The following is a 72,089-nucleotide window of genomic DNA, read 5'->3' as shown; positions in this document are numbered from 1 at the left end:
TAGTTTTCGTACGTGTTGGATTTTGATTAACAGTCTGTAATTAATTAAGGAAGTCACGTAATCGTTTTTATTTCTGTCCAAATTTAGCTTACATTATATCAGAGTTGCAGTTTGCAATGCGGAGTATTATTTTTGTTTTCAAATTGTTTTACGCTTTAGATGTTTTTGCTATGGATTCAGAAGAATGGAAACTAATATTTAAAGCAGCCACTGGAGGTATGATAAAAAAAATTATAGATTTGATTATCAATATACAATATATAACAAATATTATGGTTGACATTGAAGTTAACTTTGTATTTACAACTCCTCTGACTTCGGTAATTAGACAGAAACTTTGTCACACTTAGCAGCCTCCATATATAGTTGACCATATTAAATTATTTTACAGTTTACGGTTATTTTGATTTGATTAATTTGGTTTTTACTTTTCCTCGAGTGTTTTTTTTTCTTCTTTTTCTTTATTGCTGCTTGTTTATTTGAATTCATCTAATGCTTACATCACGGTATATAAAGACAACAGTAGTATACCGCTGTACCATTGTCATAAATTGATCATGCAAAAACAAATCGGTGAGTCAAACACCAGTCAGGGGCTCTATTTTAAGAAGTAATTTGATAACTATTAGAATGTCGAAATGTACTATTGTATTGTTTATTTGTGTTTTTCCTGTCCTGAATGTTCTTGCATTTATTTGTACTGCAGTGCTGTCATGTAATGTTTTCATTATAGTGTTATATTTAACATTGCCATAAAAGCTCGAGGTTTGGCTAGCAACAAAACCAGGTTCAACCCACCAGTTGTTCTTAAAATGTCCTGTACCAAGTCAGGAAAATGGCAGTTGTTATCTCATGGTTCGTTTCTGTGTGTGTTGCATTGTCTTTTGTGGCACTTCAGTGTTTCTGCTGTTTCGTTGTTTTCCTCTTTAATTGATGTGTTTCCCTCGGTTTTAGTTTGTAACCCGGATTTGTTTTCTCTCAATCGATTTATGACTTTCGAACAGCGGTATACTACTGTTGCCTTTATTTAGTACTTATACTAGGTAAGATTTGTTTTTAAAAAATATACAATTACTCAATCGAGTTATTTTAAATTTTAACAGAAGCATGGACTAAATGTAGTCTTCATGAATTTTTACATCATTTAATATCATATAGTTCAGAATTTTAAAGACTTGAGAGGAGTATAGAAATAAAGGGTTTACCAATGGAACGCATCAACTATAAGAGGAAAACAACGAAACGAGAGAAACATTGAACTGAAACAAAAACGACACCAACTTACATAGGGCCGGACTATTTGATATTAACTGCTAGATTCCTGACTTGGAACAGGACATTTCAAAAGAAAATGGTGGGTTGAACCTGGTTTAATGGATATAAAATAATGTGTATTTTTTTTTTAAATTTGAGTGTTTCTGTTTAAGGTTTATCTAGACGTACGAAATGTTTTAAATGTTATTTTTATCTGTAGGCAATGGAAGTGTGTATGAATTATTTACCGGTCCTGATATTCTCAATGTGGATAATGTCCATGCACAATCGCTATTGCAACCGGTAAAGGAGCATTTTAAGTCGGATATCGTTAACCAATGGTCAGAGCTCGGTATTTCAGAGGTATTTTATTGTAAACATGGTAAATGTAGCTAAATTTATATTAAACTAAATTCCAGCATAAGTTTTAAGTCTTCGTTTGTTTATTTTTTTTTTTTTGGTAATCGATGTAAACATGAAACATTTACATGATGTACAGTATATTTTTTTTTCCTTGATTGAAATTTTATAAATTATAGCTTCTGATTTTTTTGTCGTTCTCTTATATTTGAATACCGACGTTACAAAAAAAAAGTTGACCATCATTTCAAACAGGTTCTTCTTTTAACAACATCGTTTTTTTTTGTGTAAATCTCATTACATAAACTGCTTGATAAATGAATTAGGTATTGACAATGCACTTCGAAACTCAACATATACCCCCATGACACTTACCAAAGAGGAACTCTTGGATAACCGTAGCTCTGTTCTATGTTCCTTTGGAATTTCTACCAAAGATGAAGAACTGGATCTTCCATCACTGTATTGGATACCTAAAATACAGAAAAAGTAAAATCACAAAAATACTGAACTCCGAGGAAAATTCAAAACGGAAAGTCCCTAATCAAATGGCAAAATCAAAAGCTCAAACACATCAAACGAACGGATAACAACTGTCATATTCCTGACTTGGTACAGGCAAGTGTCCTTACAAACAACGGTATATTGCTGGGTCTTTCACGTGCTCCACTAAACCTCTTTCTAAATTATTAACATCAATTTTATCAAAGCCGGGCTTCAACATTATTTTTAAACTACCTATTCCAGAGGTGGCCTGAATCAGATGTGGATACTAAAAAATTCCAAAGATCTTTTAGAGTACATAGAATCTAAGACTCTTTTATCTTGCAATACATTAGTATTAAAGCTTTTGACTTTTCTACGTTTCACGAATGTGACCTACCGAATTAGACTTTTTACCGGGTTTGTAATAACACGAGCAACACGACGGGTACCACATGTGGAGCAGGATCTGCTTACCCTTCCGAAGCACCTGAGATCACACCCAGTTTTTGGTGGATTTCTTGTTTCTTAGTCTTTAGTTTTTCTATGTTGTGTCTTGTGTACTATTATTTGTCTGTTTGTCTTTTTCTTTTTTAGCCATGGCGTTGTCAGTTTATTTTCGATCTATGAGTTTGAATGCCGCTCTTTTTTCAACATACTATCGGCATTCCCATGGAAACAAATTGTGCCCCTCTTCTTGCAAACTTGTTCCTTTATTCTTATGAGGCTGACTTCATACAAAAGAAGTTAGCAATATCCTTTAACTTTACTTTCCGCCATATAGATGACGTTCTCTCGCTAAATAATTCAAACTGTGGTGTCTGTTGAACGCATCTATCCCATCGAACTAGAGATAAAGGATACAACAGATACAGTTAAGTCTGACTCATATCTTGACTTACATCTAGAAATTGACAATGTGGGTCGGTTGAAAACACTTTGAAAACTTTACGACAAAGTTATGATTTCAGCTTTCCAATTGTGAACTTTCCATTTTTACGTTTGTATGTAACAACATTCCAGCCGCTCTTTAATATTGAGTATATATCTCCCAATTGATACGATATTCCCGGGCTTGTGTTTCCTATCATGATTTCCTTGATAGAGGGTTTCTGGTGGGGTTCCTGTTGTTTAATCTTTATTTTTCTATGTTGAGTCTTGTGTACTGTTGTTAGTCTGTTTTTGTTTTTTTGCGATGGCGTTGTCAGTTCGTTTCGATCTGTGTCCCTCTGATATATTTCGCCCCTCTTTTTGACAGAAATAAGGTCTTTCCGAGGCATATTTAAAGAACAGGGGTTCTTTTTATTTATTTTTTTTTTGGGGGGGGGGGGGTCTAAAACCTCCATTCGTCCTAGCATTAAAACATCAGCAAGAAACTGTAACTGATTCTTAAGCTTCATGCGATCAAGATTGATTAATAACCAAACATAATTAAGTATCGCAATATACAATGTATACTCTGTTGATGTATTTTCACATTTTTTTTAATTATAAATTATAGGTCCTTCTTAGAATACATAACAATGGCGAGGAGGTTGTGTACTTTATGTTTGATGGAGTAGGCAGCAACAAGACCAACTGGTTCAGTCTTGCGCGCTTAAAACAGTCAAGTTATGCTGATTTATACAACTCTACCACCAATGTTACAATAAATTTCTTCAGCATTATCGGGTAAAAATATTGTTATTACATTACAAAAAACTAGTACATTAAATATAATTTGATTCACTTCCATAAATATAAACTAATGTATTATTCTTGAAAAACACATTTTTAAATTCCATTCTTTTTCTTGACCTGTAATAAACTAGAGAAAGGATCCAATTTCTTTTTTCTAACGAGATTAATTTATTCATTGATGCCTGTGTAATGCATGACAAGAACAATAGTGACGCTTGTAAATTCATCGAAACGTTGGAGGATCATGGACTTCAACAACATATAAATGGTCCAACTCACATCCATGGACACACCTTAGATGTCATCATTACAAGAGAAATCAGTTGATTCTTAAGAATACGCCGGTCATACATGATCCGTATTTATGTGACAAGAAAGGCAATCCCGCTGGTGACCATATGGCGCTGTTCGCTCAGCTAAGAATCTCAAGACCGTCGAAATATCGCCAAACAGTGACTTACCGCAAATATCGAGACATCAATCTAGACGATATCAACAATGACTTTGTTGAATCGATTCCACCTGTTGTAAATGCAACAGAACCTGTCGATAGCTTGGTTAGTCTTTACAATACGAATCTGATATCGGTTATTGACAAACATGCTACGATAGTCTCAAAGGAGATAACACTTCGACCAAATACCGAGTGGCACAATGAAGAACTCCGCGACGCAAAAAGGAATTGTCGTAAAGCTGAACGCCGCATGCGGAAAACAAATTTGACCGTTCATCAGCAGATACATCGGGATGCTTGTGTACATGCCAACAAACTCCTTATCCGATGTAAAAAAGAACACTATTCGACCAAAGTTGAAGAAGCTGAACACGATCAGAAACAACTCTTTCGACTAAGTAAACGCATTATGGGAGAAAAGCAAGAAACAATTCTACCATCGCATAAAGATGAAAAAGACCTTGCTAACAAGTTCTGTCGGTTTTTCATGAACAAGATTGAAACGATTCGGGCAAATTTAAGCGCATCTAATAAAAGCTCTATCACTGTGTGCAACATTATGAAATCAGACGAAAAATTTAACGGTGAACATTTATCATCATTCAAACCAACAACCATTACGGAACTCACGAAGATCATGCAATCTGCACCATCAAAACACTGTGAACTAGATCCAATGCCTACCTATTTACTAAAATCTTGTTCAAACGAACTTCTACCGGCAATGACAAACATTGTTAATTGCTCATTGTCAGAATCACTGGTGCCGTCTTCATTTAAGCAAGCTATCGTTCGACCATTGCTGAAGAAACCTAGTCTTGATCGTGAAGTGTTTAAAAATTACCGTCCGGTGTCAAACCTTCCGTTTTTGTCGAAGGTCTTGGAAAAAGTTGTTTCATCTCGGCTTGAACACCACATAGAATCGAATAATCTGCACGAAAATCTGCAATCTGCATACCGAGCTCGTCATTCTACAGAAACAGCTCTTCTACGTGTTCACCACGATATAGTTTCTGCACTGGACAAAAACAGTTGTGTTGTACTCTTGATGCTCGATCTTTCGGCCGCATTTGATGTTATTGACCACAAGATTTTACTAGAACGTCTGAACTATTCTTTCGGAGTCTCTGATAGCGCCTTATCGTGGATCGAGTCTTACTTGAAAGATAGAACTCAGCGAGTTGCCATTGGCACCAAACAATCTGACGATCTACGTCTTCAATATGGTGTGCCTCAAGGCTCTGTTCTAGGACCAAAGTTATACTGCATGTACTCGAAACCTGTTGGTGAAATATGCAGGCGACATAAAATGCTATACCACTCGTATGCCGACGACACTCAGGCATATCAAGTGATAAAACCGGAAGGTGATTGGGACGATCTATCCGACCGTTTGAAAGCGTGTTTGTCAGAGATATGCGACTGGATGACTTCAAATATGCTGAAACTGAATCAGGACAAAACAGAGCTCATCGTCTTTGCTCCGAAACATCGAGTTAAACAGTTATCAAAGTATGAGCTACCCTTCGATGGCATTATTTTAAGTGATGCGAACTGTGTTAGGAATCTGGGAGTGTTCTTTGATAAGACCTTGAGTATGGAACAGCAGGTAACAGCCGTCTCAAAATCATGTTACCACCAGATTCGAACCATCGGAAACATTAGATCATATATCACTGAAAATGCGTGTAAGACACTAGTCTGCTCTCTTGTCACCTCCAGATTAGACTATGGGAACGCTTTGTTATATAATGTAAACTCTTCCACTATAGCAAGACTGCAACGCGTTCAAAACACAGCAGCTAGACTTATCACAAGAAAAAGGAAGTTTGACTCCATAACACCTGTTCTGATGCAGCTGCATTGGCTCCCCGTGCCATACCGATCACATTTTTAACTTTTACTTTACGTTTTTAAGGCAGTACACGATAAAGCACCTAAATATTTGGAAGAACTGATTGTACCATACGCTCCTATTAGAACACTTCGGTCAGAAAATGAAGGACTCATAACGAAACCAAGAGATGTCCGCACTAAAACATACGGTGAAAGGCGATTCGACCGAGCTGGAGCTACATTGTGGAATGACCTACCAATTCATTTACGGAAAGAACAATCGCTTCCTCGTTTTAAAAAGGGTTTAAAGACACATATTTTTAGACTGGCGTACTGTGATGTGTAAGACCTATGATATTTATTTATTATTCTAACGGTTTAAGTGATAGGGCCTTTTTATTTTTATTTTATTTAAATTTTAAATTTTTAGTTTTAAAGTTTTTATTTAGGAGACTGTTTTATTTATTTTTTCTCTGTGTTTTACTGGTTAAATTTCTACCTTATATTTTCTCTTAGCTAAGTGAATAAATCCTTTAATGCAAATTTTTATAGGTTTTACTTGTGTATATACCACAGGGAATGTAAATACTTATAATTTTCATCATTATTTTAGTTAATTTTGGTTGTCTGTTATATTCTAATATGTTTTTATGGTATTCATTGTGATATATAATTCCCCTTTCAATGCTTTTAATTTACATCATTATTCTATTTAATTTCTGTTTCATTCTTATGTTCATATATATATATATATATATATATTTGCTATTATTGTATGCATTGTGATAATATTTTCCTTCAATTTTATATGTTAAGCGCTTAGAGTATTATGTTTATTAGATAGGCGCTATATAAAAGCTATGTAATAAATAAAAATAAATAATGGTCTCCTTTTGAAGTTCACCCGATTTCTTCAGCTTTTTTTTGTAACTTTGATTTGTCTTTACGATCGATTAATGGAATACATCGGTAAACTGCTGATGATTTAATTAAAATCTAACTGAATTTATGTTATACTTTAATACATTTGTGGAGTATAATCTTGAATGAAATGTTAATGGTGTCTTTGATTAACATGCGGAAAAAAAACTTTTTGGAACATACCAATTGACAAGTTTCTTTAAAAAAAAATTAGATGTCTACCCCGTAGCGAAAATCCCCGAGGAGTTAAAAATTATTTTGCAAGATATACATGGCATAAGTGTTTTCAGACATCAAAGACCATCACATGTCTATCGATCCTTTTACATTAACTCAATATGGAACGGATGCTCAAACGACACCGGATGGCTAAATATTCTTGATGTAAACAGCACATGGGGTTGTCCTACGTGGGAGGACGTATACTTAACAGAAGTACCAGCTATACTCTATAGTCCACTGCAAACAATGGCGCATTACGAAGAAGGTAATTTGTAAGTTAAATGGGGCGTGTTTCTGATGAATATAATGTTGATCAAACTATTGAACCAATGCATGCATATGTAATTAACTAAGTCCTCTGTATTTTTTAAATACAAATTATAAACTCAAATATTTCTTATGTTTTGGAAAATCATCTGCATTTCTAGCATTTGGGTCTATGAAACAGACAAGGTTATGCAACTGAATCTTTTCATTTAGATCAGTTTTACAACGCAGAGTAGCGACATTATAATAACATAGGTATGAAGAAAGGGCTGTTTTTGTCTATTCAATTGAATTTGAACTGTTAGTTAACCGGATCGCAGATTTAAATTACGCCAGTTTGTCATCATCTTTAATGCTTATTAATAACTTGTCAAAAAACATATATTTCAAATCTACCTAACGTTGAACAATTGTTATGATGGTAGACATTGAAATTTGATTCGAATCTAAAACTAGAAATACGGATGCTATCGGGTTATATATAATCATATATACTCTGTTGAGTTTGAAACCGCTATCCTTGTTTTATTACAGAAGCTACTGCTTTACTAGCTGAAAGTATGACTGTATCTGTAAGATGTAAGTTTATTAAGAACATTGATATGATTGTAGGTTGCTCAGCGTCCAGTTACAAATATTTCATGCATTATCAGGACGAAACAACAAATACAATTAATATCATGGGTAGGTACTGTATAAAAAGTAAAGTCACAAAAATACTGAACTCCGAGGAAAATTCAAAACAGAAAGTCCCTAATCAAATGGCAAAATCAAAAGCTCAAACACATCAAACGAATGGATAACAACTGTCATATTCCTGACTTAGTACAGGCATTTTCTTATGTAGAAAATGGTGGACTACACCTGGTTTTATAGCTAGCTGAACCTCTCATTTATATGACAGTCGCATCAAATTCAATTATATTGACAACGATGCGTGAACAAAACAAACAGACATAATAGGTAAAAATGTCAAAAATACAGCATTCAACACATATGTAACAAAGAAGCACAAAATGGCATAGAGACCAAGCACATCAGCAAAAATTCAAGACAAGAATACACAAATTTACCATAGTACAATAACACAATGACGGGATGTATAAGTACAGAGCCAAGTCATATATGTAACAAAGAAACATAAAAAAAAATAATGACAGAACGTTCAAGTACCACAAGTATCTAATGACAATAAAAACAAACAAATATTTAACAAAGAAGCACAAAAAGGAATATATCAAACTTAACAACCTCATTCAATGCTTTCTTATTTTTGAATTTCATTTTTGTATGTTAAATCCACCCATAAACGACTGAAAGACTCTAAGCACTGGGACCGAATGGCCAGATCAATATGGCTCTAACGCAGAATCGCGCGCCTGACGTCAGAATGTAAACGTCACACAGGTAGAGATATAATAGATTGCTGCTTGAAAATGAAGGTAAATTTTAAGAGGGACAGGAATTTCCTTAAAATGGCACCCAAGGACCACTCAAAGAGCTGTTGCATAGCTTCATAACGTTCAACGAGCGTGGCGTTTTCTTACAAGAATCCTAGGATCTAATTACCACATATGTCTGGCCGGACGAGGCTGCGTTCTTTTACATCCCTCACATGTAAACGCCCCACTGTGGCAAAGATTTAACTACTGGTCTGAAGAAGACATAATATCCCCTTATTAACCCTGGAGGGTAAATCATCAATGATACCAGGCTTATAAATTGGAAACCATACTTTCCTTTTGTTTATTATGGGTGCCGCAAGAATCCATATAGTTAAACGCAAATCAAATAAAACGTTTGAAGCCCGTCATTGTGTTATTGTTCTATGGTAATTTCTGTATTGTCTTTCGATTTTGCTTATGTGCCGTTTTGTGTTTCTTTCTTGCATGTGACGTGACTCTGTACTTGTGCATCCCGTCATTGTGTTATTGTCATGGTAAATGTTTATTTATATATCTATTTGTTGTAATAGTGATTAAGATAATAACACAACCACGACTGTTGTACCCTATTTTTGACATTTTTACATATTATGTCTGTTTGTTTTGTTCACACATCGTTGTCAATATAATGGAATTTTATACGACTGTCATAAAAGTGAGAGGTTTAACTAGCCATAAAACCAGGTGTAATCCACAATTTTCTCATAGGAAAATGCCTGTACCAAGTCAGGAATATGACAGTTGTTGTCCATTCGTATGATGTGTTTGAGCTTTTGATTTTTCCATTTGATTTGGGACTTTCCGTTTTGAATTTTTTTCGAAGTTTAGTATTTTTTGTGATTTTACTTTACTTTGATACCAGAAAGTCAAAAAAGGTATGATAAAAAACTATAATCTATCAACATTGTCATTAATGGGCAATAACTTAAATAAGGAGTCGTCTGACTATTTGTAGAACTTGTCTTTATCATATTTGCTATTTTAAGTTTCTCACCATCTTTTCCACTTTCCAAAAGAAAAAAAAAAAACAAGAAAAATAAGTAAAATTTATTTATTTATTAGGACAATTAGTCCTATAACACAATGTAAAAGCATGATAAGAAGTCCTCTGGCAGTTTTTATTTTTGTAAACAGACAGTACACACATCTCAACATCCTGGACATTTCTGTCCTGTCAGATTTTCTCCACAGTGGTTTACAAAAATAATTGAGAACACTTGTATTTTACGCAACTTTTAGTCATGGTTGCCATATTGATATGTTTAAATTTGCCGAATATATTCAACAAGCATGCAAAATTGTTAACTTGTGTGAAAAACTAACATTATAACGTACGATGTTTTCAATTAACATTAACATTTATTTCATATAAATCATGGCAGTTGATAGAAGTAATATGACATGCGTTCGAATGTGTTCTACGCCAGTGCAGCAGGATGCATCTTCCTATTGTTATAAACCATGTGATTCCCCGAGTGCTATCGACGTGGATCAAAAAGTAAAACAACTAAAGGAAAAGTTAACAGTCGATAGAAAGAGTACATCAAGTAGGTATATTTTGGATTTTTTTTTTTTTTTTTTTAACTTTCAATGTCGTCTGTTTTCTTAGAAAAGCAAAATGGCTGTTAAAACGTGATTAAAAACCAATTAATAATTCATTTCAAAACAAATGCATTTATAGATTGGTTTATAGTATGTAGATTTGCAAATTAAATTTTTTAATCAAAAATTAATTGAGTAGATATTAAACTTCTAATACTACGTTTTTGGGATGTTCGCTGCTTTGATTCAAAATAACAAGCTTTTTAAAAGACTTATAATTTGACAGTATATAATTATATATAAACGGAACATATGCAGACGTCAAAACACAAGGTCCGTGTCCTTTCACTTTACATCGAACGAGGTATTTGTAAACGACCTTGACTACTAATGAGGGTCTTGCATGGTCGCTAACTCCTTTACAAGAAAATAGAAGCCGTCGAAAATTGGGCAGGAAATGTTTGTCTTTGTATTTTTGCATATATATATCATTCTCATTGGCATTTTAAAAAATGGTACTACATGAATAAAACTTGTCTGGTTTTTCGAATATATTACAAGAAGTTTTTATTTCATTTTCATTTATATAAGCAATCTAAATCAATAATCTGTTTACCTAAGTACGCACTATTATATTTGATACTACGAGTAAACATGTTGACATTAAAGAACTCGAGAAATATCATAGACTCCGAAAACCAGGAATCTTGTTTCAGCGTGACCCAGGCGCGTAGCTGCCTGTACGCAAAAAAATCATTTGCTTGCACATTTTTTTATCCCAAAAAAAAATAATTATGAAATTTAATTACGGATAGTCTTAAGTCTTTACAGATTATCGTGTTGGGCGGTGTTTATACTTGTAACTACAATCAAGTCACAAGTTTAACCACGGTAGAAGTCAAAATAAAGATGAAGAAGCTAGATTTTTATATTAACAAAAAGGCAGCGGATAACCAAAGCCAAAACGTCGTATCTAGTTCGCCTAGCACAGATGTAAATGAGCCATATAAAAAAGAAGTGGTATGATTGCCAATGAGACAACTCCCCAAAAGAGACAAAATGACACAGAAATTAACAACTTTAGATCACCGTACGGCCTTCAAAAATAAGCAAGGCCCATACCGCATAGTCAGCTATAAAAGGCCCCGAAATGATAATGTAAAACAATTCAAACGAGAAAACTAACGGCCTAATTTATGTACAAAAAAATGAACGAAAAACAAATATGAAACACAAAAACAAACGACAACTACTGAATTACAGGCTCCTGACTGGGGACAGGCACATACATACATGTACGTCGAGTTTACAAGACATTACTGCAAAGAAAATTAACATTGTTTGACCCCCTTATCCTGATATGTCTAACATATCAAATGATGAGTTGTCAAAACATGAAAAAAAAAATCAATTTACTGCAGCATCAATGGGAGTTAAACTCGTATGGAAACTACTCTTTACTTATAAGTCAAGACTTAAAGCATTTAAAAGTGGCAGTTTGATTTCGTATTCACATTGGCCGTTTGTCCAAAAGATTTCTAATTCACCTTAGGTATCTGTGTCTCATATGTCTGAAATGACCCTTAATCGTTATCGTAGAAACCTCTCTTTGAAAATGACTTTCATGAGAAACACTACGGTCGGGTGTCTTGCAAGTAGCAGGACCTCCTTACCCTTCCGAAGCACCGGAGGTCGCCAAATTTATTTTTGGTGTTCGTGTTTTTCATCTATATAGTTTTCAATGTTGAATATTTTTGTATGTCCTTTTGTGTCTTATCTGTTCCCGGGTTTGCCATGTGTTCATTGATTGCACTACTTACGCCTCGGTTGTCGACTCCTGATCTTCCTGTTCATAAAGTTTATTTTATATTTGAAAATAACTATGCCAATAACATAAGCAGCAACTTAACTCACTAGAATTTTACTATCGTTTCATGAAAATCTGGTTTAGTAAGAAACATATAGGGTATTGTTGATATTCAAAGCAGTCACTATAATAACTCATATGCAAGGAGCTTCTCAAGGATTCGCTCCCCTGTACCAACGTCTATGGTACTGCCCTGGATCCCCAAATAGGGTACTACCCTGGACCAGCTGGGGACTTAAAGCGGTCTGTAGCCCCCTCCCTTGCTCGACTCAGTGTAAATTCCACAAGTATTTACAAAATAGGAGTTTGGGCTTGAAGGAGTGATGTGAATTTCATAAGCATGGCATACCGGGAAAATGCCCGAAAAAATATAATTTTCTGCACTAAATGGTAAAAAAAATGTTCGCCTCAAGTAATAGCATCTGAAGGGAGACGACCCGAACCAAAGAGTGCAATTAAAAAGTACACGCCAAATAATATAACATGGTTAAAACCAAAACAAAAACGAGATAGGCATATAAATATCGTGCAAACTATACCAATATTTTCGAAATGTATTAGACATGAGAATAACTTAAAATTCTAAAATATGGCTAAAGTTAATGCAAAATAGTCTTTAGTACAACACTATATTCAGTATTCATTGATTGGTGGCTGGTTGCGTAACGTCCAGTGGCAAATATAACATGCATGTACAGGACGAGATCAAATTAACAATAACAACAAAAGTTGGGTCCTGTAATAGAGGCCGTCCGAGATGAAGATGAAGGTGAGGGAAATTTAAACAGCCACTAAAAAATGAGGGTATATTAGATAGACACAGAAATTTTGATATTCAACAAGACACCAACGGACCCCTCAATGATTTGTTGATAGAATTCTCAACGTGCAAAGAGCGCAGGCATCGGATTTAACGTCCCCATTCTGACTGGTACATCCTGCACAGCCAAATGGACGCCATTTCGGCTACATTTATAAAACTAAATGCATGCATGCATTGAATACAATTTACATTCATACGGTATTTTTGCTAAAAACAATATGCATCCAAGTAAAACATTAAATAATACAATTTTTGTTCCCTTTCAGTATATAAAAGATCTTTAAAAAGTGTTTATGAAAACAGAACATCAGCAAAAACCATTGGAATTATGGGAGCTGCTATTATCGCGTCAGTCATCGGATTATTTGTGTTCCTCGATTGTTTAAGATGGAAGCAGGAAAATAAACAATAAAACTTGGATAATGATGTTATTAAATAAATGTACGATAAAAAAAATCAGTTGTATTTCCCAAACAAATATATACACTCGCCATGAAATCCAGATGCATCAAAACTTTGCAACACACAATAAGACATTTGGCAGAACTATTTTCAAATTATAAAAAAAAAAACATTTATTTTGTTTCATTTGTTTCGTTTCGCGCTAGTTTGTTTCTATTTCGTTTTGTTCCGTTCCGTTTCTATTTCGTTTCGCACTTTACAGGTACCCATTATCTAAGCCGTATTTTCCACAACTTTTGGGAATTTTGGTCATCAATGCCCTTCACACTAGTCTTATACATTTTTGGATTTCTAACTTTATTGATATGAGCGTCACTGATGAGTCTTATGTTGAAGAATCGTGCGTCTGGCGTATAAATTATAATCCTGGTACCTTTGATAACTATTAAGAGGCTCTTAGATATACTGTGAAACTGTTTACCTGCGCAGTGGTATTAAATTAACCATATGTGAATTCTAAAATACTTATAAGAAATTCTAGATAATTTTAAATCTCGATCTTTTTCTGATATTAGTTTTATCAAAACTTTTGATTTTTCAGCCCTGTATACCACCATTCCCCATGTAAAAGTGAAAAATCGTCTAAAAGAAATAATCCACAATGCTTTTCAACATAAAAACGGTAGCATACGCTATAAATTTATTACTTTGAGATACCATAAGGCATATTTTGTTAATAGTGAACAAAAAGGTAAAACATTCTACACAGAGGAAAAAATTATCAGTATGCTGGAATTTCTTATTGACAACATATTAATTGAATTTGGAGGTAGATTTTTTTAACAAATTGTCGGCATTCCTATGGTAACGATCTGTACGCCTCTCCTTGACGACCACTTCTTATTTTCATATGAACAATCCAAATTTTTCTTATTGGATTCCATTGATATATCCCCCAGAACTTGAAATTAAAGAAACAACAGACACGGCTTCCTCCGCCTTATTTATAGACCTTTACCTCGAATTTGACATACACATTCATCTCATAACCAGAATCTACGATAAACAAGACATGCAAGCCGATTTTTATTTTGAAGTTATAAATATCCCAACCTTAGTAGCAATATACCAGCTTTACCTGCATATGGGATAATCATTTCCCCACGTATTCGTTATTCAAGAGCTTGCAGCTCCTTCTAAAACGTCACCAGTGTCCGAGAAGAAAGTTGATGAACCAAGAGTATGTCAAAGAATGTCTCGTCATTTTTCAAAAAAAAAGGTTCATCCGAAGGTACCAAGACCTTGTTGATAAATATTCCGTATCAACTTCACAAATAATACACGCTGGTCTTGAAGTATATATTCTGGGTACTGACGTGCTTATCATCTTAAAAATGTGTTATACTATTCTTTTATTTGTCTTTATGAATATTACTTTGACTGTATAGTCGGTTTTTTTTTATATCCATTTGACGTGGCTCGGTACTTGTACATCCGGTCATTGTGTTATTGTTCTATGATAATTCCCGTATTCTCGTCTTTTATTTTTGCTTATGTGCTTTGTCTATATGCCTTTTGGTGTTTCTTTGATATTACGTGGCACTGTATTTATACATCCCGTTATTGTGCTATTGTAAAACATTTTTGTATTCTTGTCCTTCATTTTTGCTAATGTGCTTTGACTATGCCTTTTTATGTTTCTTTGATATACATATGACGTGGCTCTGTACTTGTACATCCCGTCATTGTGTTATTGTACTATGGTAAATTTGTGTATTCTTGTCTTTAATTATTGCTAATATGCTTGGTCTGTGTGCCATTTTGTACTTCTTTGTTACAGATTTGTTTGTTTTTGTGGTGATTAAGATTATAACACAATGATGACTGCTGTACTCCTATTTTTGACATTTCAACCTATTATGTCTATTTGTTTATTCACACATCCTTGTCAATACAATGGAATTTGATGCGACTGTCATACACGTGAAAGGTTTAGCTAGCTTTCAAACCAGGTTTAATGGTGTCTACATAAGAAAATGCATGTACCAAGTCAGGAACATGATAGTTGTTATGCATTCGTTTGATGTGTTTGAGCTTTTGATTTTGCCATTTAAATAGGGACTTTCCTTTTTGAATTTTCCTCGGAGTTCTGTATTTTTTTTATTTTACTTTTTTTTAAATGTAGTTTCAGATGATGTAATTAGTGAAATTGCTTTTAACTCCATTTAGTAACTGAAAATAATTCTATGAACTTGTATTGGATATTGTTGTTAAGCTTGTACTTATGATGAAATGTTGTGTTTTTTTTTTACTTTGAATTAACATTTACAATTCCCAAGATTGAGTTTAAAAACCGAGGTAGTAATTTTTAACCACACACAATTTTCTTGTGTTTCTTTGTTCCATTGATATTTTCTGAACGTTCAGTGTCAAATATTACATACAAATCAAGGACGATAATAAATTAACAATGAATACAATATTTAGGTCCTGAAGTAGAGTCCGTCCGTCATGAAAGATTGAGAAATTGAAAGTGCCGCTGGATATTGAAATGGGTCTGAAATTTTGCTTCACATAAGGACACCTTCAGATCCCTCCAAAGAGTTGTTGTAAGAGTTTCAACGTGCAAAGAGCGTAGCACTCTCTTTGACAAGAGGCACGGGTTTAACGTCATTATTCTGGTCGTACGTGGCTGTGTTCTTTTACATCCAACACAACGACCTACCAAGTTTTAGCAAGGTTTTCTGACAGCTTGAAGACTGTAGTGACTATAATACTATACCTATGTCACCCTTATAGATTGTGGCGGTTGGTATATCGTTAACGGTAAATAATATAAGATAATGTCCTTATTATCTAAACATTCGGATGTTATGAGCTTGATATTCTGTCAAGGTATCTGCCTTTTTCAAAGAATGTATGTTGACTATGTCTTGTTTTGAGTATGACGTTGGGTTACTGTCTCATCAGAGTATACCCATTATATCCTTTGTTTCAATTCCTACATGTAAGTGTCGAGTAGGGTAAAGAAACGTTGGCATCCTTGGACCTCTCTTGATCCACAACCATGTCGTCGTACGGGTTATTATTTTTCAACAAGCCCGTAATTCAAACGTTTTCAATTTTGTATTGAAACCTACAAGTTTGAAAAGAAATTTTACCTCATAAAACACTGGAAAAGTATTATTATACGAACAGCGATTTAATGCCCTCTCGTTACACCTTTAGTTTAACAAGAAAATCTAGTTTTTAACTAACAAGGAAATTTATGTTTTAACTAATGGATAATGATATATGGTATGAAGATTAATAATGTTGAGTTGTAAGCAATTTTTACATCTATTACTATCATGTTTTTTTAGCTTTTACTGTTCCTTACCTCAAGAATTTGGTGTGAGGGTAATTAACAAATCGCCATTGAAGCATGAAGTTATGCTGAACAAAATCCATCTATAATAGATGATCGATCACACAGGTCTATGCCATCGGAGATCAAAACACTACTTACGCGTACTATTAATGATAAAAACCGTATGTTCATGCAATTGATATTTTAAAAAACATTGCGTTGATGTCATACGGAATAGAATAATTCTTCAGATTATATGCATATTATTTATGCTTAATACATAGTATCCAACGGAATACACCATATCAAATAATGCATTTCGTACAGAAGAGAATAAGATGGATAGTTGCATCTTTTGACTTAAACATAGTGTTTTAAATTATAGAGTGACATTTCAATGAACTTACTAACCCTCCAAGGGAGACTGCGGAATAATAATATGGTTACTATGTGTTTTGCTCTGCGGGATGTACAAGTAAGTAACCACGTCTGGTCAGAAAGGGGACGTTAAATCCAATGCCTTTTTGTAGAGAGAGTGCCATCCTGTCTGCACGTCAAGAGCCCTTGCTACAACTTCTTAAGGGGCCTATTGCAAGGCAAAATTTCTGTTCTGATCCAATTTTCCAAAATTTTCTAGTGGCAATCTAAATTTCCCCGATTTCTTCTAGAAGGCCTCTACTACAGGACCTATGTTTGTATATATAGTTATTTGTTCTCTGAACATGCATGGAATTTTCGCTACTGGACGTTAAGCAACCATCAATCAATCACGCAGCGAGGTTAAGGCACATTGAAGGAAAATCAATTAATTTTGGCCATAATTTGTATCTGCAAAAAACACGCTTGTTATCACCAATAACTTTGTTAAAAGTATATGCCAATGTCTTTATTTCCAAAAAACAAACATATAAACAGTTTTATTACATTGTAAGGTCTTGCAGTAAAGTGAAAGTAGTCACGTGACCACCATATCAAATAATGCATTTCGTACAGAAGAGAATAAGATGGATAGTTGCATCTTTTGACTTAAACATAGTGTTTTAAATTATAGAGTGACATTTCAATGAACTTACTAACCCTCCAAGGGAGACTACGGAATAATAATATGGTTACTATGTGTTTTGCTCTGCGGGATGTACAAGTAAGTAACCACGTCTGGTCAGAAAGGGGACGTTAAATCCAATGCCTTTTTGTAGAGAGAGTGCCATCCTGTCTGCACGTCAAGAGCCCTTGCTACAACTTCTTAAGGGGCCTATTGCAAGGCAAAATTTCTGTTCTGATCCAATTTTCCAAAATTTTCTAGTGGCAATCTAAATTTCCGTTAAGCAACCATCAATCAATCACGCAGCGAGGTTAAGGCACATTGAAGGAAAATCAATTAATTTTGGCCATAATTTGTATCTGCAAAAAACACGCTTGTTATCACCAATAACTTTGTTAAAAGTATATGCCAATGTCTTTATTTCCAAAAAACAAACATATAAACAGTTTTATTACATTGTAAGGTCTTGCAGTAAAGTGAAAGTAGTCACGTGACCACCATATCAAATAATGCATTTCGTACAGAAGAGAATAAGATGGATAGTTGCATCTTTTGACTTAAACATAGTGTTTTAAATTATAGAGTGACATTTCAATGAACTTACTAACCCTCCAAGGGAGACTGCGGAATAATAATATGGTTACTATGTGTTTTGCTCTGCGGGATGTACAAGTAAGTAACCACGTCTGGTCAGAAAGGGGACGTTAAATCCAATGCCTTTTTGTAGAGAGAGTGCCATCCTGTCTGCACGTCAAGAGCCCTTGCTACAACTTCTTAAGGGGCCTATTGCAAGGCAAAACTTCTGTTCTGATCCAATTTTCCAAAATTTTCTAGTGGCAATCTAAATTTCCCCGATTTCTTCTAGAAGGCCTCTACTACAGGACCTATGTTTGTATATATAGTTATTTGTTCTCTGAACATGCATGGAATTTTCGCTACTGGACGTTAAGCAACCATCAATCAATCACGCAGCGAGGTTAAGGCACATTGAAGGAAAATCAATTAATTTTGGCCATAATTTGTATCTGCAAAAAACACGCTTGTTATCACCAATAACTTTGTTAAAAGTATATGCCAATGTCTTTATTTCCAAAAAACAAACATATAAACAGTTTTATTACATTGTAAGGTCTTGCAGTAAAGTGAAAGTAGTCACGTGACCACTAATCCAAAAACAACCTTAGCGATCACAAAAGTGAAAAGTGCAGGTTGAAGATAATCACGTACAAACGCCAACCAAGGAATTCTAGACACTACTAGGTACACTTGATATAAAAACCACTGTTACAAGTTCAATATTTACGTTTAAATTGAAAATCGATCGACTTTTACGAGTAAAATGGCATAAAAAGGCAAAAAAATACCCTCCCGATGGCGCTAGAAAAATGATCCACAACTAAGTTGATTTGTAACAGCACTTTTTATAAACTGCAACACCTGCTGAATCTATACATGTCTGCAACTAAGAGGTACTCATTGATCTTCAATCTGCACTTTTCGTATAAAAAATAGTTGTTGATTGTTTTTAGTTTCCGAGATAAAATGCAAACGCACAAAAGACGAAGAAAAGCAAAGACGGAATAAGACGGGCCAACAACCCGGAAACGGGGAAGTTGGGAGTATAAAATTTTATTATTACTATATTAGAGTACCATCGATGAAACATTCGTTTTTTCAATTAATTTCTATAAATAAAATATTTGAAGATTTGCTCAAGTTTTCCAGTTTTCTTGGAAGATTCCAATATAAGGATACGAGGTCGTACAAGCTAGATAACAGAGATAAAAATATTACCCGAGAACTGGTTGGCGAACAAAAATAATAAGATAAATATCCTAGCACTACCCCTCCTACACAGTATGTGTTCCACAAATTTTGTATACCAATGTATTAATTCCCAAGTATTTTCATGTTCGAACCTCTGGTGTATCATCGCAAATGGCAGAGGGGGATTCAGGTGGGCTTGGGCCCCCTTGTGGATCAACCATTATATGGTTAATACATACACTTTTTACATGTCCCACTCCAAACGTCGCTTAGTGATGGGGGACCCTGAGTCCCTACTTTTTTTCAAAATCTGGATTCCACATCTGATCAGGGGTCCTAGTGTAGTTCTCATTTTGCAAATGCAAGTTCATTATACAAATTAAAAGCTACTGATGTCTCTCTTAGTACATCAAATATGTATATATTGTAAATCATTATATTATTAAAAAAAGTTGCATTTTCACAAAGAACTCACCAAATATCATGAATTCACTTGTATTATTTGTTTGCTCTTCGTCATTGATAATGTGTAAATAAATTATAAATATAAACTTCCTACCTGCATATAAATATTCAGATTTTACTTGTTGAATGTCTCAAGTGAGAACTGGTATTAATTTGTAAATCATGATTGGGAGGTCTTTTTGAATTTCTTGTGATTTTTTGCCTCTGAATATTCACCATGCAGTTACCAAGCCTGTATTAATGTACAGCTTGCACTTTTTGATTTTGTCCCCAATGATTTCCTGCATTTTGTTGGACAGAAGATTCCTTTTCATCCCATCTGAAGCAATATTTTTCTTATTTCAACATTTTTACTTGGTAAAATCATTCTGCCCTCCTTACTTATTTTTGTTTGGAATATTCATAGCACACAACAGCATTAACATGGGGGATACAATTCCCTTTTCCTAGAATGAGTAACTTTTAATATTAGCACTTACTATCTTTTTGGGTTAAGGATTAGCAGCCGAGACATCGAGTAACCCATCCTTAAAAAAATATACCTTTATCTCTCATGCTTTATGCTTGCACTATATCATGGAGAGATAAACAGATTTGACTAATATCGAATGCATTTACGACTAATTTTAATCGCATCTGTGAAAACAACCCAGATTGGATTAGTTTCAGATACATGTACCTATGCTTCAATCAGCAACCTTGTCATATATATCATCTTAAATTCTCAACATTATTGTATACCATGAAGCTGCAAATAGTGATCTATTTTTTCAGCCGCTCATTACATGTTAAGTTTCTCCCTACCCGAGTGCCAACAATAAAAATGGACAGCCACCGAAGAAATAGTCAGAAGTGCTAACTGACATCCAACACAAGCAATCAATTGTTTTTACATGATAAAGTGCCATATAATTTTAAAGTTCATCGTTAAACATGTTAAAATCAGAAAACATATTTCCCATGAACTGCTGAAATTGGAAGCAACTGATTGGTAGCTATGGTAATTAAATTTTTTTTCTGTCAAAATAAAACGCATTCCGAGAGTATTGCATGGCAATACATAGCGATACACAAGTCCGCTACCGGTTAAAAATTAATTGTAATGGAACAAAATGCTAACCTTATCTATAACTTGTCATGGTGTAAACTATATAACAAATATTAAATCAATATCTTCAAGCATGACAAAAAAAGTGCGGACAACTGAATATTTGAGTGAATTTTCTAAGTCCAAGGACCATAACTCTGCACAAAATTATCAGACCGGAACAAAATTCGAAATTGATCTGTAACTTGTCATGATAAAACAATATACCAAATATCAAATCAATATCAGAAAGCATGAAGAAAAAAGTGTGGAAAACTGATTTGCCGGACTGACGGATGGACAACAGAGTGCGGTAGGGGACTAATAAATTCTATGTACCGGTATATATATATATATAATAAAATATAAATATACAGAAATGACTGACTGAATCACAATTTTTACATATACATGTAAACAATCCAAAAGTTTCAAGTGAATGAATCATGACATAGGTGACAGGGCAAAATAGTCAGCATGGAAATGAAAATATGTAAATGCTAATAAAACTACATACTAGTACTGCCTACAAATATCATTGACAAGGGTACAATCAGTGGGTAATCTTAACCTGACCCAATCACAAAAAGTAAAATGACTTAATTCATGTAATTGTTAATCAAAATTTCATTGGCAATTATACCACATCTTCTTATTTTATATTAAATTCTAGCTGTAATCCTGTATTACCAAACATGTACGCAATTTCAAAGTTAGAAAAAAACAATTTCTGTCAGTGTTGGGGATGCTGTCTAATGGCCATACATGTATACCCAACATATTTTGCTAAACAGACTAGATATAAGAATCTCTAATACTATGAAAATATTCCATCACATGTTTCAAAGTTAGGTATCCTTCAAAAAGATATAACCTGCATGACCTGATAACTATTGTAAACTCGGAAACTTTTGCGTAAATTTATTATCAAGATAATCATGATAATTATAATTATTGAACAATGCCAGAACAAAAAATGCGAGATTAGTTATTGCAGTTTCAGAAAATGCTGGATACAAATAATACCGTCATTTAAATAAATTTACATTATTTTTTTGCAAAACATATAACCGATTTCAATTTAGACAAGAAATGAAAACATTGCAAAATTTTCTGATTTCCAAGTATCATGTCAGAGTTTATAGACAAAACTAGATACATGTATGTACATGTACATAATGGCAGCTACATGATATATATATAAGCAAAGAAAATTTCCAGATTTCTTTTTTCAAACATTCTGTGGCTGTTCCAGTGGTCTTGCTCAGTATTGAAGGCCCACCTCAATGTGACCATAAGATGAACAACAACAATTGCAATAAAAACACTTTTTCTATGCTTTTGAACTTTTTGTATACCTGTATGCTGTGTTATGAATTGAAATTGAAATGTAAGTCGTTATAAAATATGACTATTTGTTATCTGGTGGAGAGTTGTTTTATTGGCAATCATACCACATCTTCTTAGTTTTATAATTACATGTATATCCATTAGTGGTGCATCAGTAAATTGTATGCCTATATCTCATGTATATCTGTAGGTATGAGTAATGTTTAAATCGAATTGCTTCATCTTTCCCGTAATTGCCATAAAAATAACAAAACACTTATATAAGTCTTATAAATGAATATTTCCTTCTTCACAGTTCAACTGAAATTCATATGTCTATCTGTAGATCTCTCATTTGGTTAGGTATTGCTAAAAATATATTGCTGATTTTTCAAATATTTCATGAAAGAGACGACAAATTTCATCTGTGAAATAAATATTTTTTTTAAATGAAATCCATTTTGAAACTCCAATTGTAAGAAAATTCACAAATCTCCAAACTGCCTATATTTAGAATTCATTTTAAGTGAGGTAAAAGCTTTTTAAGATGGTAAACATCAACTTCTGTGACACATGAAAAAGAAGCTAAATTGTCCAGTTAATGTTCCTCTATCATGTCTATCTCTCAGCATCAAAATTCTAAATTCCAACACTGACATTCAGGTATTGAAACAGCCAATGCTTCTGCTAAGTACTTTACATAGAATTGCTGTCTTTTTTCTACTTTTCATAGACATATTTGGTGGCTTTCTAAACATAATTTTCATCTGATCTGATCTTCCATAATGGTCATGATGAGTTATATGTAACTTTATACTGCTGTCTCACTGCAGGTCATCATCCCTGAAATATGAAAATACATATATAATAATTATATTAAATGAAATTTTTCACATGGGAAAAGTGATCAAAAGTTCAACTTCAACAAGTTACTGTGAAAATGCTAACAAAATAATTCCCCTGTCCTACATGTCCTAAATTTAATAATGTCTTCATTGAAGTTCATTCAACATTTGAACAAGAATTTAATTTCCTCATTACTGAGTCAATGTTAGTCATACACATTTTAATAAGGTGCACTACTTTTATTTAATTTTAAAATTTAACACATAATACATCTTATAGGCAGCCTATAAGATGTATCATATAATAAATTAAACAAGAATGTGTCCATAGTACATGGATGCCCCACTCGCACTATTATTTTCTGTGTTCGTGAAATTGGGGTCAAAACTTTAATTTGGCATTCAAATAAGAAAGATCATATCATAGGGAACATGTGTACTGAGTTTCAAGTTGATTGGACTCCCAACTTCAGCAAAAACTACCTTGACCAAAAGCTTTAACCAAAAACTTAAATCTGAAGCGTGACATACTGACGGACGAAAGAACGGATGCACAGACCAGAAAAATAATGCCCATATTATGTTTAACTACATTGTTTTGTATCTCCTTTCCCAAATGTAAATTATGACATGAATAAGGCAGGGTGCTATACTGCAATATCAATATAAGTAATGCACTAAAACCACAGCTAAGAACTTTTAGCAATCACGCTTAGTACATTTTTTAATAATATCTGTGTAAACTAGACATCATTGAGATGGAAGCTATCTCTGTGGGCCCCGCTGTGAATAACGTGTGGTAAAAAATTTGTATCTTTACCATAGGACATGTGGTTGTCATCTGAAACCAAAGTTTTTTACCTTGACCTTTGACCTAGGAAGTTGTACAAAAATTATGACCCACCCTCTGGTGTTGGTTAATATACATGTCAAGTATAAAGTATGAAATCATAACGGTTCTCTAGATATAGAGCGGACACAATTTGTTACGTATGGACCGACGGACAGACTGATCACTAGAGGGCGACCAGCTATTCGGCGGGGCTCTAATAAAGTTTATTGCTGGTAAAGATACATGTACGTTATTAAAATCAGAAATTATTGTGTGCATTTATTATTGCAATTTTTGAAGAATGGACAAAAATGCGACATTAATTATTGTGATTTCAGAAAAATACAGTTATATGTATTGGATATCAGAATGTGACTTCTTATTATTGCGATACTCACAAAGTTACCTTAAAAAAACATTGCAATAATTTCTGAATGTATACCATACAATATTCTTACATTGTACGACAACAGAAATTTATTTGCACAACTTATAAAAGAGGAAGAAGAGCAAGGCTTGCATAGATTTTCTCCTATTTGTCATTTTGTTCGTAACATTTGCTTTAATGTGGACTGTAAAGAGGACACAAAATTGAGCTGTAAAATAGATTTTTTTAGTAATTTGATCACATAACTGTTTCCAACTCCAAGCAACAGAAGCAGGATACCAGTAGAATATATATATATTACTATATATATAATATAGCTTTATCGCTTCAGTCAGATTATCTGAGCACCTGTATTTGTATAGCAAAATGGTTGGTAATATTTAATTATGGGATTATTAATGTGTACCGATTCTTTTAGTCTTAGAAAATTTCCCTTTCTATAAGTTGTAATTAGCGTTGAACTAGCTTTCAGTAACTGCAAGTACTTTGTGCCTTTTTTTTGTGCAACATGTATGTGTTGATCTGACAAGTTATTTGTCAAGCCTATTTCAATAACTTTTAGTTTGTTCTTATGTTGTACTGTGACACCACTGTTGTTGAAGACAGCAAAGCAACCTATATATAGATGCTTTCATCTACATCATTTGGTCTCTGTTGGATAGTTTTCTCATTGCAGTCATACCACATCTTCTTATCTTTATATTAAAAGATTTGGTCTTCTAACGTAGAAGTAGGAAAAGATTTTGGTGCAGATTGATTTGATATACAAAAACAAGGGATAACCAGTTTTAATAGCGAGCAAAAAGAAAAAAATACAACAATTTACCTGTCTAATAATAAAGCTTTTCAAATTCAAACCATTACTTTATAGTTCATCAAAGCTCAGGAATAGCATTCTGTTTCTTATATTTGACAGGTCAGCTAAAAATAAGAGAAAGTAATTTTTTTTATACAAATACAGATACTTTTTTTAAAATAAGGGGCAGATTAAGTACAATGAATCACACACGATACATAAATAAATATAACATATCAAATAAAGAAATTACGTCTGCCACCCAACCCCGAATTGATATCTGGATTTCCTTCATAGAAATAATGCCCATTTTTTTCTTTGATTTCTAGAAGAATTGCTTCATCATATTTAAAATAAAGAGCTGCGCCATGAGCACATGATATGTCTGTTGTCCTTTAGCTCGTCTTTATGCCTTAAATTAATCTTTATGATTAACTAGAAATACTGCTCAAAATACCCCCCCCCCCCCCCCCCCCCCAAAAAAAGCCCACAAAAAAACATGCACACACCAGCACACAGAGGCACAAATCATGAATAATTTTTAAGAATAAAATCCCATAACTCGAAAAAGTAAAAATCTTAAATATATAAAAATTGTATGGGAGCTAATATGTTACATTTCACCAAAGTTTCATGAAAATTTGTTAAAGCATTTATGAGTCATTTTCCGAAAACTGGAGAAAAAAACAACCCTTTTTTATGAATAAAGTCCCAATACTCAAAAGCGAGAAATCAAAAATAAAAAAAAATGGAAAGGAAACTTTTGTCAATAAATATAAACAATTCACCAAAGTTTCATGAAAATTGGTTAAGGCGTTTTTGAGTTATTGACTGAATGATTCACCAGCGATGTTTCTTAGCTTATTTCGACAAAATTGAACCAAACTGGGTGCTAAATGTGAATTATTATTTCACTATTGCACTTTCATTAAATATTGAAAAAATAATAATCATATTTTAATTTTTTGTATATCTCGTAGCTTAGATGCCCCATTAAAGGCAGGCGTATAATGACTGCATGCTTTATTTTGAACATTTCTAAATCATTGTGTGCATTTAATATTATTGTGATTTTTGAAAGGAGGGACAATAAACTGCTTCGCTGATCGCAGCTGGATACGCCCGCAGAGGTCCAACCCTGAACAGTTGGGGCAAAATGGACACAATATTCAAGCTTGATACAGGTCTGAATTTGGATTGTAATTAAATATTTGACATGTTATAGGTTTCTGAATAAATGTAGTCAAAGAACTTGAAATTGGTTATATGAATTGAATTTATATTCAATTAAAGATTTCTTGCTGTAGTGCAATACACTATGCTGTTGCGCAATACTTAGTAAATCTGTTGTCAGACTATAAACAAATAAAATTTATAAAATTCTAAAGGGAGCTTACATCAATAGATATAAACAATTCACCAAAGTTTCATAAGAATTGCTGAAAGCATTTTTGAGTTATTGTCTGAAAACTGGAAAATCCCCCCTTTTTCAATGAATAAAACCCCAGAACTCGGAGATGAAAAATCTAAAATTTATAAAATTCTAAAGGGAGCTTACATCAATAGATATCAACAAATCATCAAAGTTTCATGAAAACTGCTGAAAGCAATTTTGAGTTATTGTCCGAAAACTGGAAAATCCCCCCTTTTTTTATGAATAAAACCCCGTAACTTGGAAACGTAACATCTAATAATAGTAAACGGGCGTATAAAAATGTGAGGTTAATTATAATTGCGATATTCATCGGATTAATCGCAATTCTTCTGAATTTATAGTACAATAATTTACTGCCTTGTCAATGTCTGTTGTAACAGTATATAACGTGAGCCGAGGGTACCCAAATTGCACCTATTTTGACAGATTTTTTCACATTCATTTTTTAAAGATCCAGACAAAAGTTTCCATTCTGTGTTTATTTTGTAGATGTATCCTTATTTACTATTTAGTTCCACCAATTTAATTTTGAATCCATATTGAATCATAGAAAAATGGGTTTTTAAAAACCGACCTCCAAATTTAAACAATCCATGATTCTGTAATGAGGAGTACCCAAAATGCATCCATGCTTTAATTCCTATCCTTGAAATTCGAATAACAGATGCTTTGTTTTATTTTTTAAAATATTAAGAACAATTTGACATTTAAGTCCATGCTTGCTATTCAATTTTTAAGAAATTAATACTCGTATGGCGTAACATATTTTATTTGCTCATTTTTAAAAGATGACTTTTTGTGGACGTCGCATGCTAATGTTTCCGTAGATTTTACTTTTCCAGTGAATACTTCATCTGTTGATATATATACTGTAAACGTTTTGAGAATATTTAAATATATGTACCTACAAAGTGTATTAGAAAAATGTGCATAATGTCAAATAATTTAAAAAAATACAAATTGTTTAGTGCCTTAGAAAATTTGCAAGATTTGCTAAATAGGTGCAATTTGGGTAACGCAAGACATCATCAGCATGCAAGCAGTGCTCTTTTTCATTTTAATACTGATGATAACCATATCCAAAAAGAATATGTCAACGTGGGCAGTCATGATATTAATAAGTCTATTATTATTGTCTCATGAGAGGCTTTCTTAATTTTTTGCTAGAATGACGGTCATATGAAGTGTCACAGTAAATCATTAACAAAGCCTTTCAAGAAAAATAATATTATTTGGACTATCATGTTCAAAATTGTTCTCATGTATTTTATAACCAACAAGTATATAAACTTGCAATTGGTCATATTGCTGCAGACTTCACTGGTTCTGGATTTTAAAAATATTGGTTCAAAAATAACTTATTCAAGGTGCAGGCATTTTCCAGAGAAAGACGCACAGTCCACGAGAAGTCCAAATAATAGGCTGTTTTTAATGTTTCCGATATCGTGGAGGGCCGTGGCGTTAACGCTCACTGCCCGCCGTAAACTTCCAAGTAGGGATCTATAAAATTCAAAGTTGAAATATACCATCAACACTCGGCAGAAAATATTATACTATGGGACTTCACATTTGAATTGGTTTGGTTGGTTGGTTGGTTGGTTGGTTGGGGGGTTTACACCATATGTGACCGATCTCCAAATTACGTGTTCAGGGTTCCTTTGAGCAAGTTTTTGTGCCCTAAGCTTCAAATTAAGGGCTCCATGATTTGAAGGTAGGGATCATGGCTCCAGCAACGTGGGCTCCGGACGGAAGTCAACGGTGGAGCAAACTTTGTTATAATTTACAGATGTACCCAAACAGGATACCTGCAAAACGTAAATTAAAAATGAATTTCAGGGTAAATGTTGAGAATGGGCTCTTGGTATAATGCAGGGAACTTGTTTCATTCGATATTCTGTTCATTTCCTGACGGGACTCGATAAATTATTCAAATTTCAGATATTTTTTGCAGTCTAGTTTCGTTTTGACCACGTGTGTAACATGCTTGCCAACACTGAACTCGTTTTATCTAATACTTAGACCTGCCAACTATCCCGATTTATGGGGGATATCCCCCATGAGAGGTGTTGACCTGAATTTTGAAATTTTTTATTATACAAACTGAACACCTCAAAACAGGCATTCAAATGAGTTAAAAGGGTATTTAAGCACATACATACTCATCCAAACAATATAGAAGTGGATCAAAAGCACTTATGACAATATAAGAGGAGCATTAGGTCCTCTTGCGCTTAAAATCCCCCATGGAGATTTTGAAAAGTTGGCAGGTATGAATACTGTGTCGTTTTTCGCCTTCTGAAGTGAATGATTAACAAAACAAGCAACGTATGTTTCATAAATTTTACATATTTGGTGGCTTACACTTACTTTTCTGGCTAGATTTTCACGTAGAAGTGAAAATAATTTCCGCTGCAAGGTGCTTTCAATTCTGCAAACTACGAACATCTGTTCGACGGCGATCGTCTACTGATTGGTTGATCATCAAAAGGAGGCGGTGTCCACAAGCCGGCAATCTCGGCACAAAAAACAGCTATTGCAACCGTTTACCATAATAATTAAAGCACAAACATACAATATTCGTGTTTCAGTAAACAAATTACACTATATGGATACCTGTTTTTAATTAACAGGCATGTATGTAATTTGATTTCATACAGTTTTATCGATAGACGCAGCTTAGGTACTCTCCGCCATTAATGAATATATGAATACATAATGAGGTACCTGCGGGGTTATCTGCCCCTGGCCAAATCTTATCGAAATTGCCTTAACATCACTGCGCAACGTAAGTTTAATATATGCTCTTTATTAAGTACAAATTACACCCGTAAAAGGGTCTTATATAGATTTATTCTCAATTAAGCTTAATAGAACCAGTTTGATTACTATTTTTTAAGTAGTTTTCTGATTAGTATATGTCTGAGTGCTCACAGTATCATCTAAGTATAATACTTTCTGCATTGTAAATTATGTTTTGGTTTTCTATTGTTTCTTTAAATGATAACTTTGTCTCAAGATTTCCCCAAGGTGGTTTAACAAATTAAGAGTAATTCCTGTATTTCCTAAATGTTTAATAGATTATCCTGTCATACTCCTACTTGGGTATGGGAAAAATATCTTTATCCTGTTCTTCCACTACAATTGCTTAGGTTCTTGTCTGCTTCAACCTGCCTATCAATCTCATTATTTGACGTGGATTCTGAAATGTAATAGGAATTTATATAATTTATTATGTTAATTGCTTTTCTGCAACTTCAGAATTGTACCAAAATGGCACAACCATGACAAATAAAGGCAACAGTAGTATACCGCTGTTCGAAACTCATAAATCGATAGAGATAAAAACAAATCCGGGTTACAAACTAAAACTGAGGGAAACGCATCAAATATTAGAGGAGAACAACGACACAACAAAAACACAACATTAAAATGTAACACACACAGAAACGAACTATAATATAACAATGGCCATCTTCCTGACTTGATACAGGACAATTTAAGAAAAAAATGGTGGGTTACTGTTATTGTCATTTAAACTGATTCTAGTTGTTTTCACTAATACTTGATCACAAGCAACAGTGAGGAAAACAATATTGACATCCTTCACTTGTCCTATCTGGACCATCCGCACCATTATATTGACTGTATACTAAGATATATATTTTAATAGGAAACTAGTCTCCTCTTCTTTTGCCCAATTATGTATTTTATAATAATTGGTTGGCGCAACAAACCTTTGCATGTGTTTTCCTTTAAAAATATCACCAAGTCATTAATCAAAGTAGGTAAATCCGGTGTTTTTAAATTTCTAAGGCATGTATGTTTGACATAGGTAGTTCACCAATAAATAACTTTCAGCCTAATCTTGTTTCACTTCACTCTTAGAAATACCTTTTAAGCTTTACATAATGTGTATGTCATTTGGTCTAGGGACTGGTTTTACAACTGTATGAGTTTTCCAAAAAAATTCTATTTTTACTCCCATTTTCATGACTGTCACCAAATTTCTTTCTGAAAAATGAGACCATTGTTGAACCGACTTTATTCATGTCATAAATTGTCGATGCTTATTTATTTTTCACCTATATCAAGATGTATTTCAAGAGGCATTTAAAGTGAATGCATATGTCAGGTTGCTGATTATTTATTGTCAATTTAAACTTAATTATCATTATAGGACTTGAAAAAGTGACTATTTATTGCAGATTTTGCTTTATTCCTAAGAATTATACATGTGGAGATCCCCATGTAACATCTCCAATCTCTCACCTAATTATAGTTAGGTTGGAAACGATGAAAATCTTACCCATGAGCGTCTACATTATTCAAGCCCTTTATCTTTTATATGTGTTTATTCCTTACACAAGAAGCTTGAAAACAGCAAGCTAATATATCATTTGCAGGGTAATGTTAATATCAAGCGTTATTTACCCATTTCGGGATATAATAACGGATGGACTGCACTCCAGGGGTTACAGATTTTTGGTTTGAACCAAACATTTAAAGTGTTTTACTAATTGGGTTTTTAATGTTGGATTCACAATTCTCGTTAAGGATGTGCAAACTGGTGTAGCTTGTTATACACACATTAGGTGAGTTGGTAGTAACCTGCATGGGGATACCAGACTAGAAAATCAGAAGAGAATTTAAAAAATAAAAATACCTGACAATTCTTTGTAGTGAACAAGAGCCTCCTTCTGCCTTGTCATTCTGGATACAGAACATTTAGGTTGTGATCAATAGCTGAATTATGACATAAGCTATTAGTTCTCATTTCTTTCATTTTAATTTGACGGTGGCAACTCTTCAACTACAGTACTGTTTGCTTAATTTGCCATACCATAAAATGCCCATGGAAGAAATATAGAAGAGGCATATATAAGCACAACATGAAAATATTGAAACTCATTTTACATTAAACTTACTTCTTTGTTTCAAGTTGTAATACTTCTTTTTAACCTCATCAAATGTTCTTTTATGAACTGTTAATCTTCTGCCATAGAAATAAAAAGCAAAATCTTAATGAATAATATGAAAATGTATAGTGTAATGTTAGATGTATATGTAACACTGTCTTCATATTGGCTGAAAGTCTTGTGTCTATTACATGTACCTCATAGACATAATTTTGCAATGTTATCATGACGTCATCAGAATTTGTTCATGATTTACTCATTTAATATACTCCATATTGAAATTATAAAAAATGACTAATACTCATTCTGTCTAAAAAAAAAAAAAAAACCCTCAAAATGTGGTGAACACTTTTAATTAACTCGCTATGCGTGTTATTCAGTGTGATCCAGATCCACGTTTTTAATATTATTTCTGCTCAGACCGAAACAATGTTACAGTTATACCTTAAGTCGATATGAAAATGATTTTTTTTTTCATCATTATGATCCTAGACAGCCACTATTTATTCAAAGCAGTAGCTATTTAACTAGGCTCAGCTAAGTGCATATATATAGCAATGGGGCTTTGTTGAGGTAATTAGTTTTCCCAGAAAATAATATTTTTTGGTTAAAAGGGAGCAACCAATTAACTTCAAAAGTGGGTGGAGAGGTACGGTTTTGTCCGAGTCAGACATTTTTTTTCCTGCATAGTGCGAACATTTGTTTAAGTTTTTCAGATGCTATATTTTTTCATCAAATTGGGGTTTGAATAATGTTTTAGGGTAAAAAACATTGCCCCCTCCTCTCCTTTTTAAAGTTAAATGATCGTTCTCTAAGTAAGTAAGTTATATTATTGTTTGCAAATAAAGTTATAATTTACAGTCTGTGCCTACAATATAAGGCTTCAAAAGCAATTTTTAAACTTGACAAATCTGCAGCCTCTGTTAGTTAATTTGACCATATACAACTTTTTATTTTACTATAATTATTCATGATTTAGAAATTATTTCTGGCACAATTACTATAAGGAAAGAAACTGTCTCGGTATGAACAGGAGAAATATCAATAACATTCGCATTTAACTGTCCAATGTATATATTGACGAGGAAGCTGTACAACCAGCATTCTGATTCTACAAACGTTTGCATAATTTTAAAAATATACAGAGCATAAGCATTTAATTTATAACAAATCTCCTGCCGAGCATTTTGTCTTAAAGTGGCGATTTTTACATCGCAACAACCTATCATTTTCCCAAAAAGGGAGTCTTCCCTGATATTTGCATGGTCTATTGGGGCGAGTTCTTCATCGGTGGTCCAATTCGCATCTCTTTTATTATTTCTGCTATATTGGCTGTACGGACGACAGAAATTACCTTGACAGACAACTTTCTCATTAAATCTCATCTGCATTTTCGCGAAGTGAGGTACCCTTATCTGGTTTTCAAACACGGAATTTTCTAAACGTTGAGAATATTTCTTAATGGCGGAGAAAAAGGTTCTCATTAGTGTCTATTTTGTTGTAAGGGATAAGGGATGGATAAAATAAAAATTTTATAGCGCCGGGGCCTGATTCCGTTATATATGTAGTCTATTCGACGGTTGTAGCGTTAAACAGTTGAAGTTGTTGGTTGAAATAAGATGTGCTGTACATCTACAAAAAGTTCTGACTAGACTATAAACTTAATGTGTGCAAACCTGATTTCAAATTATGAACTGTAGAAGAAGTAACAAATAGTATCACATTAAATCCAAAAACAGTTTATATCACATTACAATAATCTAAAATCAAATATTAACGTCCTTTACATTATGATGGCAATGTTCAAGGGAAGAAATTCCCGCGCAAATTTCATGTGTTAAACGGGATAGATCAAAAAGAATTTTAGGTCTATGTTGTCGTTCACATTCCAATCAAGTTACAATTGAATAAAATGTATATGTTAACTATTTTTATATTTGTTTTGAATTTGGTAACTTTGACAGGAAAATGTTTCATTTCTCGCAGACAACGCTAAATAATATACATTATCTCCTCACAGAATCTAAAAAATCCTAAAACATAACGGTATATAGAATCGTCCAAAACTGGTTTTCCAAATATTGATAAAGGTGGAATACGTAGAATCAGAGTTCTGCGCAAAGAAATAAAATTAGAAAAGCCCTATGTAAAGTGAAATACCAAAAAAAAAACTTTATAATTTCATCGTTTATTAAATTTGCTTGCATAAGAATCTTAAAGTGGAAACTACGAACAATAACGATCAAGCCCCGTAAACATTATACTGTCTTCTTGACTACTTCCGCGCACCACTTACTGCATGTTTAGTATATTGTTATTGAGTATGTTAATTATCTTTATTAAATGTTACATTGCACAGAAAGTAATAAGTTACTGCGAGTAAATCAAGCCCACTTTATCATGCTTATGTCATGCCTTTTTTTTAGCCATTTATATAGATTACAATAATTTTAAATGTTTGCAAATTTATTGGGGATATTAAATAGTTACCATGCGTCGAAAGTGCTTTTCTGGATTAACCAAGGATGTAGAAAAATTAGAAATTATATGACCAAAACGGACATAAAACCGTTAGAAGCTATAAAAGAGGGGCGAAATATACCAGAGGTATATTCAAACTCATAGATCGAAAATAAACTGACAACGCCATGGCTATAAAATAAAAAGACATACAGACAAATAATAGTACACAAGACACAACATAGAAAACTAAAGACAAAGCAACACGAACCCAACCAAAAACTGGGAGTGATCTCAGGTGCTCCGGAAGGGTAAGTAGATCTGGCTTTACATGTTGCACCCGTAGTGTTGCTCATGTTATTACAAACCCGGTAAATAGTCTAATTAAGTAGGTCAAATTCTTGAAGAGGGAACGGGATTGCAGTTACGACATTAGGAACATATCCGATATCATCTGTGAAACGGATATTCCATAACGGTCAACCAACTCGTGATGGCGTCCGTAAAATTCACGAAGGGCTGATTTCAACTTACAAAGAGAGGTAGGCTTTCGCGTATTGGTTTTTTTTAGATCATAAGAATAATTAGACAAGCATTTACCTTCGATGGTATTAGTAAAACACTATAATGTTGTTAATATCAGTGTTGCCGACCACCTGTTTAAACAAAGATGCAAAATTGTCATATATCCTAATTTAAGTAAACCAGGATAGAAATGTACCCACTTGTCTAAATATCATGTATCCGGGTTGAACTTGTTGGTGTGCTAATAAAGGATTTTTACTAGTTGCATAACAAGCTTGTTTGACAGTCCCAGGTAAGGCGAGGGTTTTCGTACCCGCAAACATGATTAACCATTAATCATTCTCTATGTGTTTGTATGATGTCAGGAGCCTGTAATTTAGTGGTGGTCGTTTGTTGCTGTATAGCATATTTGTTTTTCGATTGTTTTGTATTTAAATCAGGCCGTCAATTTTCTCGTTTGATTTGTTTAACATTTGACATTTCGATGCCATTTATAGTTTGCTATGCGGTATGGATGTTGCTAACTGTTGAGGGCCGCACGTACGGTTACCAATAGCTAACTTCTTCGCCATTTGGTCTCTGGTGAAGAGTTGTCTCATTGGCCAACGTGCCACATTTTCTTGTTTCATGAAAAAAAATAACACTTGTATCAGGTTTCCTCTACTTTAAATAATTCTTTACTTAAAAACCCGAATAATTCTGGTATTAAATCATTCAAATATTATTTTGTTCTAATTATATTGACATGTATATATCTTGTATAATCTAAAGATGTAGATTTGTATTATATGTTAAAAAATTTATTCGACATTGTTATTAGCCTACACCATGCATAAGTAAATTCTTGTAAAGGTTCATTCAAAATTGGTCATTAAGTCATGATGTATTCACCCAAGAGTTGACTGGGGTACAGCGACTCTTTTCACAAAAAATCTTACGATTAAAACTCATTGTAAGTTATACTGAAATGTGTATGACTTACGAGTATTTTTACTCTTAAGATTTTTTGTGAAAAGAGGCGCTGAACCTCTTGTTTAAGTATAAGTCGTTCGTTTGGCTGTGTGGGATGAATAAATACGCAGCCACGCCCGGTAGTAATTTGAACGTTAGATGCGATGCCTCTTAGTTAGAACAGTAATTTTTAATATGAAATTACAATAATAAAGTCGTATACATTGTTACATGAAATTCAAATGTGGGATTCAGAAACCGGTTTGGAAAAACTTTTATAGATCCGTCTCCCAGAGAGACTGAAAGAACCCGTACAACAACTCTTGAAATGGTAATTGAGATTTTACAGGCACATTCAATGTTGCTTTTTTAACAATCCTGCACCTCTTTGTTTGACATCTGTGTTGCCAGACTATTGAACGGCGATCTGTGTATGACCGTTAAATAGTCATGGTACAATTATAATAACTCGTGTCGATACTGTTTACTTATATTTTAGCATTGCACAATGCAATCGTTCTCGGACTGTTTATGACCTTTTCACACTAAATCCGTTTGATTTACAGCTACTTTAACATGTTTAGTCTATAGAACGTAATTAGCTTTGGACTAGCTTGCAACAACTGCTCTTATTTCTGTGTTTTGTGTGTCTATATTATAAAAATAAGGAGATGTGGTATGTTGTGTGTCACCAGCACAGTAGTCAGAACATCTGTGTTGGTGCCGTACCGGAGGGGGCATAAAGTGTTACCTTTGTCTGTTTGTCCCGAACGTCCCAAAAAAGTGTTCCGTTCTCCTAACTTTCGTTTGCCTCAACCAAATATTATAAAACTTATACTCAATGCTTATTTCCACAAAATACGTAGATGTGGTACATTGTATGTTGTCTTATCACAGTTGTCACCGTTGTTTGATTTAACACAAAAAGATGAAAAAGTAGATGAACAAATAAATTATTATATATAAATATACTAAATAAATAAATGATTTGGGAAATACGTTAAAGGTATAAGAAAATCATGAGATTTCCGAATGCAATTAGGTTCTATCCGGGCACTCTGGTTAAAAGCCTTGGTTCCATCCGGGTCTTTTGGTTCTGAACCTTGGTTCTATCCGGGTTCTATGGTTCGAAACCATTGTAACTGGTTCAACATCCGGGTTGTTTGATTATAGCAACCCAACTTATTGGTTGATCCCGGTTCTTTTCTTATGTTTCCGTTGATTTTTGAGAAGATATCCGCAAGTATCCGAATAAAAAGATAAAGTGGGTCAAGACGCTTATCTTGTTTTATTTCATCAAACATTTCAGCATCGCCGGAAAATGAAGCTGTAAGGTAATTATCTTCTCATTTTAATTATTTGGATTAGAAAACTGGACAAAACTAAAGCATCGTATATATTTTAAAAATAAATCGAAATATACAGTATATCGAACATCCTTTTTATTTAAATTAGTCGTTCCGTTTTCATTTTTTTTCCACTACTCATCCCTTATTTCCGTCAATATTTCTAGAAGTTTTAAAAACACCTAATTAGAACGTGCGTTCAAATGGCCAACGATATGTGCATCTAGCCACTTGACGACTTGCATATATATTTGATTGGACATTTACTTTCATGTTCGACTGAATTTTATTTGATTGGCTTTGTAATAATGTCAGATTTGATAGAAATACATGTGCAGTATATGTAACAATTCGTTTTGTTCAAAACAAAATGTTAAAAGAGAAAGTGATGAACAATTTAAGTTTGTAAGCTTAATCAGTTGACCTAAAATAAGCTATAAAATATTACAAAAATGTATATGTAGAATAAATTTGTCAAATTTGACACTCCTTGTGAAGGGCATGCATATAATCATTTGCCCAAAATAAAGAAATCAAAATCAATATTGAATATTTTTTATAATAAGATTGTGTGTGGGTTGATGCAAGTGCTGGTGGAGGTTCAACCATTGGTATCACCAGCACAGTAGTCAGAACATCTGTGTTGGCGCCGTACCGGAGGGGGCATAAAGTGTTACCTTTGTCTGTTTGTCCCGAACGTCCCAAAAAAAGGGTTCCGTTCTCCTAACTTTAGTTTGCCTCAACCAAATATTATAAAACTTATACTCAATGCTTATTACCACAAAATACGGAGATGTGGTTTGTTGTCTTATCAGAGTTGTCACCGTTGTTTGATCTAACACAAAAAAATGAAAAAGTAGATGAACAAATAAATTATTATATATAAATATACTAAATAAATAAATGATTTGGGAAATACGTTAAAGGTATAAAAAAATCATGAGATTTCCGAATGCAATTAGGTTCTATCCGGGCACTCTGGTTCAAAACCTTGGTTCCATCCGGGTCTTTTGGTTCTGAACCTTGGTTCTAACTGGGTTCTTTGGTTCGAAACCATTGTAACTGGTTCAACATCCGGGTTGTTTGATTATAGCAACCCAACTTATTGGTTGATCCCGGTTCTTTTCTTATGTTTCCGTTGAACTTTGAGAAGATATCCGCAAGTATCCGAATAAAAAGATAAAGTGGGTCAAAGACGCTTATCTTGTTTTATTTCATCAAACATTTCAGCATCGCCGGAAAATGAAGCTGTAAGGTAATTATCTTCTCATTTTAATTATTTGGATTAGAAAACTGGACAAAACTAAAGCATCGTATATATTTTGAAAATAAATCGAAATATACAGCATATCGAACATCCTTTTTATTTAAATTAGTCGTTCCGTTTTCATTTTTTTTTCCACTACTCATCCCTTATTTCCGTCAATATTTCTAAAAGTTTTAAAACACCTAATTAGAACGTGCGTTCAATTGGCCAACGATATGTGCATCTAGCCACTTGACGACCTGCATATATATTTGATTGGATATTTACTTTCAAGTTCGACTGAATTTTATTTGATTGGCTTTGTAATAATGTCAGATTTGATAAAAATACATGTGCAGTATGTGTAACAATTCGTTTTGTTCAAATCAAAATGTTAAAAGAGAAAGTGATGAACAATTTAAGTTTGTAAGCTGAATCAGTTGACCTAAAATAAGCTATAAAATATTACAAAAATGTATATGTAGAATAAATTTGTCAAATTTGACACTCCTTGTGAAGGGCATGCATATAATCATTTGCCCAAAATAAAGAAATCAAAATCAAGATTGAATATTTTTTATAATAAGATTGTGTGTGGGTTGATGCAAGTGCTGGTGGAGGTTCAACCATTAGTATCACCAGCACAGTAGTCAGAACATCTGTGTTGGCGCCATACCGGAGGGGGCATAAAGTGTTACTTTTGTCTGTCCGTCCCGAACGTCCCAAAAAAAAAGGTTCCGTTCTCCTAACTTTAGTTTGCCTCGAACAAATATTATAAAACTTATACTCAATGCTTATCACCACAAAATACCAAATCAAATTTGAAATTGGATGGCGTCACTTTTACCGTTCCTGAGCTATCATGCCCCTTCACAAACATAGAAAATGCTGAATTTTTCGTTTCCGTTCTCTAACAGAAGTTTGCCTCAATCAAATGTTATAAACCTTATACGCAATGCTTAATACCCCAAAACACAGATCAAGTTCGATATTGGGAGGCGTCAATTTTACTGTTCATGAGTTATTAGATGTAAGAAGATGTGGTACGAGTACCAATGATACAACTCTCCATCTAAGTCACAATTTGTAAAAAGTAAACAATTATAGTTCAAAGTACGGCCTACAACACTGGGCCTTAAAATAAAAAAAAAATGCTAAATTAGTTGCTTCCGTTCCAACCATATGTTCATGAGTTATCATGCCCCTTCATAAGCATAGAAAATGCTGAATTTTCCGTTTCCGTACTCTAACAGAAGTTTGCCTCAATCAAGTGTTATGAAACTTACATGTATACACAATGCTTATAATCACAAAACGGTCAAAACTACGTGAATCCTGCATCTATATGTGGAAGTTGACTCATGTATATTTACATGCGGGGGCATCTGTAGCCCATAGACACATTCTACATTTATTTAAACAGCTTCATTACTTCCTTTAAATTCTACCTTTTATAGAAGTAATTTGTATATTTTTTTCAGGATCTCAATGCAGATTGGTAACAGACAGTGATATTTCAAGTTGCATATGACCAGTATAACAAAGTATTTGACTTGATTGAGCTCTCTGTCTAAGTGTACTTTGAAGGTTCTTTGCACTGAGCTCAGTTTATTGATATGCGTATACCTTCTGTATCAATTTTTAAGATTTAAAAACAGACCATCCATATCTAAATGTCCATGAAATGAAATGTAAGGTAAAATGATAAAACATTTTGCATTATCTATCACAACTGACAGCACATGGTACTACCGAAGCAATACATGTTTTCTTTAATTTTTCACGGAGATTAAAGGATTTAATTTTCATTTGAACCTAACATTCTTAAAAATTGAGAATGGAAATGGGGAATGTGTCATAGAGACAGTTATCCGACAAAAGAGCAGAACGCAGTCGAAGGCCACCAATGGGTCTTAAACAAAGCGAGAAAATCCCTCACCCACAGGCGGGCTTCAGATGGCCCTAAACAAAATGTGTACTAGTTAAAACTCCAAAACATAAGAATAAACTTACAATTAAAAACAAACAAGACTAACAAAAACCAGAGACTCCTGACTTGGAACAGGCGCACAAATGCGGCGGGGTGAAACATGTTTTTGGGTCGGGTTGTTGTCTCTTTAACATATTCCCCATTTCCATTCTCAATTTTATTTGTGATATATTATGAGAACATAACTGGTCTTTTTCTGCCAAACAGCCAATAAAAGAAAGCAGTCAGGCTTTTAAATATGTATTGCCTACTTAAGAGTACCGAGTACAAATTTTCATAAATTTATATAGATACTACTTAATATGTAGAAAATGGTGGATTAAACTTGGTTTTATAGCTAGCTAATCCTCTCACTTGTATGCCAGTCTCATAAAATTCCATTATATTGACAACGATATGTGAAAAAAAAACAGACGTAATAGGTAAAAATGTTGAGAATAAGGGAACAGCAGTCAACATTGTGTTATAATCTTAATCCCTATAAAAACAAACCAATTTGTAACAAATAACACAATAAGGCATGTAGACAAAGCATTTTAGCAAAAATGAAAGACAATAATACAAAAGTTTACCATAACACAATGACGGGCTGCATGAGTACAGAGCCACGTCATATGTAACAAAGAAACACGAAAAGGCATATAGACAAAAAGCACATTAGCGAAAATGAAAGACAAGATTACAAAAATTTACCATAACACAATAACACAATGACTAGATGTATAAGTACAGAGCCACGTCAAATGGATATCACCAAAAACAGACTAAACAGTAAAAGTGATATTCATAAAGACAAACAAAAGAATAAAACAACACGTTATTAAGATGTTAAACAACGTCATTACCCAGAATCTATTCTTCAAGACCATCGTGTATTATTTGTGAAGTTGATATGGAATGTTTATCAACAAGGTCTTGGTACCTTCCGATTTTTTTTAAGAAAAAGGACGAAAGGTTCTTTGGCATACCCCTAGTTCATAAACATTCTATCTAGACACTGGTGACGTTTTACAAAGTCTGAGTAGCAGCTGCAAGCTCTTGAATACCAAATAAGTTGAGAAATATATATCCCATATGCAGGTGAAGTTGGTATATTGCTACTAAGGTGGGGGAAATTGATAATTTCAAAACTAAAATCGTCTCATTTGTCATAGATTCTGGTACTGAGATGACCGCGTATGTCAAATTCGAAGTATAAGTCTAAAAATGAGGAGGATATATAATATAATCTTACGTTGTGAGTTCATATTTTCAAGAAAATTTGTATCAAACAGTGAAATGTAAATAGAAGAAGAAATGATTGTTACAAGATGATGTGACGAAGTCTTGCAAACAAATACCCTATAACTATAAACCCATAAGGACTTCCTCTTATTATACATTCAATTCATCTTTTAGAAATTATATGGTTTAAGGTGAGAATCTTAAGCATTCACAAAATGTAAGAACATTCTCATATGACAGTATATGAGGAGGATGACCCCAGGGGACTTCTCGTATATCTAATTTAATGTATCTTTTCAAGTCAAACAACGGAAAAATATGGTTAAGGCATGGGATCTTGACCACTTACAAGATATTTGAACATATTCAAATGACAGGGGAGGCGATGACCCCTTAAGACTTACCATGTGTATCATTGAAATCAACTTGCCATGACAAACCAGAATAGAAGGATCTTGACCTCTTACAATATATTTGAATATATTCAAAAATGACAGGGGTGGGGATGATTCCTTGGCACTAACCCTGTATATCATTCCAATCATTTTCACGTGATTAACAACAATAAATATGGGTTAGGGGTGGGGATCTTGACATTTTACAAGATATTTGAAAATATTGAAACGACAGGGGTGGGGGTGATCCCTTGGTACAAACCCAGTATTTCATTAAAAAAAAAAATTCAAATCATTTTGACATAACAAACAGGAATATATATGGTTTAGGAGTGGGGATCTCGATCATTTCCAAGATTTTAGAACATTCTAAATTGGCAGATGGTTGGTGTGACCCTTTGGAACCTACAATAATTTCATTTCGATTTTGTTTTATCGTGTAGAACATTTATAATTATATCAGGTTTCTTAAAATGTTGTGTAAATTGAAAAAAAAAATCAAGGTCAGAGGTACAGGTCGTAAGTGACCATTGATCTTTAACCTGGAGCTTGACCATATATTACCATGGTCATTACGGAAGACCCCCATGTGTCAATGATTAACTGTTTTCAATCATTTGAAATAAAAAAAAAAAATAAAACCCCAACCCCTCCCTTCTTTTGGCCCCTCAAAGTATCCATTTACAGACACAATACACAAACAAAACCTTGATAGCACCACTAGATATGTTAGTTTTTCAAATTCGAAGCGGCGGAAGAAGAGGGAATATAATAATAATAATAAAATAATAATAATGATACTAATACTACTACTATCGTCAAACATTGGACCGAGTTTAAAGAACACTCATTTGGGTTTAACGGCGGCCATTTTGGAAATTCCCAAGATAAATACCACATCTATATGTACAAGAGACCATTTCTGTAATATATTTTCAAATACTTGCAGTTTCCATGGTAACGGCGGCCATTTAAAAAAATTCAAAGTCGAAGTTACTGCTGCATATGGGGCTAAACACAATAATCTATCATCAAATAACATTTTATGTGTCTAGGATTATTTGAACACTGATTATCTAGAATAACAATGAAAATAATGCCAAGGAGACCACGGGCTGAAATAAAAAAAAATTGTTGAATGGACACCTGGACATGGGTCTCTTGTATTATACAAAATATAAAGGTTCTATCAGTAGCTAATCAATATCGAAAAATGACCCCATCCATAATAATAAGAAACGGGACAAAAACATAGTCTCCGAAACTCGGTTTTGGCGACTAAATAACTGAGCAAAACCAATAAGTCTCCAAACTATGTCTGGGAATCTTACTAATGAATTATAGCGTTTACGCATAAACATTTATAAAAACTGTATTATACTTACGTTCAGGGTTCAGGAAATATGAGAACTGCAAAGTAAAATGATTTTCTTTTATCAAAAATATTGGTGATAATTATGGAGGAATTTTTAATTATGTTCCCTTGTCCCATTATACTGCCATTATGACCAGGGGATAAGCTACAGTTTAAGTAAACTCGCAAATTTTCATGGAATCTTCAAATCGTTTATGTGAGTGTCATAGTTATTTCTGGAGCGTTTCGATGGGTTTGGATTTTAAAAAAAATTATATTGTCATTGCGTTTTCCTAAATTATGGTAAATCAAAATGAATTTCATTGTTTTTTGGAAGCGGTATGGATGTTCCCGTGTTCTTCTAAAAAATTTCGTCCCGGTTGTCCTACATATTGTATACTACACTTTGACTTAGTTCAAATAACCAGATAATTAAGACTTTGGATTTATCGAGTAATGTCACAGGGAAAAGGAGAGCGAAAAAGCTCACTGTCCCGTCCAATGTTTATCTTAACAGTATGTCTTAAAGATAATCTAAAGCAGGTTTGTCATTTTTTTTGTCCGTCATTGCACAGGATTTTTTGTCGACATTCCTGTGCGTTTTTGTATCTGGCCGCAGCGGAATTGCAACCGTTGAATCAATTGTGAAATGTGCTTTCACCAGTTTTTAAGTTTTAATGTCCGATTATACTATATTATTTAAAGTTTCTTTATTTGTTTTTGTCAGCATTGAAATAATTTGAACAATGCACTTTGTATCAGGAATGCATCGAACATACAATCATGTTCTCGTTTTTTAAAGACGTCACTGCATAAATGTTCTTGAAGTGCAGACTCCGATATTAGTGAGGAAACCGCAGCATTGTTTTTTTTACCAGCAGAAAAATAGTTTGAAATTACTTGCCGTACCTGCGAGCATTCTCCGATAAAGTAAGCGAGCAGTTAGCTACGTGCCTCAATAATTAGATATTGTACACTATTCGTGTTATTTTGTTGTTTTTTTTTTGTAACTGTTTTTTTTTATATAATGTAGAACCATAAGCCTTTCTGGACTGCTTTTATTGTTTGTTCCCTTACGTGCATTCAATTGTTCTAATGGTTACAATAAAAAGTAGAAAATACAAGCAGCAACCCCAAACATGTCAGAAAAATTGCTCCCTTCAAATTTGATTGTGTTTCTTTGTCATTTTGCGGAGTTTGGTGTTCATTGCAGATCATTGATAGTCTGTATGTAATGTTCATTATTATTTTTCTAGTCTCGAACCAACTTTAGGATTTTGTGTAGAGATTATTGTGTCACACGGTATAATAATCTCCATATCATTTTGGATTTACAGGCAATTTATTCTTCTTGGGTTGATGTCTCGTAGACTCTGTATAGCCTTTCAATATTATGAATAACGGATTCTTCATTTTCAAATCAACCGCAGTAGGTAAAGACAAACACATGAAAGTATAGATAACTGATAAGTAATGTAACTGTATTTTTGAAGACTAGATACACATAGATGTTGATTTCTCTAAGTTTTTGTTTTGAATGTTTTCATTTATTTTTCTAGACCCCCAAGGGTGACTGGGGAATAGAAGTATGGTCACCATTGGTCTTCTTCCGACCGGCAGTTAAGCCCTTGCTAAAGTGGGGCGTCCGTTTGGCTGTGCGGGATGTACAAATTTGCAGCCACGTCCGGTCAGAATGGGGACGTTAAATCCGATGCCTCGTGTAAAGAAAATGCCACGCTCTTTGCACGTGAAGAACCCTTGCAACAACTCTTTGAGGGGTCCGAAGTGACCTGTTGCAAGGCTAAATTTCTGTCCCTATCCAATATACCCTCATTTCCCGTGGCAGGACCTTAATCCCGGACGCCCCTATTAAAGAACCTACCTATTGTATTTATTGTTAATTTGTTCTCGTCTTGAATATGCATGAAATATTTGCCACTAGACATTAAGCAACCAACAATCAATCAATCAATTTATTTTTCTATTTTTTTTATTAATCATATACTATTTCCTTTGTTCAATAGTTTAAATATATTTTAATAATTACTCATCAACAAGGGGTGACTTGTTTAATGAAACCCATGCCATAGCATATAAAAATTTGTATGGAGCGAAAAAAGCACATAACCTGGCAGTGCATTCGGTTAGATCATATTATATTACTATTTTTTTATTATGAGTTAACAACGTTTGTGTTTCTGTTTTCTACTGATTTTATTTTAACGCTCCCTTTCATATCACAGATAGGATTCATCTCCAGCAATATATCAATACGCGTATTATATTTTAGTTATGATGTCAAGCCGACCCAATTGTCCCACACGCTACGACCGTCAATCTACCGTGAGTTTATTTTAGATATTCGCATATGGGACAGTAGCTAAAAATATACAGAGTCCGAAACAAAAATATACTAAAATTACTATTGTACCCTTAAACCACACAATTTTTTCAGGATTTTGGATTAAGTAAACCTTATATCTGAAGTAAATTGTCGATAGGAAAAAATATTTTCTTACACTTTAAACTCTTGGTAACAAAAACTTCATTGTAAGCAGCAATCTTTAATCAAGGATATGAGACGCATATTCCGTAAGCCGGCGCTGTTAAACCGTTGCTATATAGAAATGAAAAGTTTACAATTAAGAAGCTGAAACATCTATTTAGCGAAACGTGGAATTATGGAGATATGTTTTCTATGGTTTCGAACATTTCTCGCAAGATATTTTTTTTATGTCTGCCAATTTTAACTATGGTAAACAGGTTACGGTTTCCCGCAGGTGAATTATGTTTAATCATCTTATAGGTTTGTTCTTTTAAATAACATGTGTTTATGTATAAACGAATTCTTTTTCTTTTTTTAGCATCTCAGGAATCAATTATCGCATGTATATCTAGAATTATTTCTTTTTTCTTGTTCATCTTTTGATTCCATTAAGTATAAACATAAACGAAAGACGTATCTTGCCATCATTATTGATCATTTGAACCCATAATGTATCAAACGTTGTAATGTCAGCTTAAAGCGCTTGGTAGTCACTCTATTTTAGATTGTATCGTATTTTTTCATATGGATGTACATAAATATAATATATATGTTCAATTTGTTTTTTAAAATTCCCCATTTCTCGATTTAGACATCGTGATAGTGAACCTATTCATGATAGTGAATTGCGTAAATGTTAAGAGTTGTATTTTTTAAAGAATAAAATCGTATTACCTTTCTGTTGATTCATTGTTTGATTGAATATTACTTGATTAACGTAGCAATATCATACATATTAATGAGTAGAAACTATTACTATTAAAAAAGGTGGTTTCTGAAAATCGGTAAAGCAAGTATAGAGGGTGGGAAATTTTGAAATGCCACTGAAAATCAATTGTATGTTGGATAAGGACAGACACAATGCCTTGCATCATGTCAACTGCAACCACGGAAAAGTTGTTTATAGGGTTCTTAAACGTGCAGACAGCTTTTCACCTGTACTAGAGGCATCGAATTAAACGTTCCTCATCTGACCGAATATAGCTGCAAATTTAAACATCCCTTCCAAACGGACGTAAACACCACTCATTCTCCCAAATCATGTCTCTTAACTGAAATTCATATGTTCATCGTTGTAAATTAACAATAACTATAATCACTTAAATTCGAAATAAAGTTAGAATTCGATGTTCCAATGCAGTGAAATTAAAATGTCTTTCCAAAACAATAACAAAAGCAAACTTATTCTTTGACCTGCCGTTTACAGTCATTTTTAATAAATAATATTTTAAAAAGATTTTTTCTAAATTACTCCATCAGGTACACTCAAAGGTACACACCCCAGTTTTTGGTGGGGTTCGTGTTGCTTAGTCTTTAGTTTTCTGTGTTGTGTCATCTGTACTATTATTTGTCTATTTGTCTTTTTATTTTTGACCATGGCGTTGTCAGTTTGTTTTCGATCTTTGACTGTCCCTCTGGTATCTTTCGTCCCTCTTCCAAAGGTAAACATTTGATAACCAGAGATGGGGAGATACAATGCAACGTTAGGTGCTTTATGACCAAAAAGGACATATCAAACAGAATAGCAAAAAGTCTACGTTATCTGAGGGAGTTAGTATCCATTTTCTTTTAATAATCTCTAAATTCATACACTGGGAATTTTAGATAGAATATGTTATGAAGCCTTTCCGTATGGAAGCACTAAATACTTATCATGAGCTTATTAAAATCAGTCTACTAGCAAAGGTATTGACACAGTGCTAGTAGTTGTAATAAACAACTTGTAAATTCGTGCGTCCGAAGCGCTTTTCTTGATTTACTGTCAACAAGAACTCTCAACTTAATATTTCAAAAATTAGGGATCCATAAACACGCTGTTACGTTATGAGCTATATGATCGAAAAGGACATCAACAGAACAGAATAGCCACATTCATCTAAGCCGTACACGTATCTGCCTAAAGGATTTAGAACCGAACACTTTTAATAAATTTTTTATTTATGAATGAGGATTTTTAAATAAGTGATGATACCCTCGGGGACTAACAATCCTATAGAAGCGGAATCCACCTAGTGCAAGCTTACTAAATGTCGTCTGTCCGAAGTGTTTTTGTAGATTTACCTACTTTTACATTAGGAACGCTCCAACACAAACATTTCAAAACCAGGAAATTTGATTTAATATATTGAAGCTTACTTTCTGCAATCGTATGTCGAGTACATGTACCCTTGTCAATCCCTTAGCAAGTATCTTGATTGAGTAATTATTGATTGCTTAAGGTCAAGTGGCAAATGTATTATGCGTGTGTAGGATGAATCAAAAAGTTATTGTAAGGGGTTCTAACGTGCAAGTGCTCGGTTTTAAATCCTTTAGGCAGATTATTCAATATAAAAAAAGAAGATGTGGTGTGATTATCAATGAGACAACTCTTCACAAGAGACCAAATGACAAAGAAATCAACAACTATAGAATGAGCAAAGCCCATACCGCATGTTCAGGGAAAAAAGGCCCCGAAATGACAAATGTAAAACAATTCAAACGAGAAACTAACGGCCTAATTAATGTACAAAAAATGAACAAAAACAAATATGTAACACAGCAACAAACGAAAACCACTGAATTACAGCCTCCCGACTTGGGACACGCACATAAATACATAATGTGGTGGGGTTAAACATGTTAGCGGGATCCCAACCCTCTCCCTAACCTGGGACAGTGGTGTAACAGTACAACATAAGAACGAACTATAAAACAATAAACATAATCTGAACAGAAACCAAGGAAAAAAGTCCAAGTCAGATTTGCATTTAAATGAGTATCTAGGATCATGATTATTTTTTTAGTAATAAAGTTTTTTTTATTTATTTAAAAGGTTTTACACACACAGTTGTTAAGTGGCCAGGAGCCAGTCATGATGCCGTCATTCTGGCCAATTCAAATATACCAACAATAATGGAAGGTTAGAATGGATGGCTTCTTGGGGATTCCGGCTATGGATTGAAGAGATGGCTCATGACTCCCTTAATGAATCCCAATTCACAGCAGGAAATAGGCTACAACAAGTCTCACTGCAAGACGAGGAACACGGTAGAGAGGGCATTTGGTGTGCTTAAAGCTCGCATCAGGTAATCTTTTAATACTTGATAAAAGCTCTTTTGCTGTTATCTTACTTTCTGTATCAAATGACTTATAAAATTGAAACAATTTCGTTATGAAGACAGCAAATATGTATGCTCTGACTCATCATTTACTTAAATTAAAATGTCTGAGTCCATCAACAATGAGAGGTCACGTATCGATCCATCTCCACTTGACAGGCTTATGTTATAATCATATTAAAGAATCTCTTAAGCTTGAACAAAGTTATTCTTGATTTTTACAACACTATAACAGGGTTAGTGTCTTAGGTGAGAATGGATGTGCCCACCCAACCAGACAACCTGTTTTTTTCTATAATCCAATATCAGTCGAGTATATTGAAGCAAAATACCAGAAATGATATATGTCATTGATAGAAGTTAGAAATATATATTTTATCTAATAAGGAGATGATTCCTGAGTTATGCCAAGAACATTAATGGGCAAAGGGATGTAAACTGTGACCTATAATTGCTTACATCAACAGGAGATGGAATAATCGTTAAAAAAACCCTGTAGTAGGAGTAGTGGAATAATAATTCACAATTTAAACAAGTAACCAATTTAAACATGTGAAACTTTTTTTTTACAGATGTCTTCATAAAACCGGTGGATCCCTCCAATTCTACCCTCTTAAGTGTTGCAAGATGATTAGGGCATGTTTCAGACTGCATAACAAGGCTTGTAGTGAAGATGTGGACATTCAACAGTTAGCGCATCATAACATTATTAATGACGACCAACAAAATAATGAGGCAAACGCTATAAGGAGGAGATTAATCCAGAGATTTTGACTCAAATCAAATTTGGGAAAACACTGCTTATGTAGTGATTAATTTTTCAAAATAACAAAAAAAAAATAACTTTCAGAGAATTTAATAACTGGTGAGAAACAATGGAGATCTATTCCAAACTGGTGTTCTGTCCGCTGTGAAGCTCTAATGGCTTCTTGGGCCACAGTAGACCTCCGTTGTATCTCCAGCATCTGCTCCATGATCTTCAACTTTTTGGCTCTGTACATCTCTATTTTTTGGAGCTTACTTTCTTCTTGTAGGAAATACCGCTCTTCGGCCTCAGAGGCAGCATCTTGTTTACGCATGGCAGCTTTTAAACAAATATATCTATATTTTTTAACCATCAATAGTGAAATGAAAGCTACTTAAAACACATTTTTACATTGTATCCATGTTTAGCTTTGTACTAGACAAACTTTAAAAAATAACATCTCTGCCAACAAGGTTGCATTGATTAACACTACAATTTTCCAATTTTTTTAAATGCTTTATTCAAATGTTTTTTTTGGGTGCACTGTATGTGATTATATGATTAAGAGCAACAGATTAAATTTGAGTGGCATGCTGATAATGTTAAAGGACAATATATGATAAGGGTCATTTTTGGCCCCCTCTCGGAACCAGTTCATATTCATACCATCAATAGCCCTTGGACAGGTACTACAAAAAATAACAATTTTTATTCGTTCCTGTGACTTATTGGTTGCCTAGCAACCGATTTCTAAAATCAAACTTGCAGTGTGTGCTTTTCGTTAAAAAAATATCTTTTCAATGATTTTTGATGGTTTATTATGTTACATCATATTATATTGGTTATCTGTATAAGTTTTTTTGTTTCCTTAAACAAAAAAAATAAATGTCTTATGCCTATAGCAACTACATAACACAGATATTTTGCTTAGCAACCATACTATTGCAGGCATTTCATGTATGTATTTGCACAAACAAGTAACATTCAGTGTATGGCAACAATATAGTATTAATACAAACAAGCTAGTTTGTTCCATGCATCAGTTTAAGACTTGAATTTTGCTGAGAAACTACCTAGCAACGTGGATTTTGCATAGCAACCATACTATTTTAGGCATTTAAAGTATGTATTTGCACATACCACCAAAATCACAAACCACAAATAAATAATTCATATCTACTGGCTAGATTTTCTAATGCATTAGTTTTAAATTGGTATTTTCCATAAAAACTACCTAGCAACGTGTATTTTCCATAGCAACCATACTATTTAAGGCATTTAGTGTATGTAATTGCATATATAAGTAACATTGGGTGTTTGACAACAACACATTATTAATACAAACAAGCTAGTTTGTTCCATGCATCAGTTTCAGATTGGTATTTTGCTCAGAAACTACCTAGCAACATAAATTTTACATAGCAACCATACTATTTCAAGCAATTAAATATGTATTTGCATATACAATTTTCATGGCATGACAACAACAAACTATTTCTTCATGCAAGCTATATTTGCCTATGCATCAGTTTCAGATTGGTACTGTCACCTAAAACTACCTAGCAATTTCAATTTTGCATAGCAATCATTTTTTGTATTGTTACATTTTTGAAGAAAATACATTTCGACATGTCCATGATTTTTTCATATATATAAGCTGCAGTAACTTTCTAAATGTAGCTGCATAACAATGTATGTATCTTAGGATTTCATCAGCATACTAGTATAGTATTTTTTTAACAGTCACTACAGGTTTTAAATTAAGTGCATGGTTGCAAAGGAAGATGTATTGTATATATAAAAAAGAAGATGTGGTATGATTGCCAATGAGACAACTCTCCACAAGAGACCAAATGACACAGAAATTAACAGCTATAGGTCACCGTACGGCCTTCAACAATAAGCAAAGCCCATACCGCACAGTCACCTATAAAAGGCCCCGAAATGACAATGTAAAACAATTCAAACGAGAAAACTAACGGCCTAATTTATGTACAAAAAATGAACGAAAAACAAATATGTAACACATAAACAAACGACAACCACTGAATTACAGGCTTGGGACAGGCACATACATACAGAATGTGGCGGGGTTAAACATGTTAGCGGGATCCCAACCCTCCCCCTAACCTGGGACAGTGGTGTAACAATACAACATAAGAACAAACTATAAAAATCAGTTGAAAGAGGCTTAACTCATCAGATGGATAAAAATACAAATACTACAAATACAAGTGGACGTGGCCGGGTACTTGTACATCCAAATAACAAAAAGACATTAAGTACAGATCTAAGAGTACTCGCAGTTACTGACAGCTAGTTAAAAGCCACTCACTAATAAAAAAAATCATGCATCTAAGACTAAATATGCAGTTACAGCATCGCCTTTCTTTGTATGTCATGTTTTTTCAGATGGGTTAGGTAATCGTGGTTGCAGTATTTTTGGAAAATTCGGGGGTGTTTTTTGTTTTTTTTTAATCAAACTTACAATAAGAGGCTGCAAACCTTTTTTTAGTAAATAGGGTTTTTTTCAGTCCATTCTTCAAAGAATCATTTTTGTTTATACAAATTCTATATATTAAGTAAATAAAGTGTCACATTTTCTGTGTATCCAGGTGACAACACTCTGTTGATTTTAAAAATGTACTATTTTACCTCTGTTTCATTACACAGTTTTTTTAGAAGAGGGTGTTTTTGTGTTGACCTATGAACTTTGTTTACCAGATTTCATTTGGTACTGAAGAAAACAACCAAACCTTTAAAAACAAATATCATTTTAATTTCCCTTACTATCATTGAAATGCAATAAAATAAATACACTATAAGTAACAGGAAAATATATCTCTGTCTGTCTGTCTGTCTGTCGCCCTATTAAGTACCATACTTTCATTGAAATACATTGTATTTAATAAAATAAGTACATTATAAGTAACTAGGATATGAACTTACACACACACACACACACATGTTGCTTCTCTCTCTCTTTCTCTGTAAATATCTCTGTTTCCCGTATACTATAATTGAAACAAGGACTGGTGTATTTAATAAAATAAGTGCATCATAAGTAGCAGTAACTTGCACACACACACACACACACATTTTCTCTCTCTCTTTCTCTCTTGCTCTTTATCTTACTGTCTCTCTTTTGCTCTTTCTCTCCTACAAATAGAATTTCATCCATGTATCATGAGTATTTTAAATCGATTATTTGTATATTATTTGATTGCGGAATTTAAAAATTAACAAGATCAACTTAATCATATTTAAGCATGAAAAAATAATCCCTCTCCAAAGTAAGTGAACAACATTCACACACACATACAAATATACACAGACAAAATTATCAAATGCAATATGCTAATTTTCAGAAAATGACTATGGTCAACAGGCAAAATCAAATATTATCTTTTGTGACAAAGACTTTGTTTTGAATGTCATAATTCTCCTTAATCAATTTCAGACAATTAAATTATTTGTATTCATGTAACGACTAGAAAAATGCAAATTCCTAAGATTATTGTGAAAAAAATTTGTCTGTGGAAGATTTATGGATACATAGACTAGGCCATTAATGCAGTTATTAGATTAAAAAAATCAAAGGTCTTTTGTGATTGAGTTCCATATTTTGAACCATACTAAAGTTCTTATGATATAAATGTCAAGCGAGTTTTTAGATTTCCTGTTACAAATGGATTTTATAAGAAATAGCATTTACTATTTAATTATTCAAGCTCAAATTGTTCATCACCTGTAAAAGTAACTAGCTGTATATAGATTTCACAATTTACAGGCAAATACTTTGATTTTATGATGTCCTTAATTGTAAATATATGGAAACAGATAATTATCAGATAATATGAACTTCAAGCAATTAAATATATGAATACAAATTAATTTCATCTATTTACTAATTAATGTTAATTAGGTTATACTGATAAGGAAACTATTGTCTACTCTTCAATACCAGCTGATGATGAGGGATTTTCTGACAGTGTACCGGTATGTGCATATGAAATGGAGGTATTTCCCGATAAACGTGATGGCTTGAGACTTTTCATGTGCCTCTCTAGTCCCAAATACCACAGCACACTTGCCACATGTGCACAGCAGCCCACAATCCTAGCCCCAACTTTGCACGTGCAGTCCCAAGTCAAATTGAACTGCTATCATTAGCTGTTTTTTAGCTGTTATTTACCAGTTCTTAATATTTTTAGCAGTCTTTCAGCTGTTCTTAGCAGTCCATCTTATAGAAGTTTGAAAAACTGCCTTATTTCACCATTTCTTAGCATTCATCTTAGCATTCATCTTAGCATTCATCTTAGCAGTTTAAATACCTTCTAAAACTGCTGTCAATTTGTCAATTGGACAACAGTTATGACAGCAGTTCAATAGCAGTTTGATAGCAGTTTTGGTTATAATCTCTGTTATAAAAATGCTTGGATCTGGCTGTATTTTCAGCTTGAAAGTAAACCTTTATTTGAAGATTATTTGATCATTTTCAAATGTGTATTTTGGCTCCAAGCTGTGTGTAAATGCTTGCTAATGAAAAACTAAATTATAAGGTTTAGTTTAGGCTAAATGGAATAATTTCAAACACCTGCAGTACAGTAAGTTGAAGTTACAGTTAATGCATGTAAATTTTCTGACATAACTTTGTAGGGGAAAACAGAAACATGATACAGAAAGCCCCAAAAAAGGGGGATAGTTGTTTATTCAAATAAAATATCTGATGTTTACAGGATTGTAATAAAATACTAGCATATACTTACAGTGCAAGATGTTATTTATGAAAATAAAAATATGAATATTTTTATAAAATTTTGTAAAAAAACGAAAAATGAATCATATTCAAGAGTTGAAAAAAGGGGGAGGGAATACTATGGAAACCTAGGCCGCAAATAGCTGATTGGTTAATATTGATCAAACAATCCATTTAATGAAGTTAATATATGTTACTTAGGTTTGATTCAGAAAGTGGAAACATTATATTAATATATTACGTGTATTAAGATTTCTTTTATTTAAATCCAAAAGAGAAAGAGGAGAAAACTGTTGTCTTTTGGTCCACATAAAAAAATATATATCATTTGTATATTGTATATAGAGAGAAATTAGTAGTACATTTGGTAATTAAATAATAATAAAAAAGAAATTGAACTTTTAATCTAAAAAACACAAAGTCAAGGTAATTAATAGTTATTATAATCTAGTAACCACTCTTATTGAATAAGTTGCTTTTTAAAAGCACTGATATTTAAAGTGCATTCTTAACTGTTCTTATTATTCAGCCACTTCCATAATTAATGAGGGATCTATTCTAAGGCCAGGTAAAGTACCAGTACTCAAAAAAACATGTTTACAACCCCTTAACAAGTCGTTTATTGGATTGAAATAGAGTGATTTGATTGCAGTTACTGCTCAAATTACAAATATAACATGTATTTTTGAAATTTCAACAAGACTTACAGTAAAATTAGAATTTTATTTTTGCATTCATATCTTGTACACAGTTTATTCATGTACCTTTGTATTCCAACTTTTGACAGATCTGATAGCATTCCATAGCAGTTATTAGCAGTTTAGAAAACCATATTAGGATGTACAACTTAGCAGTTTCTATGAATATTCATTATTGATAGCTGTTATTATAGCAGTTCTCATGAATATTCAGAGAAGATAGCAGTTTTTGAGTATCTCATTTAAATTTTTCGTAAAAAATAACTGCTAAATAACTGTGAAGGCTAAATAAACTGCTAAGAAACTGCTATGGAATGCTATTGGAATGCCTATATGCAAATTAACTATTGCCTTGAATTTGGCAACTGTGAATGCTAATGAACTGCTAAAGAACAGCTGTCAAGTAAGAACTGTGAATGCTAATAAACTGCTAAAGAACTGCTGTCCACTTTAACTTGGGGTACCATCCATTTACAGGCTTTTCCGCACTTGACCCAGCATTGTAGTCAATCCATTATGTATGGATGGTAGATTTGGAATGTCTTGATTGAATTTTGACTTGCAGAAGAGTTTCAGATTCTTTGCAAAGTAAAAGTTCATAATTTCCAGATTCAGAGAGATGTTCCCTTGTGTATCATGGTGCCTGTTTAAGTTGGTAGATACCTAAAGTGATATCCCTTAATATTTCCTCTGTCAGCTTTTGAAAATTTTCAAGTACTGTGCCAGAAGCATTAATTGGTAAGTAAACAGTTATCCGTCTTATCAAGTTGTTCTGTTCTACAAAAGTTTGCAGACTGTTTTCTAGGACAGAGCGCGGTCAGCATCTTCTTAGCTACTTCTTCATTTTCAGGGTTGCAGACAAGAGGTCGTTTGTACTTATTTAGTATACCACCAGTAATCTTTACTAAATCACCAATACTGGAAATCATGGTATTTGGAACCACCTTTTCCAAAAAATGAAACTGTTTCAATCTGGCATTTGTGCTCTCTACAACCCAGCGACATTTAGTTACTAAGCGAGTCAGATTAGCTTCGTTCGTTGTTAACTGCTTTTTCCCTTTTACCAAACAAACAGGCATCTTAACCATATATCCCTGATCCTCCAAGTACTGATCTGCATCCCTGAAACCCCTATCTACAATGCAAATATCATCATCCTGCAACCATGCTGTTATGTTCTCCAAGTTGTTTGTTATGGCATGTTTTGTTATTGATGCATCGTTATTGTGACCGTCTGCAAAGTAAGGCCCTAAGATCGACAGGAGCATAGGTTTCTGACACAGAATGAATGTGGTCTAAGAACTTGAAAATTTTAAATTGGAGATTTACCTACTATGGTCCAATATCCCAAATCTAAATACATGGTTAGATTCAGCATATCAAAAAACCCAGAGAATTCAGTTTTTTGCTAAAATCAAACAAAGTTTAATTTTGGACCCTTTGGACCTCAGTGTGGACTAATTTAAAACGGGGCCCAAAAATCCAAAAACTTAATACACGTTTAGATTCAGCATATCAAAGTACCCCATATATTCATTTTTTGTCGAAATTAAACAAATTTTAATTTTGGACTTCGAATTGGAATATCTTAAAAACTGGGCCCATAATCAAAAATCTAAATACATGTTTAGATTCAGCATATCAAAAAACCCAAAGAATTCAGTTTTTTTGCTAAAATCAAACTTAGTTTAATTTTTGACCCTTTGGACCTTCATGTAGACCAATTTGAAAACGGAAACAAAAAATAAAAACTCTAAATACATGATTAGATTCGGCATTTCAAAGAACCCAAAGAATTCAATTTTTTATTAAATCAAACAAAGTTTAATTTTGGACCCTTTGGACCTCAATGTGGACCAATTTAAAAACAGGTCCCAAAATCAAAAAACGTAATACATCGTTAGATGCAGCACATCAAAGATCTCCATATATGCATTTTTTGTTGAAATCAAACAAAGTTTGATTTTGGACCCTGATTTAGACCAACTTGAAAACTGGGCCAATAATCAAAAATCGAAATACATGTTTAGATTCAGCATATCAGAAAACTCAAGAATTCAATTTTTGTTAAAATCAAACTAAGTTTTATATTGGACCTTTTGGACCTTAATGTAGTCCAATTTGAAAAGAGGAACAAAAATTAAAAATCTAAAAACACGATTAGATGCGGCATATCAAAGAACCCCAATAATTCAATTTTTGATGAAATCAAAAAAAAAGTTTAATTTTTTACCCTTTGGACCTCAATGTGGACTAATTTAAAACGGGGCCCAAAAATCATAAAACTTAATACACGTTTAGATTCAGCATATCAAAGTACCCCATATATTCAATTTTTATCGAAAAAAACAAAGTTTAATTTTGGACCCCGAATTGGACCATCTTAAAAACTGGGCCCATAATCAAAAATCTAAATACATGTTTAGATTCAGCATATCGAAAAACCCCAAGAATTCATTTTTTTTGTTAAAATCAAACTGAGTTTAATTTTTTACCCTTTGGACCTCAATGTAGACCAATTTGAAAATGGGACCAAAAAATAAAAAATCTAAATACATGGTTATATTCGGTATATCAAAAAACCCCAAGAATTCATTTTTTTGTTTAAATCAAACTAAGTTTAATTTTGGACCCTTTGGACCTCAATGTGGACCAATTTAAAAACGGGGTCCAAAATAAAAAAACTTAATATATGGTTAGATTCAGCATATTAAAGAACCCCAAGAATTCAAGATTAAAACCCCATTAAAATTGGTCAAGAATTTATTAATTTATACAAAGTATTAGAAAAGTATTGTGTTTGGCCCCTATTTGGCCCCCTTATTCCTAAACAGTTAGGGCAATAACCCCCAAAATCAATCCCAACATTCCTTTTTTGGTATGGAACCTTGTGATACAATTTCAGTAAGATCCATACATTTACACACAAGTTATTATCTGGAAACTAACAAAATGCTTTTTTGGACCCCTTTTTAGACCCTTAATTCCTAATCTGTTGGGACCATAACCCCCAAAATCAATCCCAACCTTCCTCTTGTGGTTCAAACCTTGTATTTAAATTTCATAGAGATCCATTCACTTCAACTAAAGTTATTGTCCGGAAACAAAGTGTCTTTGAACGACGCGGACGACGACGACAACATGACACCAATATACGACTGCAAAAAAATTTTGGCGGTTGTATACTGGTGTCACGTTGTCGTCGTTGTCGTCCGCGTTCTCGTATAAAAATTAGAAGAGAAATATAGTGTTTAATTATTTAATAATCCGAGCAAGAACTAAACGGATATATTCATTTGAAACCAATTTCATTTATTTGTTGTTTTATACAAAACTGTCAATATAAAACACCATTCTTTTTACTGCTTTAGACATATTTATTATCGGAAAAATTCCTTTTGAATTTTCTTGTTAAAAACAATTAACAAATACTTACTGTGAAGTACGCATTTGTTTATCTACTATTCAACATCAGGCATAGGTGTTCTTCATACATGTTATAGCAAAATTCACATTTATGGTACAGTGTATCTATGGAGAAATCTGAAAAGGAAAAAAAATATTATTTTTTACAAATAACACAAGAAAAATTATGAAACAATTTTGAAAAACAAAAATTTTACAACAGGGAGGGAAAATGTAAGAGTGCAAAAGTAATGAACTAAGAAATAAATAAATGTTGTAATTGACATATGAAAGTACATGATGTTACTTACTATCTATGTAATTTATATAAATAAGCGGTTTTGATCTTTCTATAAGAAAAAATTTCTAACAATTTGCGTTTATTTACAGGATATATATTTTCAATTTTTTTATTATGAATGCAGCATGTTTAATATTTAATAATAATGCATAGGCACTCAGGGGTGGGTAGAGGGTTCTGAGCCAACCCCCCCCCCCCTTTTTCCCCCATTTTTTACTGCCAGATCAGCTCTTATTTTGAGGTGATTTCTCTTGGCACCAATTTTCTGCAAAGTCCTGGACAGGGTACATGTATTAGGTTACAGGACTCCCATATTTTAAAAGTGGGGGGGTGGGTTCAAGAGGGGTTGCAATTCCATATTAGCTATCTTTAAAAACTATGGAAAACACAAATATTTTTTAACTTTTGCTTTATATACATTTTGTTGTACTAGCTGGGTTTTTTTATTATTAAAAAGGTTAAAGTTTCTTATCACTTCAATAAAGGTCTGACTAAGATATCCTGTTTGAAATCTTCAACACCAGACTCAACACCATCAAATGATGACCCCACTGCCTCTGTCCACATAATGTATACATAATAGGTGCTTTAGATTGCTATGATGTGTAACATGTACTTTTGCAAGTTTTAGTATAGTCTCAAACTCATCAAAAATTAGCAAATACTTACTGTTACAATTCATCCTTAATTCATTTCTTAGTTCATTCCATGGCTTATTTGTTGTACATGGCATATTAATACATATTCAAACCTTTTAGGAGGCAATCTACAAAATAAATTAAATAAAATATTGATGAAAATCAAGTGCAGCAAGGGATTTATTTATTGAAATAATCTTAAATGACTTTAACATTTGCATATTTCCTACATGAAGGAAACCAATGAAAGAAAGTGAACCTAAATAAAAGAAACTTTTTTTTTCATATCAGAGAACCACACATGTTAAACTAATTTGTATTTGCAAGTTTTGATATAGTATCAAACTGAACAAAAATTTGGAATAGCAAATACTTACGGTTACAATTCATCTTTAATTCATTTCATGGCGTATTTGTTGTACATCAGGCATATAAATTCACATTCAAAACTTTTTGGAGACAATCTACAGGCTCTACAAAATATGTTAAATATTTATGAAAATCAAAAACAGCAAGGGATTTATTTCTTAAAATAATCTTGAATATTTCAAACAGGGTTAAGGAAACCAATGAAAGGAAGTGAACCTAAATAAAAGGAAACTTGCTTTTTTACATACCTAAAAACCACACGTTTAATTAATTCATTTTCACCCAAATATCGAATTTTTGGTTTTTAGTCTCTTCAAAATTTTAATTGGGAGGCCAACTCCCAACCGTTTTGATTTGAGAAACATTGGTAAGTATTTTTATTTGCAACATTCTGGGAACAATTTGTCAACCTGAATGATCTTTGATGATTTTTTTTTCAATTTTATTTATTAGATTCAGTTAACCTAGCATTTTTCTATGTATGTTACATTGAGATATTGTCATTTCAAGAATTCAAGCACAGTTTTGACAATTATTTGTTCTTCTGGAATATTTTCCCAACAATACAATGCTCAAAATTGGGCGAACTAAGAATTTTAAATGGGTATATAAAGTCATACATTTACCTTCTTCCAAGTCAATAGGTTTACAATATTAACATAATTTGTTATTTGTTGTTGCAAAATTTTATTAAATTTGCATTTTCTTCTTTTTATCTTCTGATATATATTCAATAATACTATATGAAATGATTTTATGGTTGTGTTAATATATTTTTAACAAATACTTGAAAGGAGAATTTTATAAAAATTACTTTTATACTAATCGCGAGGGGAGATAATCATTTTTAGCATTCCGTACAAAAATACAAATTGTTTTTTTTCAAACCCAATTATTGACCATCTGGATGTCCAATTGCATAAACCACATCTATATTCGGAAAATAATTGATCTGAAAGGGCAATATATTTTTGCTTTCAAATAGAGAATTACAAGTATGACGTCTGCTCTGAGCATGAACGGCGCCGTCGGCGGTGACCCCGTGTTTTTGTGAATTTAGACTTCTTTGGTTTGGAAGTATTTATGGAACATATACATTATCTCACGTAATGTTTGTAATATATATATATCAGTTTTTTGACAAACAACTCTCACATTTATCACTTTATCATAATTTATGCTTTGAAATAGAGAGCTAACATATGACGTCTGCTCTTTTTCGTGAATTTATTTAATGATTTCTTTTGTTTTTTTCTTGGAACTATTTAAGGAACCCGTGCACTATCCCACATGAGATTTATGATATATCTCTGTTTTTGCATGAATAAGTATCACATTTACCATTCTATATTCATACATTATTACAGCAGCATAGTTTGTTGACTCTGATGATATCCAGCTTCCCTGGCAACTGAAACCGGAAGTTGTCAGACTAAGATAAACCGCACGCAAAAATCAACGACTATACATGATATTTTTTAAAGATTTTGCTATGAGCGCAGTTGAGAACATCTATGAAATTTGTATATAATGTCAAAACTATATCATACATACCATATGTAAAATATCTTACATGTTCTCACTTGCGCTCATATTTAAATCATCCAAAGTAGAGTCGGAAAGTCCGATTTTCCGTATAGACACCCGTTTATGGTGTATTCATAGTATCAATTATAATCGATATCCTGCATAACCTTGAAAACTAAGTTTATTTCAACAAAATACAAAACTTCAATAAGGTTTTATGGTCATTTTTGCCCCAGATATTGTTCTTAAATTTTTTTGCATACAAAGGGGCCAAATACTGCACTTATCATACATCGTCCTTTGTGAGAGTTATTGCCCTTGAAATATAAAGATTGCAAAAAATATTTATTTTTAACAGCCAGTAGGGGATACTGTATTGCACAAGAAATACTCTCAGAATTATTGATGATTTCATTTATTTTCCTGACAAAAGCACAATATGATTACTTTTGACACTTTAGAAAATTCCAATTATAGTATAAGAGTTTAAGTCAAATCGGTGATCATGAATTTGACAGCTAGTGCCCTTTTAAGAAATTCATCTGAAATCATCAAATGCCATGAAAAAACAAGAATTGTGGTGGTTAAATGGTCTTTATAACAAAATGACACAAAACAAGAATACCTTTATTAAAATCATCTGTTTGAGTTCTAACATCTGGCATTTCATCCAACGACTGAATCAAGTTATCCTGTTGAGCTACACATAGAAAAAAAGCAGTTTCTGAATATTAATAAAGAACATGTATTCTAAATATTTAACTGCAATTTGTATAATAGACTAAAGTTCAAAATGTCTGTACCTGTATTATTAAAATTTTGCAGAATGAATACAATAGTATCATGGACCATTGATTGAATATCTGGAACAGACAGGTGAACTTCTTTAAAAGTGCTAATGTAGTTGGTTAGTTCATCTCTCAATTCCTCTGTAATGCCCATTGTAAAATCTTTATATTCATTCACCCTAAGAATATGTTCACCAATTTTTAGTAGTGACTTGGAGTTAGATGTATACTGTTCCAGAAATTTCTTCATTTCAAGGTGCATCTCTTTTGCTTGGTCAAGAACCATACAGGTATTAGTCTTATAACCTAAATGAAATAAAAGGGGTTTAACTGTTTAAATTTGTAGAACTATGTCTATTAACAGTTGACAGGATGGAAAATTGAAGCGATTACTACTTCTATATAAAGTACCCATGATTTGAATAGTGGCTGTCATGGATGGAAGTAATTCTAGTACATGATCTTTAACTTGTCATGTTATAACTATATAACAAATATCAAATTAATGTCATCGACAAGTATGACGAAAAACAAATGTCGAAAACTGAAAATTAGTGGTACAAAAGTGTAAAAATATGTGGGTATTTTGTCAGGCTTGCCATCTGCAAACTTAGGACATAATACATTAGTATAATATTAGTTTTATTATCAGTCTTATGCAAATTACATATTCATATGGTGGGCTATCATTGTGTGAAGTTTCATTGAAGTCCATTCACAGGTTAAAAAGAAGTTGCATTTTCAAAACAATTGACAGACAGGGCGATTTCTACACTGCATCCTTATACCTGTATACCTATAAAGGAACCTCCAAAATAAATAACTATATTCAACATACAAAAATATCTTACCAGGATTGCATGCAGACATAAACAATTGTGTTAATGCTGGTTTATCAGTGTTTTCCTATTGCTGACATTCACTTTTCACAAATTAACTTACATGTATTAATGATATTTCAAAATGACAATGAATTCATCAGCTAACAGTTACAATTAGAAAAAAATTGTACATAAATATATGTATATATACTAGAAGAAACCCATGCCAGCGAGGTTTAAAGGATACTTGAAATGTTTATGGTTATACACAGCACAGCCCTACATCGTTAAGTTTGGTTCGTGTTTCTCAGACTGTTTTTTGTGCACTGATGCATGGTTTTTACAACAAAAAAGAATAGTTTGTATGCATGATTTTGATCGTTTGTCAGTTTTTCTTCAATAAGGAGTTTGAATGTCCATTTGGTATCTTCTGTTTCTGTGTGACACAGGTGCTCCTAAAGCGGAAATCAGAAAAGAAGACAACATTTTTGGTTTATTTAATTAAGCTACTGTAATTAAAGCAATTACTATATGAAGTTATAAAGTATATTACGTACATTTTGTACACAAACTTTTTATTTTGATATAATACTTCAGACAAACCAGCTACAAAATTTCAGTATACAAATTTGATAGTATAGATGTGTGTTACGATTTGCGATAAGCTTCTTTATATTACACAAATCTTCAACATGAAAAGTGATTTATAAGCAAGTAATTACAAACCAATAGCATTTGGTTGTCCTCCAACAGGTACAATTATTAGGTCTGAATCTCTGTTATCGCACATATATTTTTACTGATATTGATAATCTGTGAACACCGAGATATACGTACGTTATACTTCACTGGTTAAATCCGCTTTGCAGCCAAGTACTTGCGTTTAAATACAATATGACTATAGTGACCTCGTTTTCTAATAAAATAATTTTGATTAATGTCGTTATACAAAATTGTTGACAATACTGTGGACTCCATGGCATCCACATTCGATCCAGTGCAATTTTCAGAAACGCGTATTATGCACACAAAATGGGTGTAATATGGTTTAACCCACCAAAAAAAATTAATTAAGTTATAATAATGTTGCTTTGTTTAATTGTTCTTTAACCATGTTAACTTATTCTATAGAATATTTCTCAAAACTTCCAAGTGAAGACCACGCAGGATAACAACCTTTTGTTTTCCATTGCATTTTATGTTGCTGACAACAATATAAAAAATGAGTAAAAGTATGGCCATTCCAATGCACCAGGACCTCGTGTATTTAGCTAAAATAGATGTCCTAAGTCAGGAATCTGATGTTCAGTAGTTGTCGTTTGTTGATGTGGTTCATAAGTGTTTCTCGTTTCTCGTTTTTTATATAGATTAGACCGTTGGTTTTCCCGTTTGAATGGTTTTACACAAGTAATTTTTTGGGGCCCTTTATAGCTTACTGTTCGGTATTAGCCAAGGCTCCGTGTTGAAGACCGTACTGTGACCTATAATGGTTTACTTTTATAAATTTTGACTTGGATGGAGAGTTGTCTCATTGGCACTCATACCACATCTTCTTATATCTATGTAGTTATAGTGAAAACTAAGCATGCGCTAATGAGAAGTGTGTTTATATTTTTTGGTGTTACATTCTTGTTTCGTACAAGAGCGGGGGATGTTAATATAAGGATATTTAAACTCACAAGTCAAACATAAAATGCCAATACCATTGCAAAAAAAGAAAAACGACAAAAAGTTCTTCTTGAAGACTAAAGATTATAACTTTTATTTGATAAAACTAAATAATGACTGAATTATGATTTAAGTCTTATTTGTTAATATGCAATAAAATTTTGGATATAATATAAAACACAGGGCAAGCGTGGTTTGCGATATGATAAAGGAAGTGGAAACAACGGTCACTCATAAACTACATTTTAAGATTCTACCGTGTTCATCTATTTTAACGTTACGAATTAGAAAACAATATAATCAATTTTGTAAAAGCATAAATCAAGAAAATAATGATAACCACACTTTATTATCAGGCTAAATATGTACGTTTATACGAAAATATATGTTTCATGTTAAATTATATCATGTTTTTTCGCGGTATATCTGGCTTTATAGTGAGACTTTTATGTATAGATAAATATATAACACATATTGTTTACAGTAAAATAAACGGAAAGGCATTACGAATAATTAACATGGTCTTTTTAGTAATATATATATATATATATCAGTTGTTCTTGTCAAAGTAATAACAGGCCAATAATTTTGATAAGCATTTTTTTTTCGATTATATAGAACTTCTTCACTTGTTCTTTTCAAACGTACCTTTTAATCCTTCTCACAATCTAATATTGAACGAGATCCTGTTGGACACAGTTGATTTACAGTTGTTTGAGTAAATCATAGGGAATCAAACATACTGGTTTCCGCTAAATAATGTGCATTTAATGGTGCTTTTAATACCTATGCACTACACTTCAAACAATCTTACCGAACTGAAGATTTCTGATTTGATATAATGAATCTTGAGATAATCGGCGTTGCAAATTAATTTACTGAATATACAAGTACGGCGATCAACACGGAGCATTAGCTTGCACCGAATAGCAAGCTATGAAGGGCCCCAAAATGACTAGACAGTGTAATTCAAACAGGAAAACCAACGGTCTAATCTATATAAAAAACGAGAAACGAGATAAACTTATGAATCACACCAACAAACGACAACCACTGAACAACAGGCTCCTTCCTGACTTATGACAGGTGAATAAAAATGCAGCGGATTGAATATTCACCCTAACCTGATACAGTATGTGACATTACAACATAAAAAGACACACCATAAACTATTTATCAAAATTAATTAACTCGATCAAAAAGAAACCCATGCTTCTGTAACTGTGCCGCTATGCCAAGTGAGAGGTGATTAAAGCGATCACAAGCATGTGTCTGCCCCTCCATATATTATATATTGCCTGAATGTAATTCACAGATTGCCATTTGTTTTTGTTTGTAATAATTGTGTTTCATTTAGTGTTTTGTCCTAAATAAGCCATTAGGTGATTTTTGTCTGAATCATTTCACATTCTATCATGTCATGGGATTTTGTCATTTTGAAGGCCGTAATAAACTGCTATTGACATTTCAATCGTGTGTTGATACGAAGTTAAACGTTAGTACCAAACACCTTGAATGAAATTAACTTGGCTCGTTCACTTTTCATAAAATTTCGACAAAATATTTACTACATATAAAATATATAAATATTTCAAAAATATTCAACCTTACACTCTATCGGAAACATTTCATTTGATATATAGAAGTTTGAAAAACCATGCTTTTGATCATTGAGAAGCTTAATATTTCTTTAACAATTAAACGTGATTAAAAAGTTCAGCTGAGTTTTACAGAGTTATCTCCCTATAGTGTTATGTACCACCTTAATTTAATTCTTTCTTAATATTTCACACAAGGCTCAGTATAAAATGTTCGGACTAGCGGGAGAAAAAGTGTGTCGAAAATTTAAAACATCGCCATCCAGATTTATATAATGAACAAAGTCTTTCTAACAAAACCTTACGTGCACAACCTATGATTCTATTCGCAAACAAATTGCTTTTTGGAATAAAATAATGCGGGCAAACGGAAAATTCGACTGAAATAAATCAATCTCTTAAAGCATCTTATAAAGCAAGGTAACAGATTTCCAGGTTTCAATACTGATGTAGGGACTTCCTTCAGATACCCAGAACATTATGGTTTTAAGGTAGTAAGAACAGAGATATTCACGATACTTAACATCTATGTTTTCATTAATGACGTCTTTCAGAAGAATTTTCATAACACAATAGCACAGCAGTTGTGAATGAGTAAAGGTATAAATTAATAGTTTTTCACCCACATTGAAGGATATCCTCTATTGAAGTTTTCCGTTTGGAGATCATTTATAGCCTACTGGAACGAACAATACAATACATAAAAATAAAATTGAGAATGTAAATGGGGAATGTGTCAAAGAGACAACAACCCGAACAAAGAGCAGAAAACAGCCACCAGTGAATCTTCAACACAGCGAGAAAATCCCGCACACAGAGGCGTGCTTCAGCTGGTCCCTAAATAAAAATGTGTACTAGTTCACTGATAATGGACGTCATACTAAACTCCGAAATATATCAATGAAGTAAAATAAAAAAAAAAAATACAATACTCTGCTTGACTTCATAACTTGGCCATTCGTTTTGTTATCTTGTTTTCCAGTTTTGTGCAGCAGATATCCATAATTTACTATGCAATGGTTGTGCAAAGTCATAGTCTCCCTGTTCATTTGAAAGGCAAGGTCCACGAATAACGGTAAGCATGTTTTGATCGACTAAAAACCTTTGTTTTAATAATGCGTTTGAAAAGTAATATTTCCCATTTATCTTCTTACAGCTTTGAAATGCGTTGTTATTGTTAATAAAAATACAATGTAACATAGTGTAGCCTGCTTGTATCGTCTTACTTTCCATTTTCAAATATGTTTTGCGATAATCAAAAGCGAATTTCCGATCTTCAAAAACATCGATATATTTGTGCGCATGTGCGATATCAATGTCACCCATACGTAAATCAAGTCCCTCTCCAAAACTTCCTCCGGTAATAGGAACGGATAAATCATTGATTACTAAATTGTCCCTAACAGTGTTCATCATTCGTATTGTCCTAACATAATTTTCTGATCCCACTATTCTTTGACACATATATTGGTACAGAGCTAACTATTTTGAGAAGTCATCTGTAATAAAATCAAAAGCAACATAGAAGGAATATTTATACAATTTAATCAGATACGCCAGAGATAACATTTTACTCAACAGAAAATTATATATACTCTATCAGTATTATGAGTATTATCGATAGCATCATTGTATATCCTTTGACATATGAGTTTGAATGTCCCTCTGGTATTTTTCGCCTCTCTTTTTGGTTTATGTAATAAAATCAAAAGCAACATAGAAGGAATATTTATAGAATTTAATTAGATACGCCAGAGATAACATTTTACTCAACAGAAAATTATATATACTCTATCAGTATTATGAGTATTATCGATAGCATCATTGTATATCCTTTGACATATGAGTTTGAATGTCCCTCTGGTAATTTTCGCCTCTCTTTTTGGTTTACTCTTAAATGTTGTCCTTTCCCCAAACGTATCTAATCCTACAAACGTGTCCATATATCTTTTCTGTTTGCCCAAACTTGTAAGCGTGTGTAGGAGGCCGAAACGTATCCTTTTTATAGCCATATTTTTTTAAATGCAGAAACGTGTCCACCTCAATCTATGAAAAGTGATTTGTTATCACAAGAGGGTAGAAAAATGTTAGATTTTTGTATTTTGCTATCTTTTGTGTCAAATATATTAAAATTGTATCGTGGTTTCGTCAAAATTCTCTAAGGCCTATCGTTTTTCGTTCAAGGTTTTACAAAATTAACGGGTAGTTAATGCATGCATATGTAAATTTACAGTAATTCAACCTAAGGGTTGTACCAGATTATTTTATCGTCAATTAACGTACGCAGATAATGTGATCGTTCGTAATATACTTAAACCTAAGAGGGATCATCAGGGTGTGCAAACCTAATTCATATTATTTAATATAAGCATGGAAATATAAGTAACAACAATTATGATGACAATACTTTAAACTATTCAAATAACCGATTATGAAATAAGAATAAAGTTCATAGACAAGTATTTTTTGTCATTATATTGGAATTATTGAAAAAATACAAAATGAGATAGTAGTTGATACATTGTATAATAGTTGCTTGCATTATATCTAGTGGCAAAATGTCAGGCATATTCAGGGACGAATACAAATGAACATTGAATACAATTAGTATGTTTTTAAAACTAAGGCTGTTACTTCTTCTTTTGTAAAGCATTGTCTTTGGCTTACGTTAAGATTTTCAATGAGTCCGGATTCCCTTAAGTTATAATTGAATTTTTTTTTTTATTATCCTGTCTATGACTTTTCTGACAATCCCTGAAATTTAACGACGTGACATTTTATCTAGGATACCATAAAATATTTTCATGTGCTTTTTTTCAGCGATAAATATTGTCGAAATTTTAGATACTTACTCAAAACTTCAGTTTCTGGGAGATTTCTATCCATTTGAAATGCATGCTTAAGTTATGTTTCAGAGGGTACAGAAAAGGATTTTTGTAAAAGCATTTGTACTATTGTCTTTACATATACATATGCTCTAAATTTGTGAGAATATTATTTAGAAATGATAAAGTGTTGTTTAATTGTCGTGATTTTAGAAAAAAACGAAAATGTTTGCTTTAAATTTATCTATTCATATCACATGTTTCTGTTATTTGTTTTCAAGAATTTGTTTTTATAGTTTGTAATACAATTAGGCCAAATGATAATGAAAAAACTGAGTTGAATAAAGCATCTTCTAATATATCACATTTTTACGTTGCGAAAAATAGCATTTCACGTCAGGGACGTCATAAACGTTTTTAACTAAACATATGTACGTTTGAGCAGAGAAAAAAAAAACAGACCCATTCTTGAAATGTGAAATTTGAAACTGATGGCCGATTAGTGATTTTCGATGATACATTTGAGCGAATTGGAAAGTTTCAACGAAATGGACACGGTTTGGGGATTGAAACGTTTGTACGCGTTATATGTATCTGAAATATCGATTTTATCTCTTTAAACTATATCTATGCTGCAGTTTGAAAAAAAATTATCATCTGGAAAAAAAAAACAACATAACATAAGCATACATATTTTCAATGAGTTTTTTTAATTTTTAAATATTACGGCCTTGAACTTCACCAAAGAGACATTTATTATCGAAATGCGCAACTGGTGCAGTACAATTGGAACCGTTAATCTGTTAATGTATTTACTGTAAGGTTACATTAGTCACAATGAGGTTTACATTTCAAACAGTTTAATATGTGTATATCTTATATTTTACATAATTCTAAAAATTTAGAACATTGCTCTGTAGATTATCTTGAAAGGGCATCATACTTTCACATGTTTAAATTTACGTTTACTTGTTTTTTTCTATTCACATTCATTGTAAAGATCATTTTTAAAACATCTCAAGAATGTTATTATTGGATCTTGAACGTCACAAGCTTATTATTTGGTATACAATTTCATTTCAAAAGACCAATCAATGTAACAAACATATTGATATTTAAATATTTAAAGCACGAAAATACAAGTTAATCTCAAATTCAGCATAGTATTTAGACACATTATAGACTGTTCTACCTTGGCAAATATCATTGTTGGTGTGTAACGCCTAAACAGCAAATAAATTACGAAATAAAAATTAGTAAACTATGGAGTTGGATACGACACGTATGGCTTTGTCCTTTATTGGTTTAGATGCTTTCAAATGTTTAAGGTATGTTGCTTCCTTAAATTTAAAATCGAGCAAAAGTATAGAGGGATTATTCTTGAGACTTGTAATCGACTTATAATCTGGGTGTGCAGAAGAAAATTACACGATACTACCAAATAAGTTACAACGTTGTTAAATTGAACATACATAATTATATGTATCAATTGGAGTGTCTTGATTATATATGTATTATATATATTGTTGTTATCTATATAATAATAATAATGTGGAGAAACATATGTCAGAAAAATGCAATGTCACAATATATTAATATTTCAGTCAATGGCTTAATGGTCCAAAAAATATTGTATCAAAGTAAAAATATGTCCTTTAACTAAATAATTACCTTCAATGTTTAGTTTTAACCGTCCTACACAAATGTGGTAAATTTGATATATGATTGTTTCTGACAATATATCAGGTATGTGATAACCAATTCATAGGTAGTCTTATCTACTTACGGATTGTGTGCGTTATGAATCCTTTTAAGTATCCATAATACAAAAAGTCGGTAGGTTGTGTAATGGTTCACTTAATGACACAATGTACACAACCTTATAGATTCGATAGATAACTACACACTGGCATACATTGATATTTTTCAATGGATTCAAATTTTAAAATTATTCTATCTAAATTAATTTTGAATTTAAAAAAAAGTATTGATCATGTGAACATGTCATTAATTTTGCAAATCATGTTTAGTTAAACCTGCTCCACTATTGGCATCCATCGTTATGTCGGCAAAACAGAAATCAGAGATAAGTTCACTTGTTGTTTTATCGATGATAAAAGCTCAGTCTGATGAGAATCAAACCTCTCACTTGGTATCGTTTACGCGACATATCAGAAAACAGAAGCGCTGAGAGGTTTAATTTGATCAGACTGGTAAAGACCATCTTCCTTTTTCTCTCCACAAGGTTACCAACTCATATGTCTGCATATCAGCTTCTAAACAATATTTTACGTGATCAAAAGTTCCTGATTCTCATCTTTAAGTGATGTACAGTTAACGGCACATTTGCAAGTAATTGTTTACAATCAGATGATTAATTTTTCACTTTCAAAACGTATTTAAAAAAAAGTGTAGTTTTTTGTTTATATTTTTAAACATACCTTAGTAACATTCAAGAAATGAGTCATAATTAAGTAACGAAAGTAACAAAAGTCTGTTGAAAAGGAGTTCGTTCATATTAATAGAATTTAGTTTCAAAGCCTGATACAACGCTTACTTAGTTTTCCTCAGTTTTAGTTTGTAACCCGGATTTGTTTTTATCTCTATCGATTTATGAGTTTTTGAACAGCGGTATACTACTGTTGCCTTTATTTAGCGGCATCTTTATCCCAATATAGTTGAAATGCTTTTCCAAGGAAAATAAAGGATAATGCTTTTAAAGGCAAGTCTTGTATATGGTATTACTTTTTGGTAATTACTTGAAGATCTATGATAGAATCGCGGCGTCCACTGAGACTAACAAAGAAAATGAAATTACGTAGTTGAAGGTAAAGGTAGAGTGTTTCCTTTACTTCCATTTCCAATTCTAAAGGTACAAGCGTTAATTTTCAAGTAAATTTAACAAAGGCACGTCGAACAATTTTCAACTGCATAAAGAAATTCCTCTAAAAAGAATTTATACTGAACAAAGTATTTCAAGTATGTCCTTGACATATATAATGTTAG

General features: G+C 32.9%; 3 long non-coding RNA genes across 3 annotated transcripts; all 3 read right to left on the bottom strand.

The window, feature by feature from the left end:
- Nucleotides 1–22,745: 22,745 nt before the first annotated feature.
- LOC127706179 (uncharacterized) lies at nt 22,746–29,321 on the bottom strand. Its single transcript, XR_007984280.1, has 3 exons — nt 29,259–29,321; nt 25,487–25,581; nt 22,746–23,438 (listed from the first exon to the last, which is right to left on the bottom strand). It is a non-coding gene; the product is annotated as an uncharacterized LOC127706179 (long non-coding RNA).
- A 20,460-nt stretch (nt 29,322–49,781) lies between these two features.
- On the bottom strand, nt 49,782–62,107 carry LOC127706180 (uncharacterized). Its single transcript, XR_007984281.1, has 2 exons — nt 62,009–62,107; nt 49,782–50,025 (listed from the first exon to the last, which is right to left on the bottom strand). It is a non-coding gene; the product is annotated as an uncharacterized LOC127706180 (long non-coding RNA).
- A 4,670-nt stretch (nt 62,108–66,777) lies between these two features.
- Nucleotides 66,778–70,792, bottom strand: LOC127706181 (uncharacterized). Its single transcript, XR_007984282.1, has 2 exons — nt 70,755–70,792; nt 66,778–67,757 (listed from the first exon to the last, which is right to left on the bottom strand). It is a non-coding gene; the product is annotated as an uncharacterized LOC127706181 (long non-coding RNA).
- Nucleotides 70,793–72,089: the final 1,297 nt, after the last annotated feature.

Source organism: Mytilus californianus, unplaced genomic scaffold, assembly GCF_021869535.1.
Source record: "Mytilus californianus isolate M0D057914Y unplaced genomic scaffold, xbMytCali1.0.p SCAF_6, whole genome shotgun sequence".
Lineage (NCBI taxonomy): Eukaryota > Metazoa > Mollusca > Bivalvia > Mytilida > Mytilidae > Mytilus > Mytilus californianus.
This window is presented reverse-complemented; position numbering and strand designations above follow the sequence as displayed.